The sequence below is a fragment of the Adiantum capillus-veneris genome, chromosome 1 (assembly GCF_014529385.1).
Source record: "Adiantum capillus-veneris isolate H3 chromosome 1, ASM1452938v2, whole genome shotgun sequence".
NCBI lineage: Eukaryota > Viridiplantae > Streptophyta > Polypodiopsida > Polypodiales > Pteridaceae > Adiantum > Adiantum capillus-veneris.
The window spans coordinates 79,028,407-79,099,774 of NC_140931.1; the positions used below are offsets into that span (position 1 = coordinate 79,028,407).

A 71,368-nucleotide genomic window follows, 5' to 3' on the forward strand; every position below is an offset into this window, starting at 1 on the left:
GCCCGTCGTCTTCGTGGAGGCATCTCCGCCGAGGTGGCAAGAGACTTACTCTTTCTCATTCTTTCAGTGGGGGCTCTACTGTTGAAACTTGGGTTCTATGAGATGTGTCATCAAGTAGTAGATTTTTGAGCTCTTAGTACGGATCCTCTTCTTCTTCCCTTATCGAAGAGAGTCCTCTTTTGGAAGTCTCACCAGCAGCTTTCCTAGGTACTCTCTCTTCTTGGTGGGGAGTTTGGAGAATACCATGGGTGCACAATTGTTGTAGTACTTACCTGGAAGGGATGGGTTGCCCAGGGCTTGTTGAAGCCTAGAAACAAGATAGTTTACAAGCATAGGGGCATCATTAGTTGCTCTTTTATGAGCAAAATCAAAGCTATCAACATTCATTTCAATCTCTTTTCCTTTGCCATCCATACTAGCAAATTTAGGTGTAAACTTTTACTTGTATTTTGGCACTTCAAGCCCTAGTTTTTACTCCTCTTTACCTTCAAAGATAAGCACTCAATCGTCTATACCCATGGCTTGAATATTATTAATTGCAAGGAATAGAAGAGAGGGTTCAACAGAGCCAAGATAGCACCGGTTCTTGTCAAGCTTCTAATAGCTCAATAATGGTTAAGCCCTGTAGGACTCCATTATTAAGACCATAGCTCTCAACGGTATCCCTGTTAACTACATAAAGCAGACGTGCTTCAAGGATGAAAAATCCCTATTCTACTTACTCTTTTGCAATTAATAACACCAACCATTTGTAGCAAGCTTGAGGACCTCTCTTCTTGAGCAAGAAAGGAGAAACCAATAGCTCTGATACCAATGTAACATTTAATGCACTAGCTTGTGTGTAGTGGAAATTGATAACATAATGAGCATTATATTATAAGAACAAGTTCCTAATGACCATAGAGAGAGAGCAATCAATTTGAGAAAACAACATATTAATTTACACCTAGCTAATTTGGCATTGACAATACTTGAAAAGAGAGAGAAATAGAACAATTGACAACCGGATTTACTTGGAGCCGGTCCCCCCTCCATAAAGGCTTTGTATTATAGCTTCTCCCATCAAAGGAGACTTTTGTACACTACAATTCTTGTGAATTCCTTGACAAAACTCGTTGGTGCAATGAAGATGGAAGCTTCATGCACCAAATTATGCTTGAAAAACACACCTAGTGCCCCTAGCCCCAGTCCCAAGACTCACACACCTTCAAAAATGGTGAGACCCAGCAGGGAATGAGGATAGATTGAGAGGAAGAAGAGGTATCTTACGAGAAAGAAGTATTCGCCTCACATAATCACTCTAATAGCATAGCTAAGCTTAGCTATTAGCATGGTAGAGGAGATGAGCATGCCATTGAAGCTTGGCTCTTGGTTGGATTTGCATTCCATAGCCAAGAGTTGTTGGTGTAGGCCTCTACTTCTCAATGCTTGGAGAAGGAGATGGAGTTCTTCTTGCACACATGATTTGTGTGTGTGTGTGTGTGTGTGTAGCATTGAGTTAGAGTAAAATGCAGCCTTCTCTCTCATCTTGGTCGACCCTCTTGCTAATTGCTCATGCTTGCATCCTATTGGATCTTGCAAAGCTTAGCCAATGACAATTTAGAAGCATAATTGCTAGCCTTGTAACATGTGTCCCCCTTTCCCCTTTTGTGAGAGCTTTAGGTAATTAAATAATTCAATTAAACTCTCATTGGACCTCTTAGTCTTTTGGCCAATAGGAATCAGGAAAGCCATTGGGCTGTTGAATGCTCATTGGACCCCTTGGTAGACTGTCCAATAGTCTTCTAGGGAGCTTAATTGCTATTGGTTCTTTTATCAAGCATTTTTAAATAGATTAAACTAAATTTACTCTAGCCTAATTCTCATTGGTCCACCTCTATGGCCATCCAATAGGATTTAAGGGGAGATTGGGAGCAAATGGCCTAGGAGCTTGACATGTGTCTAGTATTCCCTTTGTGGTGTATGTGTTTTTCTCTCTCATCCCCTACAAAACTACAATTGTGCACCAAAATATTGATAAGTATAAAGGAACATGTAGGAATGCAAATGAGGAGGAGGCCATCCAGAACATATTTTCACTCTTTCAATAGCAATTGCTGACACTCTATCATGGCATAGAAGTAGTCTGAAGGATTTGATCAGCATGGTTGATGCATGGAATTATCAAACATATTCATTACATTCACAATAGACGAAGTCACCTCCACATTACAACATCTTACGAGCTCACTCATCACATTGCAAAAAAGACACATACTTGAAACAAATAGGAAAAATCTAAATTTACTACACCACGAGTGTCCATGTCTCATTTAAATCTATGTTTTATCATTATATTATCTGTAATGCAATATACATGTCCTTATAATGTCTTTATTCTTCCATGTCCTTTTGTTTACTATTGTGTCATTGACATGCCTTATCATTTAAATCCAAAGCCTCTTGATATTATACTTGAGTTGTTGATCATCCCATAATCAACACTACCAATTACAACACACTAACTACTTCATGTGCTTCAAATAAATTAATTTGCTCTCTTAAACGATTGTTGTAATCTTTTACTTGTACAAGACATCCTCTTTAATTGGTATATCTTTTAAATTGTTTCTATATCATTAGAATGTCTTTCTCTATACTAGACATCCTCTTAAATTTGTATATCTTTTAATCTGTCTCTCCTCAAATCTTCAAATCTCAATTTCTCGTCCATGTTACGCATCGAACCTTGGGTTTAAAAGTTTCAGAGCAGGTCGCCTTTCAGCCTGGCAGAGGTACTTGCGCTGAGCTGCAGTTGTTTAGCAAGCTTGTGGGCAGGGACGAAGAAGCAGTACTCCTTCAAAGCGACCAAAATGCCCACAAAATTCTTTTCCCAACTTAGGTCATCAGACCTCCTCACCACACAGGATTGGGGCTCCGAGAAGCTCAAGAAGCTAGCGGAGCAGCTGCTCTCTTATAGGGCTCCCATCAACTTTCTAGGTTTGGATGATGATGAGGATGACGAGAATGGCGAAGCTCGAGCTGGGGGTGTTTCTTCCAGTTATGGGATTCCTGAGGAAACTGCCAAACTCATTCATCACTTGCCTCCTGATCTTGGAAAGAAGAAGGCTGCTGTCTTGATTTGCCTCTTTCATGATGAAGCTGGTAACCTTCGAGTACTCTTAACCAGAAGAGCAAATTCCCTCTCTTCTCACTCAGGTTTTAACTTCTCATTCTTTTTTTTATCTTTGAGAGAAAGTATGAACAAAAAAAAATGTTGCACCTATACTATTTGTTCATGTATCCTCCTTGTTATCTTTGTTGATTGACTGTAGTTCTTCAATCATTGCTGTACCTCGTTGGTGGATAGTCTATTTGCCTTGTTTCCTAGTTTCATATACTTTAGCCTGTTCTTGTTTTTCCGATCTTTGGTTGGGTGGATGCGAGCGCATCTGCGCCCCATACTTTGGTCATGAAGCAGCGGAGCATGAAATTTTTTCCCATCAATCAACTGAAGGAAAAGTATGAAAAGTTTGAGGTCACTGTGGAAGAAGAGGTAGAGGAAGAAGCAAGTGAAGACTTTCCAATTCACTTGCTTCTTTCCAAGCTCTACCAATTTTCCTTACATGGACAGACATTACGGACTATCCGCAAATCACGCTGACAGATGATGATGTGGCAGACTGTACGACAACACCCGCATAATGCATTGACAGGGTGACGTGGCAGCAGTGCGGATTTCTGCAATTCGCGCTATTTGCTTTTTTGGGGAGTTTTTGGAGCCAGAAGCTTTTGGAACTTTTGCTTTTGAGTTTAACTAATTTTGGGGCTCTGCTTTTGGCATCCCTTGTAAGAATAAAAGAGCCCTAAGGGCCTTACTCTTTAGGGGCATTTGGACGCAGAGTGTGAGAGTGGAGGACCTTGCAGGAGTTGTACTTTGCTCAAAGGTTAATATAAAAGAAATATCGAAAGGGGCGCCAATCTTTGGGGCCAATCCTTCTGGGCACAGAACTACGTCGGGCCGTGTCAACCAAATTGAAGTGTGATTTTAAAGTTGTGAAGTATTTTAAGTGATTCTCTCTCGTGTCGCGACAGAATCTAGACTTGGGGTGTCCAAGTTTGTTACAGTGGTATCAGAGCATCAGGCGTGTGCTTTGCTCATAGCATACAGGTCCTATCAAAGAGCATACAGGGCACTTGGGCACTTTTGAAGAAATTATTATTGAAGAATCTTCGTGTCCCGACCTCGGACTTATTAGCCACTCCCACCCTTCATACATCGCGCATCGGACGCGCTCGCGTCTTCATTGCTCTGTCTTACAGGGCATAAGGTGTAAAGAATCCTGTTAGACTTACACCACCCTGCTGTCACAAACGGGAGCGCATGGCAATATAGAATAGACTCGGATAAATAGAATTTATCACTTAATACTGAAGCCAGAGTATATAGAGAGAAATAGATAAAGGGAGAGAGATAGAGAGAGAGAAGATCGACAAAGTACTGGACCAGAAGATGGGTTGGTCCCTCCCTTAAAGAGAATCCTTTATTAAGGAGAATCTTTTTTACAAGCACAAGAACCAGAGAAAACCCCTCCGTTCTAACTCTCTGACTCGATGGTCGTTCCTTCTCGTAAGGGAAATTCGAGAGACGAGTTCTCAATCCTTTTTCCGTTTGTATTCGGAGTCGAGACTCCGCACACAATTTCCGAATTCCGTTCCCGGAATTCCCAGGCGTAGGCCGAAGTCTTCCCGCTTCTCCTTCGCGATGAAGTACCTGTAAACACACACACAAACACGCGACAACAATTCGTATGGCGAATCCACAAAAGATACCTGTCGCTCTTACGCGAGAAAAGCGACTTCCGTGCTTTGTAGTCTCGCGATCTCTTGCGTCTTCTGGCGGCAGAGTCTTCTCTTGCTGACGCTGGTAACTCCTTCTTTGAGTGAGGGTATGTGGTGCTTTTATAGCTCCCTGTCTGTCACGGGGACGTGGCAATTGTTAACTATGTCATGAGGACGTGGCAAATTGTTGCTAATTGGACTATTTTCTTATTTTTAATGATTAAATCTCTTTTTTAGGATATTTTATTATGTGCACTAAGAACTGTTAAAAAGATTGTAGCTACAGGAACTGCCATCAGGAACGGAGAGCTCTGATGTGTCATTTGACGGGCGACGGTAAACATCGCGAAGGAGTTTCCGTAAGCTCGGTGGAAAGGGCCGGGTTACGAGTGCCCCTGATGCGTCACATGATGGGTGACGGGTGAATCAGTAAGGGGGCATCCCGTAGGCTAAGGAGGAAATCCGAACTGAGTAAGAAAGTACGCGCAAGAACGCAAGCACAAGAATAAAGATGGGTTCAATGACGCTTTTTACGAAAAGCAGGAACGGTCGCGGGAGGGACAGATGTTTTCCCGTGAGGAGTCTGTGTCTGCATTGCATCTGTGTCGTGTCCTGCACCCGTGGACGCCTGGAATGTGTCCGTGTAGCATTGTTTTCACTAACTGAGTGAGTTTTAAAAGGTTTGAACAGGTTCACACTTTATTTTATAAAGTGACCGGTCACTTTTAAGTGACCGGCCCCTTTATTAATAAAATAAAGCAGGCAAGGCTCTTATAGAAAAAGCCAGCGCTAAAACCAACGAAGGGGGGGGCTGAATTGCGATCTCTCTCTCTCCTCTCTCTAGAAAACACGATTTTCTCTCTCCTCTCTCTAGGAGCGCCAAGCTCTGCTTTTGGACCCCTATTCCTGTCGGGTGTCAGACCCTATAAAAGGGTAGCCAGCGTTTCAGTTTGGAAGAGGCGGAAGCAGCAGAAAGTGCAAGCGTTGGGATTCTGGAGCAAAGACTGGCGACGGAAATTGCAAGTGTTCGCGTGACGACTGAGTACGGAGGTCGATTCTCCGAGCAAGGAGCGACAGGTATAAGGTGTTGATACTCATTGAGAATTGTTACTCTGTGTGATTTGTTTTGTAGGAATCTCCCGTCTTACGGGAAGGCCCTTTACGGGCCTAAGTCCCTTACGGGAAGGAACGGCCTTGTGCCCAAGCCCTTTACGGGAAAGCACGACCTTCGGGTCTAAGATTACAGAACGGAGGGGTTTCCTCGGGTTCTCGTGCTTGTATAAGAATTCTCCCTGAATAAAAGAATACTCTTAACGGGGGGGGGGACCAGCCCATCTTCTGGTCCCCAATACTGTGTCGATCTTCTCCCTTCTCTCATGTTTGCAATGTATTATAATTTTCAGATTTTCTAAGTGCTCGTGTACGCTCCCGTTTTGTGACACAAATGCTAACTTTAGTTGTTGGTTTCTTTCCAATGGGTTTTGTTTTATTTTTGAGACCCTCTTCTTGAAGTAGCAAACGTTCGGACATTGTATGGTCAATTTGAACGGTAGTTTCACCCGCAGACGGGAAGTGGTCGGCACTGGAATTCGTATAGTAAGAGGATGTCTAGGCTCATAGCAAGATCATATAGGTTCCCCCGTCGCACTTAGCAAGTTGTAGGATACTAGGGAGTGAACTCAATAAAGGCCTAAAGTCAAGGTGTGACTACCAACAGAAAGTATCTGACAGTTGGGCCACATTGCACTTTTGGATGCGGTCCCAATGAGGATAGATGGTCAGATGACCAGTGGGAGCCCAACGGAATCATTTCCTAAAATTTAGGGAACTGATATTTTGGGCCACGAAATGTGTTCTCGTCATTACTTCCGGTATGACTAGGGGAACACTTTACTACTTTGCCGCGAAGTCAACTGGGCGACCAATCGGGAGATTTTTAAGCGGCGAACCCGAAACGGGAAAATGCTTGTAAATGCGCCAAGTGTCAATTTTTCATGCACTTTCCTCCTACAGAAAAAAGGGCGCTGATTTTTAAGCTGGGAAGAGGCCTCATTTGCTGTCTCTCTCACAGGTTAAGAGCTATGGAGTGCTTCCTTTCCCTCTTATGTACAGTCCGGTGCCAAGAGTGATGCCCTGCACACTACGCACTGCTCTCTCTCTCCCCTATGAGCAGTATGTTATACCCCTCTAGTGGGCTTTTCATTTGACCAATGTGCAGTTATGTGGGTTCATGCGCGATTGCCGAGGCAAGAGCCTCTTGCAGAGGTAATGGATTAGCTAGCGGCTAATCCCCCGCAGGTATAGGTGAATTTGGAGAGGTTTCACATGAGAAATCTCGTTCGATTCAAAGGGCAAGTAGCCCTACAGGTGCGGGAGCTCGAGGTCTTGCTATAGATGCGACCGGCACGCGAAATGGAGCCCAAAACAGGGAATCACAGCCTGCTGTGCATTTTTGCAGGTTTAGGGTTTCGGCCCTAAACGGACCCTAATATACCCAAGAGGTTCGGGGACGCGAGGGGACCGTTGTACAGGTGATCTGGCGCATTTTCGGGCCAGAAAACAAAGAATCAGCGTGCTGCAGATTCTCGCCAGGTTTTGCAAAGTGTCCGTATGCGTCGGGAAAGTCATCTATTGCGTGGGGATATTGACTGTGAAGCGTCCTAGTACAGTTATGTTGCCGAAATCGGGCTAGAACAAGTGTTTCTTAGCCTAGATTGTGCGGGGCAACTCGTTGGAGATCACAGGTTTTATTCCCTCTGTTAAAGAATAAAGAAATACCGAAAGGGGCGCCAATTTTGGGGCCTACAAGTTGTCGGCGTCTGCTCGGAGCATTCTAGCTTCCGAGCTGTGTGTGTGTGATTAAGTGTTAATTCCCGTTACAGGTTATCTTAGCAAAGTACTCTGTGTGTGTCTAAAGTAAAGAATTTCGGGTGAAAGCCAACGCCTCCCGCCCCACGAGCCGGTTTCAAGGTTCCATTGCCGGGACATCAATCACTTTTTCCTTAAAGAGTGAGCTTGGATTGTTTTGGGTAAAGACAGAGTGTAGGAACGCGGGATTACACTATGGCCGACAAAGGGAAGGGAATTATGGACGAGGGTTCCTCTTCAAAGGACAGGCAGGAGATCCCTATGGTTTTTGAGATTGGCAAGAGCTCACGGCCACGTCAGTCTGTACCTCCTGTCAATGTGAATGTCCCTCCAGTAGTACAGGGCTTTATGATTGGGCAACTTGAGGATGATGCGTTCAAGACTCAGTTAGTTGCCGCGGTGAATGTCTTTTCGCAGCTGGTGCAGAATCCAAGGTTTATGGAGTTCTTGCAAGTGTCACCAGTGCAACAGCAAAATAGGCAACCTACGCCGCGTACGAAGCTTGTTGAGGCTCAAGCCCAGGTACTTCATGCGGCTCAGGAGGATAGGGAACACTCGCATGTTGCGGAGTCAGGGGCTCCAAAACAGGTTCCTCCCGTCCTCGAACAGGTGGCTAGAACGCCTATTCCACAGGTTATGCCAGTTCAGCCCGCCACCTTTCAGAGCCAGCATGCTGTCTTGAATGGACAGAGAACTGGATACCAGGCTATGCACCCAGTTTTTCCCCTACCCACGGTACATCCTGGGTATTTCAGGGGTGGATTAGTGTTCCAAAGTATGGCTGGTCATGGGCCTGGAAGTCGGCCGTACATGCCAGGAACAATGTTCGGGGGTATGCAAGGCATCATGCCAAACCCCATGTATGGTAGTATCGGCATGCAGCAAGGTTTGCACTGCAACCAGGGCCAGTTTGGGGTGCCATAGGGTCATTTTGGCATGGCTGGTTTTTCTGGACAGCAGCTAGATATCGCACCTCTGACGCAAAATGTCAATGGCCAAGATGTGCCGATCATGCCTGCTACAGTGCCCATGTTGCAGACCATCCCTTATGACAAGTTGGGGGCACTAGAACAAGGAATTTTCACATTTCGTGGCTCAAATAGTATATTCAAGGAGATTCGCCTGTTGCAGACGTACCTACCGATTCAAGTTGGATTTTAAATGATTCAGTAGGTGTGATTCCTGTTTTAAAGTTTTTGAACTCTTCAAGAAGCCTCAAGGAGAAATCTTCTCCAACTTTTGACTTTACAATGCTATACACGAAGCTAAATTTGGAGGACCTCAAATTTAGAGTCAAGTCTCTTATTTCAAAAGTTTTTGCGTACAAGCTTGAGAAGGATAGGTACAAGGCATTGCTAGTAGAAAAGTCAGCCTTGAACTTTGACTTCTTATGGTTGAAAAATAAGAATGTAAATGTAGACGAAGGAAGAAAGAGATTCACCAGGATTGTAGATGACATTGACATCATATCTTGGTTAGATTTTCTTTTGGACAATTTATATATAACCATCGGCGGCTCTCTTTTCAAGCAAACAATTGGTATCCCTATGGGTACCAATTGTGCTGTTCTTCTTGCTAATTTCTATCTTTTTACTTATGAGTTTGATTTTATGGAGCGTCTTGTCCTTGCTAACACTTGCCCAATATTTTTGCACAAGTTATGCAATGTAAGACGCTTTGTAGATGATCTTTTTGTCCCTGACGTTCCTTCTTTTCAAGATTTTATGTACTTGAATTCGAGTTCTTTAGGCGGAGGAATTTATCCCAAGGAGTTTTGTGAACTTAACTGTACCACAAATAGTGATTGTTGTGCCTTTTTAGACCTTAAGATTTTTCAGACTCCCTTGGGATTAGAAGTAGATATCTATGATAAGCGCCTTGAACCAGAATATGCCAATCTAAAAATCATCCGTATGCCTCACATTTCTTCGAACATTTCTCTTTTAGCTAAGTACAGTGTCATTTGCTCTCAATTATTTAGATTTTCTCGTCTTTGTTTTAATAAATCTACTTTTGTTACTCAATCTTGCCATCTTATTTCTTTACTAGTTGAAAAAGGATACTCATTCAAAAGAATCATGAAAAACGTTCGTTCATTTTTGCATCGTAGTAAGTTTATTTTTAATGTTTCTTCCTTTGGAATGTTCAAGATAATCAGTAGTAAATTCAATAGAAGTGGGGAGCTAAAAAGCCCACTTATTGTTTGACTTAATAACACCTTATGTTGTTGTTTTGATCTTTAGCGCTTCTAGTATTTTTAATATAGCTTGACAAATGCTAGCCTTTATCATGGCTGAGTATGCCCATCACCTCCGGAGGGTGATAGAAACTCAGCTCGTTAGTTTTGTAGAGTACGTTCAAAGCATGAATGACCTCTATATAAACCTGCACCTACTCTTGGGCACTGACGACGTGAGTAGGGATGTCATAGCTGTTGTCCAAGCTATGCATGATAAAGGTGATAATCTTATTCTTCTTGTTTGGACAAGCAGCGAAGTTGAGATCACATATTGTCAAGTTTGGTTCTTTGCTCTTCGTAGGTTTGTAGTAGTATTCATTTTTCGATTTCGTATTTAGCTTACATGAGGACTTAAGAATGTGTTTCGTTATAAGTTGTTGTGTGAAGTTTGATTTCTAGGATTAAGTTTTTAAGATGTCTTATCCTTTTTTTGCTTAAAGTTGAGTACTTGTTCGAAGCCAAATACGTTGCGTCAACTTATTTTACACATGCTTTTTCTAAAAACATTTTTAAGTTAATAATGTTTTGTTTTATCTAGTTCTGTTTCGTAGCAAACAAAGTGATTTAGTTTGTTTGTTTGTTTTTGTTTTTGTTTTTCTTTTCTTGTGTCCCTTGCTTTTATAGTTTTATGAGTGCTTTATTCCCTGTTATAATTCGTGAGTTCAGACTATTCTGAACTTATGAAGGTATATTATCTTCTTATGTGTCAGAAATTGAAGATGAACACATTATTCTTGTCCCAGAAAAGATTCTCAATGTTCGTCAAAAAGAAACTAGACAAAAGATCATAACTGAATTTCTTGTTAAGTGGATGGACTTGGATGAGTCAGATTCTACTTAGCAAACTGATGAAGAAATGCAACAATACCCTCACCTCCTCCAAGAATTCTTCGACAAACAGTAGACTTTCATTTGACACATGGGTTTTATTTTTAGAGGGAGGGAATGTCACGTTTGTGACTTAACTACATTACAATACTTACTCATTGATACAGATACGCGAAGTGCCATGCCAAGGAGGACCCCTGCGCTTGGATGGTCACACCCCTTTGCCCAAGAGACGTGCCTCTTCGCCAAAAGCCACACTCCTTCGACAACTGGTCACACCCCTTCGCTCTACGGGTGCGACTCTTCGCCCAATGGTTGCAGATCTTCGTTGAAAGGATGTGTCTTTACATCTAAAGTCATGTCTCTTCACCATGAGAAGTGTCTTTTCATTTATGTCTCTTCTCCTATATAAGGAGCCCTTGTATCACACTTTCAATCAATCAATCAAACACAGAGTCTTCTAAGTCTTTCTTTGAGTTCAGTTTAGTTTCTTAAGTCTTAATCATGAGTTTAAGTACTTAATAAAGAATTAGTATCTAGAATCCTCAGAGAGTGAGTGAGAGAGAGATGGGACTACTACGTGGCTCGAACAGCAGTAGCTCAGATAGCTTGGATTGGTTAGCAGCTCTCAGACGTACAACATCAGCTCCCGTCGGCTCGCCTGCACCAGCTCGGACAGCAGCTCGTCTGTAGCAGCTAGGACACCAGCTTGGATAGCAACTCTCTCTCTCTCTCTCTCTCTCTCTCTCTCTCTCTCTCTCTCTCTCTCTCTCTCTTTGAGTTCAGCAACGTGGCGTCAACTGGGCGACTACAGCTATGCCGATAGCAGCGCTCTCTCTCTCTCTCTCTCTCCGAGTTCAGCAACGCGGCAACGGCTGCCTCCACTCCCTGCCTTGCGTCGCGACCCATCAGCTCCCTTCGGGCGGCTCGTGCGACCCATCAACTCCCCCCCGACGGCTCCCCCTGAAGCTCCGACAAGCCTGTCGGCTGAGTCTTCCTTTTTGTGCCACGTGGAGCGGCCTGAATTTGGCCCTCCATATATAGTATTATAGATAGACCTATTTTCCCTCTTTTAGCCAAATTTCACTTATTATTTTTAAGTGACTTTTGTTGGGAAACTGGAAGCAAGCATGTATATAAAGAAACCTAGCGCTAGCACTTTCTGGCAGAAGAGGCAGCAGGAACCAAGGTTCAACAGGCACCTTCTCAGCAAGACTTCCCCCACATCAGCAGATCTAGCGTTTTTGCATCTGAAGGCCTAGCGTTTTCATCCATAGCATCAGTTTAGCGTTATGGTTTGCAGAGCAACCTGGTGACAATAGAGTTAGTAGATCTTCTAGCGTTTTTGGAGCAGCACAGTAGCCCTAGCGTTTTGCAGTTCCTCCGCGGAAGATCAATAAAGAGCATCAGCATTTTCAGTTTTCAGCAGTCAAACACCGTTGTAGAACCCCCAAACCTCACAGATCTCACCTTCTCGCAGCAGATCCTCGCCACACAGTCAGATCCAGCGTAGTTTGCAGATTCAGCCCGGAAAATGCAGATTTCAGCATCTGCGTTTTCAGCGCGTCGTCGTCGTATCGTCGCCATCGACATCGTCACCGATGTAGAGTCAGAATTCAACAGATACAATATTTGCAGATTTCAGCCCTTAGCATTTTCAGATTTTTTCAGCCCGTCTCGTTGTCGTCCTCATCGTCGTCGACATCGTCAGCAAGTCCATGGCATTGTAGAGATTTGTGCAATCAATAGTAGACCGCTCTCGCCATAGAGAGTGGGGCCTTCGGAGGAGGGTTTGACAACATTCTGGTGTCGTATTCTTCTCTCTATCTCTCAGTCTCAGCACCTTCATTCACAGTGTTTATCCACTTTGTTTGTGATCACTTGCACTCTCTCACTAAAGGAACAGAAGGCTCTCCCTTCCGTAAGTAAAAAGGAACCTTGAGCACAATTCGGAGCACTCATCCTGAGCAAAGTTCAACATTCACTTCCGTTGCACCTTACAACACACCTCTCTCATTGCACCACTCCTAGGGGGTAAGCTCTGTAGCAGGCTGAAGTGTAGGTCGACCTCCTTGGATCACTATCATCTTGCTGGTGGAAGATAGCTCAAACTGAAGCGCAAGGCCCGTGAGGGTGGATGAGGCAGCAACACCCCAACTGTACTGTCGCGTTGTGGAAAGAGTTGGCATCAACCGAAGGACCCGAAGCCAAACCTGCTGTGCCATGGGACAGTCCCACAGACTGACTCGCCAAAGGATGATCGCAAGCTGCAGAAGGTGCCGAAAGGCCACTATGTACCGATTAGCTCCCACTGCTGTAGCTCTGTGTGCAACTAGCCACTCGAACAAAGTGACTCGCCTCGGGCTGTCTGGAGTCCTACAATTGTCCCCAAAAGTTTGACAAGAACTCAGCTGTGAGACACTCCTCCTGCCAATGAAGTATTGCAGCAGGACAAGCCTCTTTCCGTGCTGCGAGTATGTGATGCCCTAGTCGAACAATGTATTGAAAGAAAGGGATCCCAAGGTGGTTGGTTGAAGAGAAGGGGTCTCTCCAAAACCACTCTCCAAGGTCCCACTGCACTTGTGCCAGAGGGCAACACTCCCAAGCTTAAAGCCTCCAGTGGCCTGTCTCAAGGTCTGCTAGGTCAAGATCTGTGACACAGGTCCTCCCTCAGATGCCCACTACTCATATCCTCTGAAAACAACACTATGCGACCTTTGGAGCCTCTATTGAGAACTGTGTGTAGTCGACCCTCGCCCTGGATCTCGAAGAACATGGGGGGTATGGACTTCGAGCAAGCATGAACTGCAATGAGGAGCCCATCCATCTGGGAGCTGTTGTCTCTAAGGGGGGTGAGCCATTCAGCTGGTAGAGCCTCTGTAATGTCCTGGCACATGCTCTGCATCCCTCTCATACCCTATAGCTGGATGCTCTGTACCTCCTCTGGCAAACGTGAAAACTGAAGCCAATCGCCTAGTGTGCGGGCTGGGCCCTCTGCCATGGGACCCCAAGAAACATGAGGCCTACTACCAACCAAGTGGCCTCTCTGAGTGCTAACCATGGGGTTCCAAACAAGGGGCTGTCTCAAGTGCTCCTGCACGCAAGTGGGCAAGTGCTGCTCTAGGCCACTCCGTAGCTGCTCCCATGATCGAAGCAGGCTCATAGCAAATCGATCCTCCAGTCTCCTGCTCAGACCAACTCTGCGCATCTCTGTAAAGATCCACTTGATGAAAGGGCTCCTGTATGAGGCACTTGAGCTCTAAGCCGCTGAAGCAACAACTCCTTCCAGGGCTCCTCCCTTGGAAGCAGTCCTTTGACAACAAACTTCCCAAGAAGGGCTTTGATCTACTGACCAAAGAAAGTTCCTGATTAGCCTCTCTAACTGGCTTATATAGGAGCTCGAGAAGATCCAGCAAGATGTGATGTACCACATAGGAGCCAACACCACCTGGTTGGCCACTACAACTCTGCCTGCCAAAGAGAGCCGTGCTGAACTCCAATGTAGCAACTTCCTTTGTTAGGTGCAGCGGAATGATTGTTTGTGCTTTGCTCAAGATGAGTGCTCCGAACTGTGCTCAAGGTTCCTTTTAGTTCTTATGGAAGGTAGAGCCTTCCGTTCTTAATGAGAGAGTGCTATGATCACAAACAAAGTGAATAGACACTGTGTGTGCAAGTGAATGAGACTGAGAGATAGAGAGAGAAGAGAGATACGACACCAGAGAAGTTGTAAAACCCTCCTCCGAAGGTCCCACTCTCTTCGGCGAGAGTGGTCTACTTATTGATTGCACAAGGGGTACAATGCGTATGCAATGGACTGATGCAACTTGGGACTATGCCGATGACGACAACAGTGGTGACGACGACGACTTTAGGGCTGAATTCAGTGGTCTTCTATCTGCTGAATTTCGGGGCTGTTTCGGTGGCTGAAAATGACTGTTTTGGCTGTGTTTTCGAGGACTGAAAATGGTGATATCTGCAAGTCTTTATGGCTGAATCTGATGCAAATCATGCATGCTGAAAACGCTGTCCATCTGCTGCCGGAACGGGCTGAAAATAGAAAACGCTGGCTTGTCTGATAGTGTAGTGGAAAAACGTTGGCCTGTTGGTATGCTGGCGATGGTCAAGCTGAAAACGCCAGGGTGTCAGGGGGAGGTGTGGCGATATGCAAAACGTTGGGCTGTAGTGGGGAAGTGGCTCGTGATGTTGAAGACCCAAACTGAAAACACTAGGCTCATGGAGACGAAAACGCTAGGCTTGGGAGGTACTGCGGGTTCTTGCTGAGAAGATGCCCGTTGAGCATGTGCTCCTGCTGCCTCTTCTGCCAGAGTGTGCTAACTTGGGTTTGCTTATATTAACTCAACAAAATTGCCCTACCTACTTTTGTTGGAAAGTCACTTAAAAATAATAAGTGAAAAATACCAAAAATAGGCTAAATGCACTGGAAAATTCCCCTGACTGAATCTGATGGATTCTGAAGGGAATACTGATGATCATGCTGTGTGCAACCAAAGGATATGCATCTATGCTAAGTGATTGGGCATGCACGGTCTACGAATAGACTCACAAAAGTGCCAGATCACTGCTAATCTAGACTGATTGGACTGACTGAACCCTGATCATGCTGTAGCTTGTCCACGGACACATAGGGTTGGATGTGTCACGTGACATCCCCTCCTTTTCAAAGTGAGGTACTGGTACCGAACTGTATGGCGTCGAGGGAGATCGCCAAAAGCATCTGGAATCTTGGAAGGGACTTTTCGCCGGCTCACTCTGATGTGTGGGTCGTGTGGTACTTGAACTTCATAAAGGTCTGCAACGCTTGCTTCTTTGGGCCGCGCCGAAAGCGACACAAAGTCTTCTGTGACTCCTTCGATGCTTCAACTTCGTTGAGAGTCATGCTTCTATCTTCTTCAAGAATCTCCATGGCTGAAAATTCCTGAAATCACTTCCAACATAAAACCATGAACATACTTATTCCATGTAAAGTGAAGGAAAAAAATCTTGTCTTCTCTAAAGACTGTGTATGCAATGTAGATGAACATAGAGACGGAGTGACAATCCGTTCATCAAACACATGCAAACAATGAGATCGAATCTTTTGCTTATGATCTAGAGCAATCAACTGTGGCAATTCACAACGGAAATGCCCATGCTTGGTGCTCACACTTTCATGTGCTCGTTCGGAAACTGTGTCATGCCAAGGAAGAGACATGGAATGTGACTTCCTGACATACATACTTTTCAGCTTTTCATGAAAAATCCGCATACATTCGTGCTCATCCATGAGAGAAACGTGCTCAACATACAATATGTCATGCCTAGGAAAAGGGATCACATAACGATGCCGACTAAAATACAGGAAACAATCACGAATGAAACATTCGAACAATGCGTGCATATCAATCATGCGAACACATAATACTTCCTGTGAGGGTTCTTCGGACCTAGGCTCGAGAGCCAAGATTGATCCTTCGTGATTGATCGAATCTGCAACGAGGTTAGCTTCGCTAGAAAAAGCATCCACTAACACCTCATCCTGGTGAACAATCAGAGCTTCTTCATGCAACTCATCATGCTTGTGAGAAATCACATCTTGATCATGCAAATCATCATGCTTTTCACAATCATGCAAATCTTGTGTGTCATGCTTTGTAGAAAAAGAGATTGAGAGAGTCTCCTTCTCTTGAATCCTTTCAATTTTGTCCTGCATATTAGCAATGAGAGATGGAGAATGAACAATGTCCTCTCCATGAATGACAATAGGAGAATCACTGTCGGCATTGAGAGTAATAGTGTTAGCCGCAAATTTCATGAGAGCGTCATTATCACGAAACCATCGAATGCCCAAAATCATATCACATCCTGAGAGAGAGAAGAAACAACAAATCGTCTAGTGAAGGCAGCTTGTTGAATTCCAAAAAACACATCAAGGCACTTCTCCGTGATGAGAGTGTCCATACCGAGACGAAAGCCAGAGACCTCGATAGGAGATCTCCGACTAACTTCGAGGCGGGCTCTCTCAACAAGAGAGGAACTGATCACATCATGCATACTACCTGAGTCAAACAATATGACAAAACGTTGCCCCGACGTACGACCATAACATTTAATGAGAGAATCATCAATGGGAGGGTCTGGAGAAACGTTGGGCACACTCGTGTTATCATTCATTGCATTGACAAAGGAAGTGGGTTCTGTGGATTCTTTAGATTCATTTGATTCAAGCTTAGGACATGTTCTTTTTATGTGACCCTTAATGTGACAATGAAAACGACCTTCCTTAGAATAAGTGCTTTGCTCTTTCGACGTGATGTATCCTCCTACAATTCCTTGTGCTACCTTTTCATCTGGAGTAAGCTTAGGTTTAGCAATTGTGTTAGCCTTACCCTTAGATTCATTGGAAGAATTCTTTTCTGAGAGACTGTTGGAAGATTGGTTAGAAGAGTTACCATTCTTACCGTTCTTACCGTTCCGAGGGTTCTAAGAAGTCTGCGAGGTACTTGTGGAAGTCTTGTTCTCCTTAGGCTTTTCCTTGTTGTGCTCATCTCCTGTGCGAGAGCAATCGCTACCTCCTTGTTGAGATTGATTGGATCGAGTACCTCGACATCTATCACGTGACACATCCAACCCTATGTGTCCGTGGACAAGCTACAGCACGACAAGGGTTCAGTCAGTCCAGTCAGTCTAGAATTAGAAGTGATCTGGCACTTTTGTGAGTCTATTCGTAGACAGTGCATGCCCAGTCACTTAGCATAGATGCATATCCTCTGGTTGCACACAGCATGATCATCAGCATTTCCATAAGAATCCATTGGAATCAATTAGGGAATTTTCCAGTGCATTTAGCCTATTTTCCCTATTTTTGACATCTTTCACTTATTATTTTTTTTTTTTTCCGAGAAAAAGATCCTTCTATTAGTTACTGAAAACTGCCCATAGGGTTACATCCACCTCTGCAAGAGAGAGCTACAACAAGCATGATGGGGAGACTCTCCCAATGAAAAAACAACATATATACAATGAGGCTAAATCAAGAGATGGGAGGAGGGAAGAGCCACACAGGTGGACAGTAGTGCCATCTGAGCACCCCTTGGACTATGGTGTAGAAAGGCCCAGGGTGCCAGAGTCGAAGGAAAGCCTCGCGGCGCTCTCGCATGCGGTCGGAGCTACCCCGTAGTCCCTCAAGCTGTCCTCTGAGAGTATGGATCAGCTCGAGCCAAAAGTCACGAACAATCTCTGCTGGTGGCACAGGGCGAGCCTCAAAGATGACGAAACAGCGGGCCTGCCAGATGAACCAGAGAGCTAGGCCACTGATGAGCTCCCTACACTCCTCTCTCTCACTGCACCACTCCTGTGGAGTAAGCTCTGTAGCAGGCTGGAGTGTAGGTCGCCCCCCCTGTATCACTATAATCCTGCTGGTGGAAGATAGCTCAAACTGAAGTGCCGGGCCCGTGAGGGTGGACCAAGCCGCTGCCCCCCAAGTGTACTGTCGAGCCGTGGAGAGGGCAGGCATCAGCCGAAGAACTCGTAGCCACACCTGCTGGGCCGAGGGACAATCCCAAAGATAGTGACGCTGACTCTCCACCAACTGGTCACAGGCTGCACATGCGGCCGAGAGACCACTATGCAAAAGCCAGCTCCCTATTGCTGTGGCTCTGTGTGCAACCAGCCACTGGAACAAAGTGACGCGCCTCGGCTGTTTGGAGTCCCACAGCCTTTGCCAAAAGGCTGCCAAGAACTCGACTGTGAGGCCCTCCTCCTGCCAATGACGTGTCACGTGCTGCAGCGGGGCGGGCCTCTCTCTGTGCTGCAAGTATATGACATCCAAGCCGAACAGTGTACTGAAAGAAGGGGACTCCTGGGCGGTCTGCAGAAGAGAAGGGGTCCCTCCATAGCCACTCACTGTACTCGTGCCAGTGGACAACACTCCCAAGTCCATAGCCTCCAGTGTCCAGTTTGAAGAGCTGCTGGGTGGTCTGCACCAGGATCCCACTGTGCTCGTGCCAGTGGACAACACTCCCAAGTCCATAGCCTCCAGTGTCCATTCTGAAGAGCTGTTGGCCCTGGGTCTATGACGCAAGTCCTCCCACAAATGCCCACAACTCGGATCCTCTGGAAACAACACTCTGCTACCTGTGGGGCCTCTACTGCAACTCGCTGTAATCGTCCCCCACCCTGAAGCTCGAAGAACAAGGGTGGGACAATCTCTAAGCAGGCCCTGATTGAAATGAGAACCTCCAGTCGTGTGAAGGCTCCCATCCACCGGGATGCTACTAGCTCAAGAGGCGTGAGCCACTCAGCTGGAACTGACTCTGAGATGTCCTGACACATGCTCTGCACCCCTCTCATGCCCTGTAGCTGGACACCCTGCACCTCCTCTGACAAACCTGTGAACTCAAGCCAGTCACCTAGAGAGCGCGTTGGACCTGCTGCCATGGGACCCCAAGAAACATGAGGCCGACTCCCAACCAAGTGGCCTCTCTGAGTCTAACCATGGGGTTCCAGACGAGGGGCTGCCGTAGGCGCTCCTCCGTGCACGTCGGTTGTCTCTGCTCTAGGCCACGCCGTAAGAGCTCCCAAGATCGAAGCAGACTCACAGCGAATCGGTCCTCCAGTCTCCTGCTCAAACCAACTCGGCGCAACTCTGTAAAGATCCATCTGGTCGAAGGTTGCCAAGGGCCTCCTGACTGAGGGACCCTGGCACGCAGCCTCTGCAGCAAGAACTCCTTCCAGGGCTCCTCGCTTGGAAGAAGTCCTTTGACGACGAACTTCCCAAGAAGGGCTCTGCTCTGCTGTGCTGGATCAATGATCCCGAGCCCTCCCTGAGAACAAGGAAGTGTGATGACCGACCAAGCCACCTTGGCTTGGGCAATCTGAGTGTCACGACCTGACCAAAGGAAGTTCCTGATCAGCCTCTCTACCTGGCTGATACAAGAACTCGAGAAGATCCAGCAAGAAGTGATGTACCACATAGTCGCCAACAACACCTGGTTGGCAACTACTACTCTACCAGCCAGCGAAAGTTGTGCTGAGCTCCAATGTAACAGCTTTCTCCTGATGGACAGGAGAAGAGGAGCAATCTGCTGCTCGGGGGACAAGTCCAAACCGACCTGACAACCCAAGTACCGAACTGCAGTCCCTGGAGGAATCCACCTGAAACCCTCTCCTGGCATCCAATCTGGCACAAGAGCACTGCCAACCGAGAAAGCCGCTGTCTTTCTCCAGTTGATCAGTGCGCCCGATGCACAGCAGAAGGTCTCCAAAGCCTGCTCACATCTGTGTAGATTGGCCTCCTGGCCCTCTAAGTACAAGGCTGAGTCGTCGGCAAACTCAGCGTCCAGAAGCTCATCTCCCCGTATAGGAAGTGCTAAGCCCCTCAGACCAACCTGCTGTGACACCAAAAATCTGCTCATCGCCTCCGCATAGAACAAAAAGAGAAAGGGGGCCAGAGGACAACCGTGTCTGACCGATCGTGTGAGCGTGAAGCGCTCACCTCTACCTCCTGCCAAAAGCACCTGACTGTGAGCCTGTCTGTACAAAGCTGACACCCCTCTGATCCAAGCATCTGAGAAACCCATCCTGCGTAGAGTGCCCTGTAGAAAGCCCCGGTCAACTCTGTCGTATGCCTTCTCAAAATCGAGAAGAAGAATCACAAGGTCCTCCCCACGGAGCCGTGCCAGGGCAAAAGCCTCCCAGAAAGTGAAGATGTTGTCAAGGATACTGCGTTCCTTGACAAAACCTGTATGAGTCCCATGTATAAGGCTCTCCAAAAGTGGCTGAATCCTCAAACTCAGAGCCTTGGCAAGAATTTTGTAGGCTGAGTTGAGGATGGTGATGGGGCGCCACTTCGAATCTCATCCAAGGAGCCACCCTCCTTTGGAATGAGGTAAATTAGGCCCTCACTCATGCTATCCGGCATCACTCCTGTGTGCAGAATGTACTGAAAGGCACTACAAAGATCTGGGCCAAGGAGGTCCCAGTACTCCAAGAAGAAACTGGGAGTCAGCCCATCCTCACCTGGACAGCTACCACAAGGTAGGGCCCTAAGAGCCGTGTGCAGCTCCTCAAGCTGAAGAGGCATCTCTAGCCTCTGGCGCATCTCCTCAGCCACAAGACAAGGCATCTGTGCCCAAACCTGCTCTCTGCATGCATCCTACCGCTCTGACTGGGGCTCAGCCGACAGTAACTCACGGTAGACGTCAGTAGCAATTGCACGCATATCCTCGGGCTCACAAACAACTGACCCATCGGGTCTCCTCAACTGATTGACCTTGGCATGCGAGTGCCGAGGTCCCAGTGTCTCAAAAAAAGCACCTGTCACTCTGTCACCCACCTGAGTCCACTGAGATGCCTGTCGGTGAAAGGAAAACTCATGACGCCTCTCCTCTGTGCAAGCAAGCTCCTGTCGAGCGTGCTGTAACTGCTCCTCCAACCATGGACTGTCTGGATGCTGCTCCTGCATCCTCTGTAGTGAAGCAATGCCTCGTCTGAGACGCTGCTCCTCCTCTCGCTGCAGCCCGTTGAGCCAGAGACTCCCGGAGAAAAAAGTGGCTAAGCTGAGCTAGGCCTAAGGCCACTCTGTCTGCAGGTAGAGCCTGGCTGTCCATGCCCTCTGTCCAAAGAGCCTCTACCCTCTCTCTGAGTGCTGAGTCCAACAAGACCCGCTTTGGGATGCGAAGCATCGTGCTCCCACTCCTCTACCTGTCTGCCACTGTGAGGATCACTGGTGCATGGTCCGAGAAGGATGTCCCTGTCAGGATGCCCACTGATCCCCCCAAGTCACTGAAGTGGTCACTAGTGTAGAAGCGATCTATCCGCGATAGATTCACTCCACCCACTCTGCGGTCTGACCTAGAGAAGGCAAGACTCTCTGGAGGCCTCACAAAGCCAGAGTGCTGCCATGTATCCGAGACGCTCAAAGTCATACACAACCTCTCCCAAGCTGCTAACTCGACTCCATGCACAGTAGCATGGCTGCCTCCAATCCTGTCAGAAGGGTCCTCCAACATGTTGAAGTCCCCCCCTACACACCAATGGTCAGCCTGTGGCAAAGACTCAACAATCTGTGACCAAAACTCTGCACGAGCACTCGCCACATTGGGCGCATAGATGTTCAGGAAGCCCACATGGCCACCCTGAACCTGCATAGTAATCCATTGAGCCCTGCCTGGCACAATAATCCCTCTGTCCACAATGGCCTGCTGCAATGAGTCCGCAATAGTCATACATACCCCACCTTGGATGCCTCTAGGTCCAAAAGCAGCTGACCAAAAGGTATCATATCGTCCACGCAAAATCTGACCACATCGCTGAATGCGGCTCTTAGACAGATGGTGCTCCTGTAGCATAAGGAGATCAATCTCTCCTCCCACAAGGCAACGCTGAAGCTCCTGACGCAATCCGCCCCGCTGTCGCTGAAACTGGGGCCCACCTAGTCCTTGCACGTTCCACGAGACGATCCTCATGGGGAGCGAGAGAGAACAGATGCTGCCGCAGCAGCAAGACGAGCTATCTTCGAGGCTGGCTTGGATTGGGAGTAATCCGCATCCGAGCGTCCTCTAGATAGGCGAGATTGTAGTGAGTGCCTAGTCTAAGCCCAAGCAGAGCGAGCCGTGCGTAAAGCAACCTCCTCTGTCCAGGAGTCCTCATGAATGTATACATAGCAAGGCAAACACTGCGTATCAGCAAAAAAGTATCAGCAAGGCAAACACTGCGTACCAGTGGCCACAACGTCTGCAGTAAATCTGTAACTCCAAGTTCTCCCATGTGGTGAGAGAACTCGAGAACCTGTGTATGCAACCATCCCACCACTGAGTCGAGGGACCACTCTGTCTCGGTCCTACCACAGAGAGGGAAGGAGAAACCAACTGCTGAGTCCAAGGCCTCTGTCCCCCTAGCGGCGAGGAACAAAGCATGGACCCTGAAGCAGGTTGCCTCGTGGTCTGCTGCGGAATCGCCGAGAAAGCGAGTGAACCCGTAGTCAAAGAAATCCCAGCGGCGTCGGAGGTCAATGCTTGTCAAACCACGAGGGATAGCTGCAAGGGAAGATGTCTGAATCTCCAGAGGGGGCCGCAAGAAGGGCTGACCCTCTCTCGCTAGGCGACTCGTGGCAAAGGCGCTGCCAAGAGATCTCCTAGCCGCCGGCGGGGGACCAGTCTCCTGAGTCGACTGTGGAACTGGAGCAGGAGGGGGGGGGAGAAGGAGCTGGAGGGGGCAGGGGGGAGGAAAAGCGGGGAGGGGCGAAAGAGGTAGAGGGGCGAGGTGGGGAGTGGACGGGAGCAGAGGGCGGGGGGGGGGGGGGGGGGGGGGGGGGAGGAGGAGGAGGGGAACTCTGAAGGGGGGGCGGCTGGCGAGGGTGAAGCGGAGGTGGAGGCTGGCGTAGGGGGCTCCTTCTGCTCAAGAGGACCAAAGTGGTTCCCCGTGGGAACCCACTGCTGCTGAGTAGGCACCTGAGGGCCACTCTGAGTGTCAGGCTGTCGCTGTGGCCCCTGGCGTCGACGGCCACGGGCCTGCTGCCACCCCTCCTCCGCTGGAGCCCCAGGCTCGGAGGGTGACTCTGAATCTGTGTGATGTGCCGCTGGCTGTGGTGGCTGCGGCCCAGCCTTGGCAGGCTGGGGCTGAGGTTGAGGTGCAGGTCGTGGCCTCCTCCGTGGACAGACCTTCGCTAGATGGCCCATCTGTCTGCAAATGAAGCACTGGTTCGGAAGACCCGAGTACTCCACACTCTGTCTAAACCAACCCCCACTCACCCGAGGCAGAAGGATGACCTTCGGGAGCGTGTGGGTATCTCTGACCAAAACTCGAACTGAGGGGATGCCAGCCGCCTTGGCAGCTACTGATGCTGCCGTACGAGGTGTCTCTAGGACAGTCCCGATGGCGGAGCCAATCGTGGAGAGAAGTGGTAGGTACTCCCTCCGTAAACCCGGAAAGCAGACTGAGATGGGGATGTCTGCCTCCTCTACTAGCACATCCGAGGTCGGGTCAAATCGCCACTGTCGAAAGTGGGCGCGTGATGCTCGGATGGCCAGTGGACTCATAGCTATGACCTTGGAAGCCATCTCGGAGGTCTTGAACTCGATCTGGTAGTACCCCCGTCCGAGAATCTGGACATCCAAGATCTTGCCCGCCTCTGCGAGAAGGCGGGCCTGGAGAAGGTCACGCAGCTCTCCTCTGCTGGGTCGGGTGCCGAGAATCTTGCAGATGACCGAGGTCGCCTGCAGACGCTCTACCTCTGCGGCCAGGCTCGCTTGCTCTGTCGGTGAAAGAGCAAGTCGAATGGTGGGCTCAGCGGTGTCGGGCGAGAGGGCTTCGGAGGAGTCCCTCTGGGGTGGAGCATGAGCCTTCGTACGTGTCTTCTGCTCTGAAGGAGAAGGACGGACGGGAAGGCTAACACTTGAGAGCTCGGCAAGGAGAAACCAACTGAGAATCCACTGCCAGGCAATTCAAACAAGGCCTTCGGAGGGGGGGGGGGGGGGGGGGGGGGGGGGGGGGGGGGGGGGGGGGGGGGGGGGGTGAGGATAAGGGGTTGGAGTGGCGAGGGCAGCAAGCAGCAAACAAGAGGGGGGCAGCGGGCGGGGCTGCACTTTGGCTGGGTACAAGCTCAGCAGCGCGCGCGGACAGACAGCGCGCAGGCAGGGGGCAGCGCGCAACGGGGGCAGGGCGAGGGCGAAGGCAAAGGGGGGGGGCTATGGCGCGGGGGAGCAAGAGCAGGCGGGGGGGGAGGGGAACGCGCAGGAGCAGCAACGAGCCAACTCAACAACTTCACTTATTATTTTTAAGTGACTTCCCAACAAAAGTAGGTAGGGCAATTTTGCTAAGTTAATATATAAGCAAACCCAAGTTAGCACTTTCTGGAGAAGAGGCAGTAGGAGCTTCCCGCTCAACAGGCACCTTCTCAGCAGGAACCCCCATCAGCACCCCCAGCGTTTGTGTTTCCCTCGTCGCCAACCCCTTCAAGCTAGCGTTTTCTGTAGCCTCATCATTACCTCCACAGCTTGGCGTTTCCAACCATTCCAAGGATCGCCATCAAGTCCCAGCAATCAGCGTTTTCACTAACGCTAGGAGGCAGCCAACGTTTTTGGCATTTTCAGCCCTAGCGACCAACCTCAGGATCAGCGTTTTCTTCAGCAGAGGAACAACGTTTTCAGCCTTTTGGGACAACAGCAAATTCAGCCCTAGTTGGTTGCAGAGGATCCCTAAATTCAGCCCTTGAAAACGCAGCCAAAACAGTCATTTTCAGCCACCCAAAACAGCCCAAAGATTAGCAGAAATTCAGCAGTTAGAAGACCACAGATTTCAGCCCTAAAGTCGTCGTCGTATCACCGTCATCGTCCCATATTGCATCAGTCTATTGCATCGCCATTGTACCACTTTGTGCAATCATAAGTAGACCCCTCTCGCCGACGTGAGTGGGGCCTTCGGAGGAGGGTTTTACAACGTCTCTGGTGTTGTATCTCTCTTCTAAGTTCTCTCTCTATCTCTCAGTCTCATACACTTGCACGCACAGTGTCCATTCACTTTGTTTGTGACCATAGCACTTTCCATTAAGAACGGAAGGCTCTACCTTCCATAAGAACTAAAAGGAACCTTGAGCACAGTTCGGAGCACTCATCTTGAGCAAAGCGCAAACAATCATTCCGCTGCACCTTACAACATCGTACTTGATATACTCGTCCAATCCAAAGAGAAAAGCCTCTTTGCGCTCATCATCCGATTTCCGTAATTGAGTACCTAGCTGCAAAACACGATTAGAAAAAGACATAACCGGCATACCATTTTGCTTAAGAGAGCGCCAATCGTCCTTCAATCGTGCGAGGTACTGAGGTGGCATAAACCGCGCCTTGAGCTTGTCTTGGAAATCAGCCCAATCGAAGGAAAGGGGCGTGAATTCGTCGGCTTCCTCTAGGTGCACGGCTAACTGTGCCTCTTGCCATGCGTGGTACCAATTAATGGCATCACCGGCAAGATACATAGCTACGGTCAAAACTTTGCTATTTCCTGCCTTCTTAGTTGTGGCAAAATAAGCATTAAATTGATGCAACCAAGAATGAATAACCATAGCATCCATCTTACCATCATACTTACTGAAAGTCAACTTCTCTGTGACTGGATGGTTGGAATCCGCGTCGTGGCTTGCACCACTTGATGAACTCCCACGATCCTTGGGTGGTTCGGTCTTCGAGACAAGTACCTGTCGAACCAATTCTTGAGTTCGTAGTTCTCTTTGAGCCTCTCGCTCGATCTCAAAGGCCGCGCTTCGTGCTGCCGCTTCCTCCTTTCTTAGTTCTTTTCTTTCTTTTCGTGCGTCGCGTCCGCGTTCTAAAGCAATGCGATTTTCTTCTTGTTGTGCGGCAAGTCTTGCGTTTCTTTCGTCGTGCTCACGGTCCTTAGTTGGTTGCTCACGGTCCTTAGCTGCTTGTTCTGCGGCAAGTCTTGCAATTCTTTCGTCCCGCTCACGGTCCTTAGCTTCTTGTTGTTCTGCTTTGCTTGCGAATTGTGCCAATGCAACTCGATTCGTTTCTTGTTGTTGTGCCATCATGTCCAACATCGACTTGACCATCCTCTCCATAGGAGTTAGTATAACCCGTGGTGTAGATGGCGAAGGGGGAGGGTTGAAAAAATCCCCCGGTGGGGAAAAATCTTTGCCGCGTCTCTCATGCTCATCACCTGTATGCGAAGAATCCATTCCACTTCGGGTGACGACCACGCACTATGATCTTTGGTTCTTAAGTTCACAAGGAACTTGGGTTCTTGAGGGTCTTGGATTCTTGGGTTCTTGAGGATCTTGAGGTTCTTAAGGTTTTCTTTGGCTTGCAAATCGCGTTGGAGAAGGATCTTCTCTTTACCCTAGTTCCACTCTTTTCCGCGGGCGCACCCCTTGGCGGCCTTGCGCTCACACCAAGGTTGCTTTTTCCCACCTCACGTTGATTGGCCGGCCGCTAAGTGCACGGTCCGCTCTCAATGAGTGAAAAGAGACACAAGGGGAGGTTGGACAAGCCCTTCTTTCTTGGGATTCTTGTCACTCTTCAACAACACACGATTAGGAACGACACGCCCAAGTGAACTTGGGTTCGTGTGACCTCAACAAGCAAAAAAATTCTTGTGGTTCTTGTGGTTCTTTCCTTAAGTGATACAGAACACTGCCAAAGCTCTGATACGAATGTTAGGTATAGCGGAATGATTGTTTGCACTTTGCTCAAGATGAGTACTCCGAACTGTGCTCAAGGTTCCTTTTAGTTCTTATGGAAGGTAGAGCCTTCCGTTCTTAATGAGAGAGTGCTATGATCACAAACAAAGTGAATGGACACTGTGCGTGCAAGTGAATGAGACTGAGAGATAGAGAGAGAAGAGAGGTACGACACCAGAGACGTCGTAAAACCCTCCTCCGAAGGCCCCACTCTTGTCGGCGAGAGTGGTCAACTTATTGATTGCACAAGGGGTACAATGCGTATGCAATGGACTGATGCACCTTGGGACTATGCCGATGACGACGACGGTGGCAGCGATGACGACTTTAGGGCTGAATTCTGTGGTCTTCTATCTGCTGAATTTCGGGGCTGTTTTGGTGGCTGAAAATGACTGTTTTGGCTGCTTTTTCGAGGGCTGAAAATGGTGATATCTGCAAGTCTTTATGGCTGAATCTGATGCAAATCATGCATGCTGAAAACGCTGTCCATCTGCTGTGGGAACGGGCTGAAAATAGAAAACGCTGGCTTGTCTGATAGCGTTAGTGGAAAAACGCTGGCCTGTTGGTATGCTGGCGATGGTCAAGCTGAAAACGCCAGGGTGTCAGGGGGAGGTGTGGCGATATGCAAAACGCTGGGCTGTAGTGGGGAAGTGGCTCGCGATGTTGAAGACCCAAACTGAAAACGCTATGCTCATGGAGAGGAAAACGCCAGGCTTGGGAGGTACTGCGGTTCTTGCTGAGAAGATGCCTGTTGAGCATGTGTTCCTGCTGCCTCTTCTGCCAAAAAGTGCTAACTTGGGTTTGCTTATATATTAACTTAGCAAAATTGCCCTACCTACTTTTGTTGGAAAGTCACTTACAAATAATAAGTGAAAAATACCAAAAATAGGGAAAATAGGCTAAATGCACTCGAAAATTCCCCTGACTGAATCTGATGGATTCTGAAGGGAATACTGATGATCATGCTGTGTGCAACCAGAGGATATGCATCTATGCTAAGTGACTGGGCATGCATGGTCTATGAATAGACTCGCAAAAGTGCCAGATTACTTATAATCTAGACTGATTGGACTGAGTGAACCCTGATCATGCTGTAGCTTGTCCACAGACACATAGGGTTGGATGTGTCACTTGACATCCTTCCAATGGATAGGAGAAGGGAAGTAGTCTGCTGCTCAGGGGACAAGTCCAGGCCAACTTGACAACCCAACTAGCGAACTGCAGTCCCTGGGGAAATCCATCTAAAACCCTCACTTGGTGACCAATCAGGTGTAGGAGCACTGCCAATCCAAAAAGCAACTGTCTTCCTCCAGTTGATCAAGGCGCATGACGTACAACAAAACATCTCAAGAGCCTACTCACAATTGTGCAGATTGGCCTCTTTGCCCTCCAAGTACAAGGCTGAGTCGTCGACAAACTTAGCTTCAAGAAGCTCATCTGCCATAATAGGGAGCTCAAGACCACGAAGGCCAACTGTCTCAAAAGCCTGTCGATGGAAGGCAAACTCATGGGGCCGCTCCTCAATGCTAGTCAACTCCTGCCTAGCCTACTACATCTGCTGCTCCAATCATGGAGTGTTTGGATGCTGCTCTTGCATCCTCTGTAAGGAAGCAATGCCCCGTCGAAGACGCTTCTCCTCCTCCCTGGCTGCAGCCAAGCGAGTTGCAGACTCTTGAAGGAAGAAGCGATTAAGCTCCCAGAGGCCACTCTATCAGCAGGGGTGTCGTGTGTGTATAGACTCTGTCCAAAGTGCCTCCACTCACACTCTAAGCTCTGGATCGAGCAAGATCCTCTCGGCGATGCGTAGCATCACATCCCCCCTCCTTTGCCTATCTGTCATTGTGAGAATCATTGGCGCATGGTCAGAAAAAGTAGTCCCTGCCAGGATGCAAACAGACCCGCCCCTGTGAGAAATGTTGTCACTGGCGTAGAAGTGATCTATCTGAGATAGATTCAGTCCTCCTACCCTGCGGTCAGAGCGAGAAAAAGAAAGGTTGTCTAGGGGTCTCACAAAACCTGAGTGCTGCCAAACATCAAAAACCCCCATAGTCATGCATAGCCGCTCCCAACCTGCCAACTTAGCCCCGTGCACTGTAGCATGGCCACCTGCAATCCTGTCAGAGGGGTCCAGCGTGCAGCCCGTAGGGCTACATCCTCTGTCCAAGAATCCTCATATACAAATACATAGCAAGGGAGGCTCTGAGTGTCAGCAAACAAATGCACCACAAGTGCCTGATGTCACGATTGTTACTTGTTATTACATTATACACTCGTCTTGATTCATCACAGATTCAGATGCGAAGTGTGACTAATCCAAGGACCCCTGTTCTCAAATGGTCACAACCCTTCGCTCTAAAGTCATGCCTCTTTACCAATAGCCACACTCTTTCGACGACTAGTCATGCCCCTTCAACCAATGGTTGCAGCTCTTCATCGAATGGATGTGTCTATTTGCCTAAAGGATGTGTCTCTTCATGATGGGTCACACCTATTCACATGTTTCTCTTCGGTTTCTATATAAGAGGCCTCTTGTAACAGTTTCAGAACTCATTCATCAATCAAACACAGAGTCTTCTAAGTCTTATCTCCGGGTCAAGTTTAAGTTTCTTAATTCTTAATCATGAATTTAAGTACTTAATTAAGGATTAGTAGCTAGAATCCTTACAGTGGTATCAAAGCAATTTTTTTTCTCGGGACCTGAAGGTTGTGAGCCTCTCACCCTCGCCGCTACCCTCTCCCCCCTCTCCCAGCATTGTGTGGAAGCATAAGAAAGATGGAATGCAATTTTTCTCCCGACAGTATGAGGTAACATTGGTATTTGTTTATCACCTATACTAACTATATTGTACCAAACACCTTTTCGCCCCTTTGTGCACGCACCCTTTCATGCAAAAGGGCATTGACCCTGCAAGCGGTCACTTCATCTCCCTTGGATCTCACCCTTTCGCATACGGGTGTCTCTTCGCGGATGTAGCTCTCCCTGTGTTGGTGGTTGAATTCTCTTTGCTAGCTGCTGCACATCAAAAGGGCATCTCTTTGCGAAAGGGCACCAGAGAAGGCACCCCTCCACTCAGGTGGCACCCTTCCCCCCAAGGGTCGCACATCGGGTGTGCCCCTTTCTGGCACCCTTCCCCACACACCCCGTGGCACTGCAATTTCCACACCCACTGGTTGCCGAACTTACTTGCACTGAACCTCTTTGCGTTGGCTGCTGCAAAAACATTACGCTGTCTGTTTTGACGTTTCAACCCAGCAGTGTTAATTTATTAAAACATTAAAAAAATAAAACATCCCAAAGTTTGTATGCTTAAGTGGACGTCTAAAGTTGGTTGGCCCACCCCAAATTTACCCACTGTGTGAGCAGCTTAAATAAAACATCCCAAAGTTTGTATGCTTAAGTGGACGTCTAAAGTTGGTTGGCCCTCCCCAAATTTACCCACTGTGTGGGCAGCTTAATTCAGCCAGCGATGGGCCACGAGCCAGCCAGCGTGTCGCTTCGTGTACGGAAACCAGCCAAGCGATTAGAATTGCCCACGGCAGCCAGCAAGCAATCAATTTTTGCCCGACTTTTTTTTAGTGCTGATGTGGCTACAACACTGCCAGCGATGGGAATTTCTCAACAACAGGAGCGCCACGCCATAGGAACACAGCCCCTTCTCACCATCACTGCCTCCCGGTGCTCCTCTTCGTGCTCACAGCTGCATGGATGCTGACGCCGACGAGTTCCGCGTGCTAGTGCAATACCTAAGCTACATTGACGTACTTTCTTGGAAACCAGCCCGCACTTTGTTCTTCAGGTGCCTCTACCGGAACTAGAACCAGAGCCTCTCCCGGAACCGGAACCTCTCCCGCATTGGCACCTGCAACAGAGAGCCCTCTTTCCGAATCGGTTCCACAACACCCATTACCCGCTCCAGAGGCCAACCCCATACTGTAGGAATACAGGTTGTATGTGACACATCGTCACGCCACAGTTCCAATTATTCCCTCAAAGCAGTCATCATGACTGAATCACAAGATGGCAACGACGCTATTCCACTCGAGGAACTGATAGCTGTTGTCAAAAAGGAGATGGCAGCAATTTCGACAAGTCTCGCATCAATTCACATTCGCTTGGAGCAGATGTAGACGCAAACCTCTTCCCAAAGTCATTCTACTGCTTCTCGGACTACACATGCTGCTTCTCTGCCATCTTCTTTCGACGCTTCAGTGGTTGACCAAGAAGAACCACTCAAACAAAAGCCTACGCATCCCAAACTTTCTCACCCAAAGCATGGTTTCTCGGAGACAACTAGACACAAAGTACCTTCGTACGAGCAACAAAAGTCTCAGCATGAATATTCTTGGAAAGGCTACAGTTCTAAGCAACCGACTTCTTATCAGAATCATCAGCAAAAAAAAGCAGCAACATGAAGCTTCCAAAGGATCATCAGCAATATCAAGATGGGCTTACTTAGTGGCACATATATCCAACCATAGTCCAGTACTCGGTCGTGAATGTCGCGACACTGGACAAGTTTCTCCTCGCGTGCCCTACATTTAAGTCTTTCTTGTCTGATGGTGGTAAAATTGAAGATTTATTGATCCTTTACCCGTGCAAGAGGATCCTTCAGAGGTCTAAGAGGCAACAACTCCTTCAATCTCTTACTTCTCAATTGGAAGCCTTATTACCTGTTGAAATAGCTGAAGATTCAGAAGGTTTTGGTTCTTATGTGACAACCGATAAGCACATGACCCCTTCTTTGGCCGTGATCCAGGCAGAAAAATTCGCCTATTCAATGCCCTTGCAGAATAAAGTCTGTCTCTAAACAGATACCAAATGCAGTGGTCAATGATAATCCTTCAAACTTGAAGATTCCAGTCCTTACCTTAAGCGGTGCAAAGAATAAAACGAATACAGACTCTTGCAGCACGACTTTCGTCGTTGCAATTGAATCTTTGGACACAACTTGTTCCACAGATAACCCTTATAGATGGATATACCTCCAAACACTACTTTGTCTCAGTTTACGACATTCCTTCAGGAGGATTTTACTGTTCCAGACAAACCAATGGAATACCTTACAGATTTCCAACAAATGGTTATCACTCAATAGTAAACTAAAGTCAGTTTACCAATAGTTTCACTTGAAGCAGATAAACATTCAATCTTTTCTTGGAAAAAGCTCAAAGTTATAATTGACTTTGACAAAAACACTAATCAAGTTGCAGATGTGATACATATACTTTTGACAAAGATGCAGATATGATCAGTTTTCAGTTTGGCAAAATAGTTATGGTCAATAACAGTGTCATGACGTGTGTTATGTCCCGCTCACAGGAGAGGGGATCTAGCCCAGATGCCGTCGGGATGGGCGTCCAGTGTCCGGGCGGACGTAGTGTGAACCCGGCCAATGTGGCCGGCCATTATTATAAAAGGGGGCGCCTTGGGACTTGTGCCCGCTTGTGGCTAACACACGAAAGGAGGCTGCCCGCTTGTGCAATCCACGCGAGAGGCCACGCTGGCTCTCTCTCTCTCCTTGCGCAAACTGTCACTCTCTCTCTCCTGCAATGTTCCTTGCAAACTGAAGGAAACAAACATAGAGGTATCTCTCTCTCTCTCTCTCCCTCTCTCTCTCCATGCGTCGCACAGAGAGAAGAATCCACAGAGAGATGTAAAAATATATCATATGCTGAATTTTAATCGAAAACAGTAAATTAATGATAAAATACATTAGTTTCGATAAAAATCCTTTGATTATCAGCACTCCCACCCATTGAATTGCTGAGTTTCATAAAAAATCAGCAATCGAACTTCATTGTTTACCTGCAAACATGCTTTCGAGAAGAAAAGTAGGTAATTTCAGCAATTTAACCACTAATAATTATGCAAAATTGAGGTTTTCCGACCCGAACCGTTCCGTAGGTGTGCACACGGTCCTTCGTGCAGCCAAGCCGGCTCTGATACCATGAAACAAACGCGGAGATAGGATCTCCCGGCTACACAGACCGCCTATAGATACGCGTCGGACGAACCACCCGACCATAGCCACCATCCGGCAGCTCCCCCGTGCTGGGGCCAGCGTCCGAGGACGTAGGCGTGCACATGCTTTGGTCAAGCGATATTTCTATTGGCCAAGAATGCGCTCTTACACAGAGAGCTATGTGAAGAGATGCGCTCAGTGTCAGGTCAATAAGGCAGAGCGCCTTAGGAAAGCTGGCATGTTACATCCATTGGAATCCCAAATGCCAAGTGGCAGAGTATTTCCATGGACTTCATCGTTGGTTTGCCAAATACTAGTCGGGGCAATGACGCTATTTGGGTTGTGGTCGATAGACTCACAAAAATGGCGAAGTTTATACCAACGAAGTCGACAGTAAAAAGACATGAGTTGGCGGTTTTATTTGTCGATCAGCTTTATAAGCTGTATGGTCTCCCAGAAGATATCGTCAGTGATCGCGATACTAAGTTCACTGGCCGATTTTGGCGAGATGTGTTTGCTCATCATCAGACGAAGTTGAGTATGTCGTCTTCTGACCATCCTGAGTCCGACGGACAAACTGAGAGGATGAATCAGACGTTAGAGGACATGTTGAGAGCCTATGTCTCTCATAGGCAATCTGACTGGGAAAGGTATCTTCCACAGTTAGAGTTTGCCTATAATAGTAGCAAGCACTCTGCTACTGGATTTAGCCCATTCATGCTGATGTATGGATTTGAGCCTAAATCCCCAATTGCTATTGGCTTATAGAAAGTCAAGGAACGCCAAGCTCGTGATTTCCTGTATGACATGCAGGAAATGCTCGAATTGGCTAAGGATAGTATAAGAACGGCTCGTGATCGAGTTACTACTTATGCTAATCAAAAGAGATCTCCAAGGACTCTAGATGTGGGACAATGGGTCTATATGAAGATACCCAAGGATTCCAAGACTATGCGAACAGGAAAGCATTATAAGCTTTCAGCTCGATATTGTGGTCCGTTCTTGATCACAAAGAATGTTGGCCAAGTTGCCTACAAGCTGGCTCTTCCTTCGGATGTTAGTGTACATCCAGTGTTTCATGTCAGCCGCCTTAAAGAGAAATTGGGCGAAGCCGAGGTTGTGGTGCCTATCGAGGAAAATGTATGGCAAGATATGCAAACTGAGTATATTCCTCGAGAACCAGAAGCAGTTTTAGATCATCGTACCCGTCATTCGCTCCAAAAGGCTTATGACGAGTACTTAATTAAATGGAAGGGTCAATCTGAAAGGTTTGCTACTTGGGAACCTGTTAGAGCTTTGAAGGCTTAGTATCGCCACTTCATTGATGAGGACATCAATGGTTCTTAAGGGGGCAAGTATGTTATGTCCCGCTCACAGGAGAGGGGATCTAGCCCAGATGCCGTCGGGATGGGCTTCCAGTGTCCGGGCGGACGTAGTGTGAACCCGGCGAGTGTGGCCGGCCATTATTATAAAAGGGAGGCCAAGGCCTCATTTGCAGTTATCGACCCCACTAGCAGAGTGCCAGTGGTTAGCCCGCGAGGCTAGGAGTGCGCGAGGTCACCTCGAGGAGGTGAGGCCAGGTGGTATGGGACGCTCGGTCTTACAGGTGCACGCCTACATCCTCGGATGCTGGCCCCAGCACGGGGGAGCTGCCGGATGGTGGCTATGGTCGGGTGGTTCGTCCGACGCGTATCTGTAGGCGGTTTGTGTAGCCGTGAGATCCTATCTCCGTGTTCGTTTCAACGTAGGACTTAACAGAAAGAGCTTTGGATGCAAAAGCACTACAACAATACATTTCCTTCTCCTAGAGTTTCTACTACCCTGGGCTTTTTTTTAAATGGGAGAGAATGTCATGATTGTGACTTGTTATTACATTATACAGTCTTCTTGATTCATTACAGATTCAATGCGAAATGTGACTAACTCAGGAGGACCTTTTTTCTCGAATGGTCACAACCCTTCGCTCTAAAGTCATGCCTCTTCACCAACAACCACACTCTTTCGACGACTAGTCATGCCCCTTCAACCAATGGCTGCGGCTCTTTATCGAATGGATGTGTCTATTCGCCTAAAGGCATGTCTATTTGCCTAAAGGATATGTCTCTTCATGATGGGTCACACCTATTCACATGTGTCTCTTCAGTTTCTATATAAGAGACCTCTTGTAATAGTTTCAAAACTCATTCATCAATCAAACACAGAGTCTTCTAAGTCTTATCTTCGAGTCAAGTTTTAGTTTCTTAAGTCTTAATCATGAATTTAAGTACTTAATTAAGGATTAGTAACTAGAATCCTTACACTTGCAACCTGCTACATCCGGCGGCATCTCACTGAACTTGGCTAAAGGCCAAAGTGTCTGTAGATTGTACCATATCTGTCACCCTAGGTCCCCTGTGTGGTGTGAGAACTCAGTGGCTTGGACTTGGAGCCAATCAAGAACTGTGTGCAGGGTCCACTCTGTAGGATTCCTACCGCACAACGGAAAGGAGAAACCTACCTCTGTATCCAGAGCCTCAGTGCCTCAAGCTGCTAGAAAGAGGATGTGGACTTGAAAGCAAGCCTCCTCCAAGCCGGGAGAAGAATCACCTAGGAAGCGTGTGAAGCTATAATCGAAGAAGTCCCATCGTCTGCGAATGTTAAAGCTGGTCAAACCTCGAGGGACTGTTGCAAAAGGAGAGGTTTGAACCAGAAGTGGCGGCCTTTGATGTGGCCGTCCCTCTCGAGCCATGCGGCTTGTAGAGAAAGCACTACAAAGAGATCGCTTCGTTGCAGATGTGTCTAGTCCTTTGCGTCTGAGGAGGAGTGTGGGATGGGTCGGGAGATGAGGCTGAGAGCCCCACGGAGGAAAGAGGAGCGGTAGGTGGGGTGAAGGTGGAGGATGGGGAGACGGGGGAGGCAAAACGGAGGTGTTTGAGGGTGGAGGAGGGGGAAGCGGCAGAGCTGAGATGGAGGGAGTTGAGGCTGAGGGCCCCACCAGGGAAAGAAGAGGAGCGGGAGGTGGGGTGAAGGCGGAGGAGGGGGAGACGAGGGAGGCGGAACGGAGGTGTTCGAGGGTGGAGGAGGTGGCAGCGGCGGAGCTAAGGTGGTGGGAGCCTCCTTAGGGGGTCTTGCTCCTGTCGGAATCCAATGCTGCTGAGGTGCGGGAGGTCCACCACCAAGGGGAGCAGTGTAACGAGCCCCTCCCTGTCGGCGACGGCCAGGCACCTGCTGCCAACTGTCAAGTGTCTAATTGTTGGCCTCTGTCAAGGTACTAGCTTGTGTGTCCTGGGTATCTGTCTGTCGGGCATGTTCAGCCTTGGGAGGCTGCTCATGCGTTGTGGATCGAGATCTCCTGCGAGGACAGGCCTTTGCTAAGTAGCCCATCTGTCTGCAAATGAAGCACTGATTCAGGAGACCCGAATACTCCACACTTTGTCCGATCCAACCCCCGCTCACACGAGGCAACAATATCACCTTCGGGAGGGAGTGTGTCTCGAACAAGAACCCGCACAGTTGATAAACCTGTGGCCTTGGCCACAACTGAAGGTATAGTGCGCGGTGACTCCAAAACTGTCTCGAACATGGAACCAAGAAGAGGGAGGTACTCTCTCCTCAGGCCTGGGAAGCAGATCGAGATAGGCAAGTTGGCCTCCTCCTGGAGCACATGTGTAGTAGGGTCGAAACCATGATGCCATCCTTTGAAGTAAGTTCGAGCTTGTCGGATATCGAGCGGGCTCATCGATATCACTTTGGCCGTCATGTGGCCGTCATCTGTTCGAACTCTATTTGATAATACCTTCTTCCGAGGATCTCGACATCGGTGAGTCACCCGGAGCTTGGCTTGGATGGTAGTGCAGTTGCTTTGCTACACTCTTGATCATTTGGATTGCTACCTTCGGAGTTGCTTACACTCACCCTTGGTAACCTTATAGCTAACTTATCCCTCGACCTGGGCAATAGGCCACTCCGAGCTCATTCACATTGAGAGCCACACCAGTCGCGGTTTGGTGGCGTTGTTGGTGCAGATTTTGTTTTGGTTGACATTGGAGGATTGGAGGTAGGAGATATGGGCAAGACGGCGCAAACAAATTGGTCTAGCCTCACAGCGCAGACTTCTCAGTCTGGCTTCCCTTCTTTATACAGGATGATCACGGTGCAGACAGCTTGGTCTGATCACACCTCTTCTCAGAGGCCGTTCACTGCGCAGACTATTGAGTCTGGCTTTCCCCTCATCTTAGATTACCCTACCTACTGACAGGACACCATCCAGTGGTGGTCCGTGCGGTCTCTCGGTGACTGTTGCAACTTACGGTAGCTTCTACAGTGCAGTCTAGCTTTCCTTGATTACGAGGACATTTACGGCGCAGATTGCTACATCTGGCGTGCTTGGAGTTTTACACAACTTAGCCACCTGGCCACCCTGGGTTGCAAGTTCATGCATTGACAGGCTTCCTGTCATTCTCATGATGGTTCCTAGGCTTCTCCATTTTCTCCAGACTGTTTGACTACAAACACCACAGATCCTATTGGGCAGGACACTTGCACAGGTCTATTGATACTTCTTTTACGACAAGGAGATGTTTTCACACGCAGTTGGGGACCTTCACGCAGTATCTTCACCACCCTGTATCGGCGGAGTACAACAGTTTGCTACACTGCTCGTGACGACACTTTACCATGGAGATCTCTCAGAGGTTGGGACACCCCAGACTGCTGCTACGCTCACGGAGTTCGTCGGAGTATTGTCCTTCGGTGGACATCACAGTAGACATCATCATTTGCCTCACATCCTCGGCTTCATGCGGTTTGTTCAACATCCGGTGTTGAGAGGGGTGTTAGGTTTACATCACTCTGCTGCTTCACACACAGGTCTAGGACATACATGTACGGCGAGTGTGTCTCCGGGCTGGCCACTCATGCTTGTATATGCTGTTCGGCCACCCATCTTTGTCCGGCCGCCCACGTACATTTATGTTTCTCTTGCTGGGTCGTGGGGTTTTTTACCTCCCCCTTAGACACCTATATAGGGAGCCGAGGGGTGTATCCACTTACGCAGTCTGACACATTGTATTTGTCACAAATTGCTGACGTATCCAATCATTGAAGAACAGAGCCAACTTTTAGATCACGGTCGAGGGGCTCAAACCCTAAGAAGAGCAAGCAATAGTAGCAGAAGAAAAAGAAGAAGTCCTACCAACTTATGGGACCTCGTCCGATGGGGCCCAAGTGACATAAAGGCATATAACTAAAGCAGGACCCACCCACATACAACCCGAATTTTTTGTTGACTGTTGACTTGGCAAAATTGTACGGATTTCCGCGTTTCACACTGGCTGTGCTGACGCGGCAGCCTGGATGCATTTCCGCATTTTGCGTTGATTGTTGACGTGGCAGTTGTACGGATTTCTTTAATTTACGCTGGCAACTCTTGGGCATTGTTTTTGAACCAGATGCTTTTGAGTTTGAAGGCTTTTCATGTAAACTGCTTTTGGGCCTAGGGCCTTTAAATATGAGGCCATGGGCTCATTCTTTGGCATGCTTCCTGGAGAAGGTGCAGAGTCTGGAGTATCAGCTTCTACTGTGTTGATGCAATATAAAGAAATACCGAAAGTGGCGCCAAGGTTTGGGGCCAATACTCTCTAGGTGGAATTCCACCACTCCTTGTCGCGTGTCGTCTCTCTCTCTCTCTCTCAGTTCAGTTGTTATTGAAGTGCTAAAAGTCTGTTTAGTCTGTTCTTTTCTATTGGCACGTGGTGCCCCGTCTTGTGACAGTGGTATTAGAGCATCAGGCGTGTGCTTGTCTGAAAGCATACCGGTCTAGACAGAGCAAGATTGCACTTCCAAAGTTCATTGGAAATTTTAGCTTCGTGCTCCTACCTTGGACTTATTAGCCACTCCCACCCTTACTTCATCGCGCATCGGGCGCGCTCCTGTCTTCACTGCTCATGTCTTACAAGGCAGAAGCCAAAAAGATCACTTGCCAGAGAAGGATCCAAGATTTGTTTCGAGTCACTGTTTTTCTCAAAAGCTGTGCCATGCGAATGTTGATGTCTATAGCTACCAAGCCGCACACTCCAAGGACTTAGCAAGCTTTCAAGAAAATTTTGCCCTAAGTTATATGGTTTCTGACATCTTCCTTCAGAGTGCAACTTTTAGTAGAGTGGGGTATTATGAAATGCTTGCCATGGAAACCCTTGCAAATTAAATCTTGAAATTTCTCGACATCTCTTAGTAGATGTCTCTTCTCGAGCTCATAACCTTGGAGGTCCGGTGTAATTGCTATGTCTTGGGACTACCATCACCGCCAGAGGAACATTGTCTGTCCAAGAGTTGATGGACCATGCTGTGGTTGGCTACGACCTTATGGAAGGAACCTAACTCTAATTTTTGGTGCATGTTTCAGGATGGAAAGTCAGTCGACTTTTCGAGCTTGATTGATGTCGAGATTGCTTTTTAAATTTGAAATCTGTTTGAGAACTTGTTAGGCGATCCTGTTTGAAATTTGTTTTAAATGGATGGTATCTGTCTTGAACTTGTCTTGGCGCCGATTTGAATTGTTTGACTTTGGTTTTAATATTGGTTTCAATGATTGGTGATTTTACTCTCGGGTTGAGTACCGAGAAATGATATTTGAGAATGCTTGTTCATACTCATGGCTCGGACCCTTGTGGTTATTTGCGGGGAGAGTATTGAAATGTTTGAAAAGTGTTGTTTTTACTCATGGCCCGGACCCGTGTGGTTATTTACGGGGGGAGTATTGTTGTTGTTACTCATGGCCCGGACCTTTGTGGTTATTTACGGGGGGAGTATTGTTGTTGTTACTCATGGCGTGTACCCTTGTGGTTATTTGCGTGGGGCGTATTAAGAAGTCTGAGCAGTGGTTACTCTCAGCACCTCCAAACGACGCAGGCTGCGGTTTGGGGGGCGTTTGGTTGTAAAAGGCCTCTATATCTCATGGCCTGGACCTTTTTAGGTTATTTGCGGGAGGACGACGCAGGCTGCGGTTTGGGGGGCGTTTGGTTGTAAAAGGCCTCTATATCTCATGGCCCTGACCTTTTTAGGTTATTTGCGGGAGGAGTGACGAGGGAGTCGTTGAACAACTCATGGCCCAGACCTCGATGGTTATTTGCGAGGGAGTGTTCATCGGCGACTTTATGTTTATATGTTTTGTAACATGCATATGTGAGCATTTGTGTTGCATTGTGATGTGCCAACCACTGAATATTCCTAATTGGATGAGATTGCCTGCGTATGTAATTTTAGTGCATCAAGACACCCGCGGAAGATCAATGCGGTCTGGGTGTGATGGCTAATTTTACTACGCCGGAATATCAAGAGTTCCGATTCGGACGAAAGGAGAAGCCAACTCCTTAACAAAAAAAGAGCAAATTGATTGTTCCTCGGAATGTCCCTTTGAATGGTCCTCGGAAATTTTTGAGCTAATTTGAGTTGTTTTGCAGATATGTTGTAATCGTGGACGATTACTTTCTTTCAAGAAGGGGGGATGTCACAAACTGCTGACGTATCCAGTCACTGAAGAACATAGCCAACCTTCAGATCACGGCCAAGGGACCTAAACCCTAAGAAGAGCAAGCAACAGCAAAAGAAGAAGAAGAAGTCCATAAAGGCATATAAATAAAGCAAGACCCATCCACACACAGCCCAGATTTTCCGCTGACTGTTGACGTGACAGAACTGTATGGATTTCTACGTTTCACGCTGACTATGCTGATGTGGCAGCCTGTACGCATTTTCGCGTTTTGCGTTGACTATTGATGTGGCAGTTGTACGGATTTTCGTGATTTCCGCTAGCAGCTTTTGGGCATTGCTTTTGGGCCAGATGCTTTTGAGTTTGAAGGCTTTTCATGTAAACTGCTTTTGGGCCTAAGACCTTTAGACATGAGGCTATGGGCTCATTCTTTGGCGTGCTTCCTGGAGAAGGTGCAGAGTCTGGAGTACTGGCTTGTACTTTGTTGATGCAATATAAAGAAATACTGAAAGGGGCACCAAGGTTTGCTCTCTGGGGTGGAATTCCGCCACTCCGTGTCGCGTGTCGTCTCTCTCTCTCTCTCTCTCTCTCTCTCTCTCTCTCTCTCTCTCTCTCTCTCTCTCTCTCTCAGTTGAGTTGTTATTGAAGTGCTAAAAGTCTGTTCAGTCTGTTCTTTTCTATTGGCACGTTGTGCCCCATCTTGTGTCAGTGTTGGGTCTCTTACTCTGGTAGTCAATGGGGGGATTGATCGCCCCTTTTTGCCATCTCCAGCGTTTTGGTGTTGTGCCCTCTCTCTCTCTCTCTCTCTCTCTCTCTCTCTCTCTCTCTCTCTCTCTCTCTCTCTCTCTCTCTCTCTCTCTCTCTCTCTCTCTCTCTCTCTCTCTCTTTCGCACACGTGCACTCTCACACGGGCATGGAGCTGGCAAGTGTTGGGCAGGTGATCAGTGTGCATGTATTGGGCCGGGGGCAACACACTGAGGACTGGCGGGGAATTACGTGCAAGGCACAACATGCTGTGGCGGGCAGGATAGCAGCGCGTAGGAGGTGGGGGTGGAAGAGGCTACATGAGGGCGGGAAAATTCAACGATGGCGAGGGGGAATGCGGGCAACAGCAGCGAGTACTAGTTTAAGTTCCATTGCATAGATTTAATGTGTGTACTGCCCAAACCTTGGCGCCCCTTTCGGTATTTCTTTATATTACTTGAACTCGGTACAATGCCAGTACTCATGCTCTGCACCTTCACCGAGAAAAGTGCCAGAGAATGGGCCCTCTGCATATATTTAAAGGCCCTGCATCGTTCCGAGGTTCAGACAATACAAAAACAATATTTCTCACTACTCCACCCGGGAATTAAATCACCTATCATTGAAAGTAGTATTAAAACCAGAGTCAAACAATTCAAATCGGCGCCAAGACGGGTTTAAAACAGATACCATCCATTTCAAACAAATTTAAAACAAGATCACCAAACAAGTTCTTAAACAAGTTCTCATACAAAATTCAAACTTAGAAAAGCATTCTCGACATTAGTCGAGCTCAAAAAGACGACTGGCTTTCCATCCTAAAACGTGCACCAAAATTAGGGTTAGAATTCTAACATAAGGATGTAGCCGATTGCACCATGGTTTATAAGCGCTCGGATAGACAGTGTTCCTGTAGCGGTGATGGTAGTCTCAAGACATACCAATCGCACTGGACCTCCAAGGTTATCAACTCGAGAAGAGATACCTGTTGAAAGATGTCTAAAGGCTGCAAGTTGTAATCTGCTAGGGTTCTCGTGGCAAGCATTTCAGGATCCCCCACTCTGTCAGAAGCTACACTTCAAAGAAAGATTTCACAAAGCATGTAACTTTAGGCAAAAATTTTCTTGAAAGCTTGCCAAGTCCTTGGAGTGTGCGGCTTGGTAGCTATAGACTTCCACCACTGCATGGCACTGCCTCTGAGAAAAAGAGCAACTTGAAAAATCCTTGATCCGTCTCTTGGAAGTGATCTTTATGGCTTATGCCTTGTAAGACAGAGCGATGAAGACGGGAGCGCGCCCGATGCGCGATGAAGTAAGGGTGGGAGTGGTAGTAAATCCAAGTCTGAGGCTGGGGCACGAAGATTCTTTGATAAATTTCTATGTGAAACTTGGAAGCGCCATCTTACTCTGTCTCCTCTTTGGTAGGACTGGTATACTTTCAGAAAAACACACGCATGAAGCTTTGATACCACTATCATGAGACAGTGGTATCTGGCACCACGTGCCAACGGCAAAGAACATACTGAACAACTTTAAGCACTTCAAATAACAACTGAACAGAAAGAGAGGCACAACACGAGACGGGGAGTGGCGGAGTTCCACCCTGAGAGAGCACTGGCCCAAAAGTTGGCGCCCCTTTCGATATTTCTTTATATTACTTAAACTCGGTACAATGCCAGTACTCACGTTCTGCACCTTCACCCGTAAGAGTGTCAGAGAATGGGCCCTGTGCACATATTTAAAGGCCCTTGGCCTTGAAAAGCAGTTACATGAAAAGCTTCAAACTCAAAAGCATCTAGTCCCAAAAAGCATCTTGCCCAAAAGTTGCCAGTGCAAATTGTGAAAATCCGTACAGGTCTGCCACATCAGCATGTCATCGCAAAATCCGAAAATCCGTACAGGTTTGTCACGTCATCAGCTGGCTATGCATTTTTCTAAGCGTGTGTCCTGCTTGGTTTTAATGTCTTTAGTAACTTTGGGCCCCATGGAACGGGGTCCCATAAGTTGACGGGAACTCCTCTTTAGTAATAGGCTACTTGGCAAGACTTTGCAAGTTGGTAAAACTTCTTCTGTTGCTTCTTCTAGGGTTAAGGCCCCTCAACCGGGATCTGCAGGTTGGCTCCAATCTTCAGTGGCTTGACTTATCAGCAGTTTGTGACAGAAAACGTGCAATTACAGCCCTTGACAAGTTAGGACAGCTTGGTGAGAGTCAGGTGAAAGTGTTCGGGTCGTTTATTTGCAATAAGAATAAAGAAATATCGAAAAGGGCGCCAGTCTTTGGGGCCTACAGGGTGTCGTTGTCTACTTGGGAACGCTCTAGCTACCAAGTTGTGAATTGTTTTGAAGTGGTGAATTTCAGTCATAGGTGTATTCATGAAGTTACTTTGTGTCATGAAGTACAAGTAACGCTAAACAACATATAGATCGGGTGAAAGCCAAAGTTTTACCGCCCTTTAGTAAGGCTATAGGCCGGTTTCATGGTTACGTCGCTGGGACAACATCACTTTTACCTCAAGAAGTAAGCCTTGGTCTGTTTTGGGCGAAGACACAAAGCACAGGAACTTGGAATTCCACCATGGCATGACGAATGACACTAGAGAAGAGGGTTCCTCTTCACATGAAAGACGGACTATTCCTACAGTGAGGTTGGCGAAAGTTGAGGCCACCAGTACCTTTTTTTGATGTGAATGTGGCACAAGCTCAAGGAATAATGATTGGGCAACTAGATGAGGATGCATTTAGGACACAGTTGGTTGCTGCTGTGAATGTGTTTACTCGATTGATGCAGAATCCCAGGTTTATGGATGTCACATGCACATGGTTCTATGTGCCATGTGGACACACTTCATCGATTTCCAGATCCAATTTTCCACTTTTGGAACCCTTTTGCATAAATGCTTTGTATATGCATTTTGAGAGATGCTGCTACACTACGATGGGCATTTGGCATGACATGCATGTAGTTTTAGGCTAGAGGAATCCAATGAGCCCTACGTCAATCGGATTCCCGGGTGGGTAGACGTGCGACCGTTTCACCCAAAAATTTACCTCGGTCAAACTTATTAATAAATCATTTGTATGATTTATCTTAATGAATTTGACAGAGGTTTTACGCTACCTAGCCCTTCAGAGATTTTAAGCCCCAAACCTCATCTGTAAAGGGAATCAGAGGCCTAGCGTTTTGGCATCAGAGTAGTGAGCACCCAAATCAGCCTCGTCGTTTTTGCAACTTGCGGACCAGCTTGGCATCTTTGCTCCAGATCAGCCTAGCGCTTTCCGATCAGCTTGGAACAGATCAGCCCTAGCGTTTTCAGATTTCAGCCCTTTCCGTCACCATAAAAGGGCTCGCATCTTTGCTCCAGATCAGCCTAGCGCTTTCTGATCAGCTTGCAGCGGATCAGCCCTAGCGTTTTCAGATTTCAGCCCTTTCCGTCCCCATAAAAAGGCTGGGATTTGCACTCACTAGCATTCTTGTTGCAGTTCGGTATTTCAACAGCCCATCGAGCCTCTCCTTGGCCATTCGTCACCGGCATCGAGTGCTCCCATTGCTGTCCATCATCGGCATCATCAAGATTTGTGCTTTATGCAATAGATTTGTTGCATTTTGCGTGCTGGATCTGTGTTTTTGCAGCCAGTTTTGAGCCCTTCATTCCTCTCACATTGGGAGCGCAATTCAGCCCCAGATCTACCCCTTGGTGGCCATCAACAACCCTTCATTGAGAAGGATCCAAAGGTGCATCAAATCAGCCCCGAAGGTGTCTCGTCTTGAGGCGTTACCGCAGCTAAAATTCGAGTCCGTGGAGTCTGCACTTGCATTTACACAATCTAAAGCAAATACCACATCGGTAGCGGTGTGGGGGGCCCTTGCGTAAAAAGGAAAAAAAGCAAAATTTTCTAAAATTGAACCACGGGTTTCCCTCAGCCGCTGCTAGAATAAGAATGCGGATTCATTTTTCACTAAAAAGCACTAAAAGTCATGAAAAGCTAAAATTAGCGTGAAAAGCGCTCGACAAGAAGTTTTTTACAAAATCAAACCATAGCTTCCTCGGAACTCGTAGATTAAAGATCCGGCCTTGTTTTTTGCAGAAAAAAGCACCTAAAAGCATAAAAAGCTTTAAAAAATAGATTTTTTCAAAACTGAACCAAACGTCCGTCTGATCTATTGGAACATGGAAACGACCTTGCTTTTCACTTTAGAGCCTTACAACACTATCAAACAAGCATTTTAAACCAAAATCTGGCAAACAGATATTGAAATTTATTTTTCTTATTTTTAAATTAGACCCAAAATTTAGGAATCTTACACAACTCATGCTAAATTAGACTGGTCAACAGAAATCATCAACCTATTTTATTTTTTTTTGGCCCAAGCAAGCAATGTAATTCATATATCAGACATTCTCTCTCTACACATCTCTATTGCTCTCTCTCATTTTCTCTCTTTAGGGAAAGTAAAAGGAACCATCATTTAAGCTAAAAGCAATTACTAAGCCAAGGAAAAGAAGTAAAAGATTTGTGGAAGTGTAAAACCTAGATCTTTACCATTTCAATTTTGCTACATTTGACAATGGATTTTCTGCAAGCTCCACCAGTGTCATAGCGGGCCACGCAACCTTCTCATCCAATAGAGCTCGTTGAGTCTCAAGGGCAGGTCCCAAATGCGACCTAGTAGGACAAGGAGCATATGCATGTTGCAGAGCCATCTGAGGCTCCAAGGCAAACTTTTTTAGTCCATGAACAGGACGCTAGGATGCCAATTTCTGAGGCTATTCGAGTTGAGCCAGCCACTTTGAGCGTCCAAGTGTTGGTCTACATGGACAAGGAACTACTTGCTACGCTATGTATCAGGTATTTCCACTACCCATGGTACATCCTAGGTATTTTGGAGGTGCATCTATGTTTCAAAGCATGGTTGGTCATGTGCCTAGAAATAAGCAGCAAATGCCAAAAACAGTGTTTGGGTGTATGCAGGACATGATGCCAAACCCCTTGAATGGTAATATCGGCTTACAATCAGGGTTTCAGTGTACGTAGGGTCAGTTTGGGATGCCACATGGCAATTTTGTTATGGTTGATTTTTCCAATCATCAATTAAATATGACATCAGGAAGCCAAAATGCTAATGGCCAAGGAGCATAGATGATCCCCAACATTGTACCCATGTTGTAGACACTTCCCTATGACAATTTGACAGTGCTTGACAAGCCAAAACCATACAAAGAAGGTGGTGCAGTTGTGAAGCTTGATACTTTCAGTGGTTTCTACGACAAGATAAGGCTCTTACCTTCCTTCAACAGTTTGATAATGTTTATACAGGGGGGAATTTTACAGAGGCTTCGAAGGTCCGGAAAGCTGCCGCTTCTTAAAAGGAAATGAACGTTCATGGTGGACGACTTTATTGATGCAAGGATAGGCACCTGCCACATGATTTTACTTCAAACAGATGTTTGCATCTGCATGGATGTCAAATGAGGTTGAACTTGATGTCATGACAGATTGGCACCAACTCAATGTAGCTACCTGCAAAAATTTAGTTTTACAATCGGAAGTTTTGTAAAGCGCTGCTTTCAGTAACTTTCTACAGATTTGTGCCGTTGACATAATAGATAGAGAAGTATTGTTGTGGGCTGCCTAAAGAGCTCAGAAACTATTGTACAAAGAATAGGGTGGCCACCCTTACTCGGCTAATGGAGGTTGCCAACATTGGTCATGCCTTGTTGAAAGGGAAGACAATGGATTCCAAGGCAACGTGAAAGAGGGTGAGTCAAAGAAAAATTTAGCAAAGAAACCCTTTGCAAAAGCTACTCCTGAAGCTTCCCAAGAAAAGGAGAGAAAGCTAAGGACTCAGCCGAGACGCGTGGAGGACAGGCCAAGAAATAGAAGAAGCCTTTTATGCACAAGTCTTTCGAGGAAAAGAAGGCTTTAATGGCTAAGGGTAAATGCTTTATTTGCGAGCAACGTGGTCACTTTGCTGCGGATTGTCCAAACAAGAATCGGTGAGCTGACTCAGATGACAAAGAGGACAAGAAAGGAAAGAAGCCCAAACCCACAATTGGTTTAGTGCCAGATATGGTGGAGGATAGACCAAACTCGTAGAGCATGGGTAAAGTCAAGGATCAAAGAGCGCTTATTTTCTTTGATCCAGGTGCAAAGGCAAACTTTATCTCATCAGAGTTGGCTATCAAGTTGGGCATCAAAGCTGAAGAGATGGGGCACACAGTTGAGGTAGGTTTGGCACCCTTCATTGGAATGTTGCATCTGCATATTCAGTCTTCTGTGGACACAGAAGAGTTTTATATCATGCCTTTGGAAGGGTGCGATGCTTTGTTGGGAATCCCGTAGATGTTCTGTGTACATGGAATGTTGGACAAAAAGGTCACCGTGCAGCATAGGCGCAAAACTCACATCTTGGATGTAAAGCTAAAAGGAGAGTCTGTCTTCATTGTATCAGCTCTAGCTATCACTTCTGTAATTAAAAATCATCTTCTTGTGTACTTGATTTTTGCACGTGACGTTTCAGATAATTGTCAATCAAATTTACCTGTGTTAGATAAAGAAAGATAGCATTTTTGCGAGAGTTTAGTGACTGTTTCTCTATTAAATTACTGTCTCAGTTGTCGCCGGAGAGGGTTGAGGATCATGCGATAGATTTGGTGCTAGGTTGTACCCCACCAAATAGACCTCCATACAGGGTTATTGTGGCCCAATAGAAAGAGATTATGAGCCAAGAAGAGGAGCTGTTAGAAAAATTGTTGATTCAACCTACTTCTTCACCTTTTGCTCCCCAATGCTTCTAGTGTAGAAGAAGGATGGCTCTTGGCACATGTGTATTGATTACTTGTAGATTCTCCTTTGTGTATCTGTAATTGACATGTCCGAGTGGTATCTGGCTTAATATGAGATTCTTTATCTCCTAATGCTAATTCTTCTTGCCTAATTCTGTATCTCTTGTCTTCGTTGGATCTTATGGTCTCAAATGGTGGGTTCTTACAGCTAAAGAAAATTTTACGTTGTTTTGGGGTCAATTTTAAATTCTTACTCTTCATTTCTCGGGTTTCTACAGGTGAAGTAGCTCTACCTGGTGGAAAGAGAGATGAGGAGGATGCCAACAATGCAGAAACTGCCCTGAGAGAAGCTCAAGAGGAAATTGGTTTGGACTCATCAGTAGTTAGAGTAGTGACATACCTTGAACCCTTTTTATCAAAGGTCAAATGATTTTTGATAATTATGACACTAGCTTTACACTGTTCATATAGTTAGTAATTTTTCCTGTGTTTCTATATAACAGCATCTCTTAAGAGTGACACCTGTGGTTGCTGTGCTGCTCGATCGAAGTAAACTCTCTCTCACTCCAAACTCAGGGGAAGTTGATGCTATTTTTGATGCACCACTTGAGATGTTTCTTAAGGTAAAAGATCTCTCTCTCTCTCTCTCTCTCTCTCTCTCTCTCTCTCTCTCTCTCTCTCTCTCTCTCTGTGCCTCTGCACACTATGCTCACTGCAAGTTCGAGAATCTGAGCACCACGCACTACTAGAGTGCTCAGCTTTTGCTCACATCTGAACTTGCTTCCCTCACATTTTCAGCGATGACCTAGACCTGCATCCTTTCCTCTCCCAGCCAGCAATGTTCATCACCACGATCCTTGAGCATAGACCACCCACCCACCCCCCCCAAAACCCCCGGGCCCACGCGGGCTCTTTTTCTTTCTCTGGTAGAGCTACTGCAATGCAATTGCTACATTCTTTATAGTTAAATTAAGATGCTATATGTGAATGATTCAGGTCCTGTGCAGTTCTCCCCAGCTTATGCCTTCATGATGTAGGTGTCATTGTTTTTTCCATGGCCATTTTCAACCTTCTTTCCTATCTCTAGACCCAAAATGTCGGGATTGGTTTTCCTGATCAGCTTTCTGGCTTTTTTGATTCAGAAATTGTTGGCATAATCTGCAACAATATATCAGATTCAGAGAAGATGGTATCTGTCGCAATTTTTAGTCATAAGCTTGTTCCTTGTTTTACAGACCACAACTACGTGTGGAATTTCTGGCTTTGCAATGACACCACGGCCATTTTCATAAAGTGCCTAGCCACCATAAGCTCATGTTTCTTTTTCATTTTTTTTCTGTGCCCATGTCCCCATTTGTGAAACGATTCATGGGTGTTGGGGAGTGAGATGCATTCTTCAGATTGGTGAAAGACCGGAGTTTGGCTTAGCGAGCCAGTGTTAAAATATGGGACTTCCATAACAAGGAGATATCTCTATTGTATGAAGTAGATATAGATGCGAGCATGGGCCCTACGCCATTCTCTTTTACAAATTCCATTCTTGGAGACAGCATTTAGTAGCATCAAAATGGGTGCACATCAAAAAATTTAAATATGATAAGAAATGTTTTCTGGAAATGATAATTTTAGGTTGTGCTCTGAAAGAGCTATTCATTGCTATATAATATGATAAGAAATGAATATACCCTCATGTAGGAGATGTAGTACCAAGGTGTACATGCAAACCAGCTATTTAGATACTGTTACAAGCTTTTACACGTTTATGTAGTGCATAAATACTTTGTGTGCTCTGTAGCCTTTTCCACATTCTCGACTCTTGTGTCCTCTGAATCTGAAGGAACATCGACCAATCGCTCTATAAAGTGTTTTCCCCCTTGCTGTGCTGTTAAACAAGTTGTTGGCAAACTTGGTATGGGAATTTTATGTAATCCTTTTTTGTCGTACTTGACAGGAACAAAATTATCGATGCGAGGAGAGGGAATGGATGGGCCTTGCTTATCGTGTCCACTATTTCGACTACAACGCTAACAGTCAAAAATACCTCATTTGGGGGTTGACGGCATCTATCTTAATTCGCTGTGCAACAATCATCTATATGCGTTCTCCAGAGTTTGGACTGTCCCCTGAATTCGTGCCCATTACTAACCATATTCCAGCTTGACACACACCAATTTTATATCCAGAAAACAAAGTTGTTTCCAATTCTTGGTCACAATTCATCAGTCGATCTTTTGTTCATAAGCTATTTAGTTCATCTTGTGTAGTTGCATGGCTTTGTGCAATTGCTACTCAACTTACATTGTATGCCATATCAAGGCGATTGATCCTAGATTGGGGCTTTCACCTTAGCCAATGAAGAGCTCATGGTGTCTTTTATGTGTGCTCTCTCTCTCTCTCTCTCTCTCTCTCTCTCTCTCTCTCTCTCTCGTGTGTGTGTGTGGTGAATAAGACGTTAAAACTCTCTTCTTCTTCTTCTTCTGTCTCTCTCAGAATATCCTTTCTATCACCAAAGTGTGGTAGATTCGCTATCCCAATTCCCTCTAAAGTGTCATTTCTCGAGCTCCAAGTGCATCTTTGAGGTCTCTTGGGATTGCTTCTACGACACTATAACCTCTCTCTGCTTCTCATGTTCATGGAAAAGTTGTTTGTGGTCTAACTTAACTGTGTAAGGAAGGGAATGATGCTTTCGAATGTCCTTTGCTTATTACACAAGGATCCCTTGGCATTGTTGCCTATGACCTTAGAAGTTATCTTCTTCTTCTGTCTCTTTCTCTCTCTCACACACACACACATGCGGGCACGACAAACATTGCAGATATTGGTAAAATAGGTTTGGTGACTTCTAGCTATAACTAATGTGACCTAACATTTAAAGATTGCCCATATTATTCTTGGTTTTGGATGGATTGCTATAGTTTTCACGGGTGATTCTCTCTCTGCTGATAAAGATAAATTCTTGAACTACCTTTTGAGAAATTGCAAAGCATAGTGTGTTACGAGATGTTAGTGCTAGGTGTAAAACACGAAGATATTTTGGAAATTTTTAGTTAAAAGTCGACACAATATGACAAAATTTGAAGGACATGCTGATAATTTTCTAGTCTTCTGATCATTAACTAGTGTATCTTGCTACCATGTTCAATTGTTAGATAAGAGTGCTTTCAGTGTAGCAGTTTCCTTTCTTTCTCCCAAATAGAGCTGTCAAGATAATAGCTTGTGTCTGCTCAAATTCTAGCAAATTTAAACAATTGCAGATGAGACTATCTAGTCGACATTTAAACTCGAATTGGATGTTGCCTTCCTCAATGCCCGCCCAATATCAAAGTTTAAAACAGTATTTCAATGTTTCCTTCTTTCTTCAGATAGCAAAATAGGCCGACGCCTACTTATCAATGTGAATGATGTTTGCAATTACAAGCTCTTTAATATTCATCAAAAGGCAGACTCAAACAAATAACGATCAAGCTGTCTTCCTTCAAAAAAATTCGACTCAGAACGAGTGCTTCCTCAATATACTTGAACCTAAAACTGGAAAAACTCTGAAGGAGACAAAAATATTGGTATCGGTCCTCTCCGGTAATGGTTGATTTCAAAACTTCGATTTTCAAGCTAGTAAAATACAGAGAGCTTGAAAGGGGAAAGGGGGCAGGTCCTGACATTAAGCAGTTTCCAAAGAAGCAAGAATCTTGTCATCCAGCTCAAACTTAATGTCTTTCTTGTCCCTCCCAATGGCAGTATATTCTTCAAAGCGCTCCTTGAGATCTTCAGGTAGGTTGGTGCAGCTCTTCCATCCCAGCTTCTCCTTTGCTGCTCTTGGCTCTGCATAGAAATGCTGCTCTCCACCACAGCAAGCATACAATGTGAGATTGCATGTCGTAAACTAGTAAACCTGCTTTTCTATTTCACCAGATTTTACCTACTATGTCATACAATCATTCACAACTCACATGCTGCAGGCTCATTAACAAAGTAAACACTACGCATCCTTCAAACTTGTTGTGGAGCCTTTATGTGAAAAAACCCAGGGAATATTTTCCCCTTTGCACAACGGTATGAAGGCCAGCACCCCGACCAAACTTGTTGTCTAGCCTGTATGTGAAAAAACCCAGGTTTTTTTTTGTCTTCACAATGTCAGGTTTTAACGTGAAGGCTACTGGCCTGATCAAATTACCAAAGAAACATGCACTGATGATTGCAAAGCCCGGAAGCTAATGTGTCTAGGTAGGGGATTGGTGCTAATCAGCCCTTCGAGCGGATTAACACCCAAGCACCATGGTCCCTGAATAGAAATCCCGACAGCCCATCGTCAAACCGTTGGTTCGGCTGGCTCCCCCCCAGAGTTGAAGGTTCGATGGTTGAGATATGGTACATTAGATTGCCATCTTGACACAATCCTGGTGCAAGCTAGCAGCTCTGTGATGAAGTAAATAGCCTGTACTTCATAGACTCATAACCCAACAATGCCATTATTACTGAGAGAACCAGGGCCAGAAAGCTGCTCTATTATGTCAATAAAATGTGCACTTAACGGTGCACAATACGTGCCCTCTTAGGTTCCACTTATCTTGATCATATATTATATACAGGTATACATACACCAACAGTTCAATGTAAGAGCAACCTCGGTCGCTAGTATGGAGATTTTTACCACCAATGCGTGCGCTTGAAAGAGCAGCACGGAGAAGGAAAATCAATATAGCAGTAAAGGAGCAATGTAATGGAAGGGAACCATGTAAAATACGACTTTTCGGAACAGGATCGATGATAATGGATGAAAGAGAAGAGAACAAGTATAGTACCATGTTTCGGAACGGAAAGGCTTTTTTGGCATCCACCCCAGCAGCTTTTGGGTCATAGTACACGATCTTCGGTTCTTTCCCAGCAGCTGCTGCACAAAACTTCACAAGCCCATTAAAAGTGACTCCTCTGTCGCTCACTGCATTGAAGGTGGTCCCATTTGCAGCAGCAGGGTTCTCTATGGCGAGGGTTATCATGCTCGAGAGGTCCTTGACATGGGATATATTCGTCACCTGCACTCCTGGATATGGTATCGGAACAGGTCTGTCGCGAACAATGCCTGTAAATGGACCATTTATTAAAACACTCTCTCTCTCTCTCTCTCTCTCTCTCTCTCTCTCTCTCTCTCTCTCTCTACACAACACAGCTTCTATCTAATGATGTGCAAGCACCAGTTATAACTGTATGCATTAAAATGCACATATATGTGCAAAGAATAAAGGAGATCCATGCAACCAGGCGTTTCCCTCATTGATCATGAGGGGCATTATGTGCCCCCACGTCATGGATGCAACCCCTCCCTGGTGCAAGATGCAGCTTGTAAACATTGTACATACAATGTGACCTGTCCACTCCCTTGTAGAGTATATAAATCTGCATACAGATTCATGTGCACATTGCCAGGAAGGACTTACGATCGAAGAACCATTCCTCGCAATCTTTGTTGTTTCCAGAACCAACCATATATTGAGGACGAAAAGAAGCCCAGCTAGAGAACGAAAGACTGGCTATGTATTGTTCAACGCCCACATGTCCAGCATCAGCCTTCACAGCATCCTGTATATTAAGAATAAAGTGTAATCCCAAGGGTCAGGATCATAAGTATAGACACTCACAAATTAGCACTGCATCTTATACGAGGGCCCGGGCCTAATTACTGAGATTGTTTTATTTACAGCGGGATGATAAGATACTGACCCCTTCGACATGCGGTGGCTCATCGGATGTTTTGTAAATTCCGGCGCTGCTCGCAAAGAGGAACTGTTGGGCACCATTTCCCTTTGCCCAATCAATAACTGGCCTGACAAAGTTGAAGTCATAGGTACTTTAATATAAATGGCAGTGGCAATTGTCAGGGTGGCGAGGAAAAAAAGCATACTTGACAGCATCCAGATCCTTGCCATTGTTGTCAAGAACTACATCAAACGAGGCGGATCCAACAGCTGCACCTACATTGGACGGGTCTCCCCAAACAGTCTTTGCTCCGGCCTCTCTAAGCTCCTGTACAAGCAGATCACCATGACAACAGGCTATTTCTCTTCTAACTGTTCAGATAGGGTACATGCATGTAATAAAGGTCTCAATTTTATGACTAGAGAACACCAGCCACGAAGATGCATACAAAGGGGCACTCACAGAGAAGCGGGAGAAAGGAGTTTTCTTCATCTTGTCTGACGACTCATCACCGACCGTCAAAATGGTGACCTCATGACCACGGGATTGAAGCTCTTTAACGAGCCAGAAGCCAATGACTGCGTGTCCACCGCTGTTAGTGTTGATGATGAGCACCTTCTTAGGGGTTGAAGCGGAGCTGGAAGCCCTTACAGAGGGGAAGAAGGCAGCTGGGCGGTATGCACCTAGTTGAGTGCGCCTTTTTGAGCCACTGATGAGGAGGAGGGCGCCGCCTCTAGATGAGCTGTATAGAGCATCTCCTTGAAAGAGAGATGAAGAAGAGGCTATGCAGCTTGAGCTAGCTGAAGAGAGTCGCAGCTGTGATGCGCTGCCAAAGCTTGAAGAGGAGAGGCCTGCGTATGTGGGTGAAGCGTGATGGTCTGCTATGGCTACGGTTGCCTGCATTGCCATCTTTGCTCCCCCCTTCTCGCTGAAGAGCTCGATGACTAGAGGCGAGTGTGAGGGGAGGCAGTTGCTTTTCATCCACATTTTTTTCAGCGGATATGGTCGTTGGCACTAATAAACAAATAGAGAAAATTACCAAAATACCCCTCTAATTTGTGGAAATTCCCAAAATACCCCTCAAATTTCAAAAATTCCCAAAATACCCTTTGTATCTGTTTTGGTTGGATTGTTCAAGATTGTCTAATCTTTACTCCTTTTGGACAATTGAGAGCCGTTTTTGAGTGCTTGGCATTTAATTTGTCACAAATTACCTTGAAACAAGGTAATTATGTCTAAAAATAATAAAGCTCCCCTAGAAGTTAGCATCTTGTCTTGATAGACAATCAGTCTTCTTATGGAAATCTACAAACATTTTAATTTTTGGAGGCATTTCATCTCACAACCAGGGGTATTTAGAGAATTTTGAAAAATTTGAAGGGCATTTTGGGAATTTATGACAAAAACTGGGGGTAATTTGGGAATTTTTGAAATTTGAGGTGTGTTTTGGGAATTTCCACAAATTAGAGGGGTATTTTGGTAATTTTTCCAAACAAATAAAAGTGCTTGTACACAAGCCATTTTGTGACACAAATCGTACATGAGAGAGAGAGAGAGAGAGAGAGAGAGAGAGAGAGAGAGAGAGTGCCTCTGCTTTTGTGCCTAGAGTTATCCTCCTTGGATCCCGTGATGGGGTCTTCATTCAAGACCCTGTGTTGTTTAGTCCTGAGGATCCTATCCCTTCTCTTCCGCTTTATGAATGAGGCGATATTCAACTCAACAGGAAACATATTTGCCTTCATTAGAAAAGGCTACATGGAACTTCAAGTTTCATTCCGACAAGCTTAGACCACATTCCACTAGCAGTCTTCAAAGTTAGTGTGGCTAGAGAGATTTCCTTTGTGAGTGACTCTGCAATGGCAAACATTGCCTTCCCATTTTTCGCATCCCAATCAATGCATGACATGAGATACTCCTCATTGTAAAGTCGGGTATAACTATTGTTGTTGTCCCTCATGGGACATGCCTCGAGGCGTCAATGATATTTCAAGAAAACCAGAGTCACATGATCAAGTTCTAATGAGCATACTTGTTCATTGGTGCTCGAGCATGGGGGTGCCATCTTGCAGGTTCAAGCCTTGGCAAGCCACTATCCTTGCACTCCAAAGAAACTTCAGAAGTGTCCATGCTTTCAATGCCCCAAGCCGCACCAACTTCCCAAGGAAAGAAAAGGTTCAAGTGCCCAAGGCCACCCTCGATGCCCCTTTCAAGCTGCTTTCTACCTCACTAGCAAATCCATAGCAACATTTCAAAACAGTGCTAGTGAAAGCAAGGGAAGAGGTAGTTTGATAGGGGGCGTATCAAGAGGCATCTCAACACGCTATCCAAATAGATGTCTACTTGGCACTGTGTCTCAAAATACAAAGTACCAGGGGAAATCAATGTGCGGTAATGGGGGACCTTGTGCATTTTAAAAACACGAGTAGCCTCCACAATGAGTAGGCCGTCTCAATATGCCGTGAGAACACAATCGATTGCCACAATGAGCAGTGGAGCCTCCACAATGAGCGGGCTGTCTCAATATGCCGTGAGAACACGATCAATTGCCACCATTAGAAATTGCACCAAGGCTGCCGCCTTATGACTGTTTCAAATCGCCCAAAAAAGAGTGTTCTTTGCCGCCAATGAGATCCTTGAAAAATGCTAGCATTCTAAAATGTTATTCATTGGGCATTTCTACTCCGCAAGCACAAAGCTTCTCCGCTCAATGTGTGCGGCTTCTCCAAGGATCAAAGATCCATCTGATCTAATACCATGTCAAAGTTGACGATGCGGAAGTGTAGAGTTAAGAGAGAATGCGAGAGAGAGAGAGAGAGAGAGAGAGAGAGAGAGAGAGAGAGAGAGAGAGAGAGAGTTGAAGCAACCATTTGGCAATGAATTGATGTGTGTTTACAATGGGGGCTCAAGGTGCACTTCTACATTAGAGTGGGCCTTAAATAACCCCCTCAACAAATTGCCCTACCCAAAATCACGTCAAATAAGTAAAACAAATACCTAAAGACAATTAATTAACTAGGAATGTATTGGGCTATTCACTTGAGATTGACTTTAAAGAAAGTTATGAATGGGAGATAATTGCTCGAGTTTAGTGGAAATCATACCTAGGAAAGTTTGTGGCATGTAATGCACATACGGATCCAAGTGTGGTCACCTACTACTAAGTCATAAATGTTTGTGTTTTATCTGTTATACATTAATTTGCAGAGTGAAAAAGAATGTGATTAGTTATCCTAGTTATTTGAACGCAAAGTGTCAATGTTAAATTAATGGTGGACATTGAAAATTTTGGTTCGCCTCAGTCACTTGGGTAAGGTGGACTGGTCTTGAGCTTTAACCCGCTTCATCTTTATTTTTTGCTCCTCCCATTGTTTATCCCACATCTCTATTTTTGCCATATCGCAAGTGGGAGGGAGATCTTCTTTCAAGTCTCTGCAACACACTTTCATATTGCCAAGCATCGTCCTGATCTTGGGGGGGGGGGAGGTTTCAGTTCTCTTATCCCTGTAGGCATCAACAACTCGTACTGGCCTTTGGCACACAATATGCACTCTTTCTCTCAAACAATGCTAGTGAGATCTTTAATGAATATGTCACTTTGATTTATTGTTACCATATACGTGTGGTACTGATGTGTGTGTACACACTAGGACCGCCGGGGCGTTTTTTCCCTCTTTAGGAGGTTTTTTTCCCCGTGCATTGTATATACACCCATCACTCTAGGGCTATCTATCTTTCCATAGCACACTAAGTAATATACTCTCTGGTGTGTGCCTTGAGCTTCCTTCGTCTTCTCCAAGATGTGTGTGTTTTCATGCAACCCTAATTCCAACAATTGGTGCTCCAGCACATGCCTGCTCACTTTCTCCTATTTCAATGAGCTTTGGCGAGTGTTTGCAGATTCGGGCTCATTTCGGCCTCCGTTTCCACTACAGGCAGTACTGCACAAGCTATTTTGTCATTTTGTGCATAATTTTTGTTAGTGTCGTTTTCTGCATAACAGGTCCCTTACAGTATTCTATGGCTTGTCCTATATATCACATGTTGTTCCCGCTTCGTTGCTCCTTTTTTCGGCCAGTTTTCACATCAAGTGCAGCATTTACCATGGCTGACAACAACACATATGTGTTCAAGATGTTTGCTGCTAAGGACAAATTTGATGGGGACAATTATCCTATGTGGGATTATATGATGCAACATGTGTCAAAGGGCGTATGGAATATTGTGCACGGCATTGATGTACGTCTTGGTTCTGAGGATGTAGGGGATGTTGCAAGTCTTGTTGCAAAGATTGTTGTTGTTAGAGTTGTTTTGCCTACACCTGAGCAAGCTCGTTGGGATGTAAAAGATGTGATGGCTCATGCATTGATTACGTTGTCTGTGAAGCGCACTATTACTCCGCACATTTGTTCAGCGAAACCTGCCAAGCAGGCTTGGGATATTATGGCTGGTCTTTATGCAAGTCGCAATCTCGTCGCAATGAGGCTAAAATTGCATTGCTTTGTAAAGAGCTGGAATCGAAGATTATGCATGAGGAAGATGATATGGACACTTTCCTTGCTGGTATCAATGAGCAGGTGAAGTCATTTCAGACAATTCCCTTGTGCAGATTGTTCTTGATGCCTTGTCAGATTCTTACCATATTTTTGCTAGTACTTGGAGACTTATGACCCAAGGAAATCCTGAAGTTGTCAAGTTTGATGCATTATGCACATTGCTATTGCAAGAGTCACTTTCTAGAAAAAACAGGACTAGACAGCGTGCAATTGAAAGATGCTTTTATTGCTGCTCAAAGAAAGGGTGGTAACAGCAATGCATCCACTTCTTATGGTTCTTCTACGAGTGGAAAATCACACGTTCCTAATGCTTCTACTGGCAGCAATGCGTATGGAAATTCTGGTGATAAGGGCAAGAAGAAAATGCGTTGCCATTATTGTAAAGCTAATGATCACTTGATCAAGCAGTGTCCTAAGTTGAAGGCCAAAGAGGCTAAGAAGAAAGAGGGTGGTTCCACTACAAATGTTAAATCCACTACAAATGAAGCTGTTATTGAGTCTTCTGTGAAAGGAGACTATGATGCTGATGTTGATGCAGAATGGGCTTTTAGTGAAGAATGTACCTATAATCCTGATGTCCATGATGCATGCATATAAGTTGCAGTGCAGATTCACATGTGTGGTATTTTGACAGTGGTGCTACAAAGCACATTACCTTACATCGTGATTTGTTCACCTCTCTCGAGTCTATCTCTTATGGGAATTTAGTCACTTGTGCCAACAATGCCTCTTATCCGGTTCAGGGATTTGGAAAGATTGTGCTTACACTGCAAATGGCAATTCTTTCACACTTGTTGTTGCGCTTTATGTACCTAGGATCAAGAAGAATCTTTTGTCTATATCAACCCTTGCTAGACTTGGACTTGTAGTCAAGTTTGTGGATGACAAATGTACAGTACATGATCTCAATTTTGGTGATGAAATTGTTGCATCTGGCATATTATGTCGTGGGCTATATAAGCTCACTATGTATGACAAGTGTGGACAAAATCTTGCAAATGCAATGGTGGAGTCTATTTCAGATGCAAAACTTTGGCATGCAGGTTTTGGGCATATGAATTTTGCAGTTGCTGCATTTGCAGATATCTGATATGGTTGCTTCTTTGCCGCCTCTTGAAGCACCTGTCAAACATGTTTGTGAAGGCTGTATTTTGGGTAAGATGCAGCATTCTAAGTTTCCAAAAGATGGTTCAATTAGGGCCACATGCAGGTTGCACCTTGTGCATAGTGATGTTTGTGGGCTCATGCAAACTCCGTGCTTGGGAAGTTACCTTTACTTGGTGACTTTCATTGATGATTACTCTAGGCATGCATGGGTATTTTCGCTTAAAGTCAAGTCCGAAGTTTTTATGTGCTTCAAACAATTTTTGGCTATGGTTGAAAACGTCTCGAAATGTATTATGGACACCCTCTGTTCCGATCGAGGGGGAGAGTGTATGTCTCATGAATTTAATGCATTTCGGCTAGTCATGGGATAAAATACCAATGTACAGTGCCTTATACGCCTCAGCAAAATGGTGTTGCTGAGAGGAAAAACAGGTCACTTACAGAAATGGCATGATGTATGGTCAAAAGTCAAGCTTTGCCGCATTCTTTTTGGCTTGAGGCCATCATGTGTGCCACTTATGTACTAAACAAGTGTCCTACAAAAGCCTTGTATTATATTACTCCATATGAAGCATGGCATGATAGAAAGCCTTCTATTGAGCACATGCGTGTTTTTGGTTGTCTGGCATATGCTTTGGTGCCACAAACACAACGCAAAAAATTGGATGATAAGGCTCTCAAATGTATTTTTGTTGGTTATAGTGTTGAAATCAAAGTTTATAGGTTGTATCATCCGCAAACAAAGCGTATCTTGGTCTCACAGGATGTTGTGTTTGTGGAAGACTCTGTTCAGCCCTTGTTGTCATGCACTAGAGACAATAATGTCAGCTCGCAGGACACTTATGACACCTTTTTGCCTCTTTTTAGTGGTGGAAGTTCAAATGTAAATTCCAATGAGGCAAATGTACAGCCTATGGGGGTCTCTGAAAAATGTTACAGATCAGCCTATTACTGATGCAGATATACATGATGTACTTGATAAGGAAAGGGATGAAAATGAGCACGCTAGAGGTATGCCAAAATGGATGGTGCACACTTTGCGTGACAGTAAATTGGATGCACCTTTGTCTAGTCATACTTGTTCAGGTTCTCTCCATGCCTCTTATGCATCAGATTGTTATGCTTTGGCTGTGTCTAGCTTATGTGATATAGAGGAACCTCTATCTTTTGATGAAGCACAGAATTCAAAAAATTGGATGGCTACCATGCAATCAGAATATGATGCACTTATAGAATATGACACATAGACTTTATGTGATTTGCCTCATGGAAAAAAGGCCATTGGTACAAAGTGATTTTACAAGTTGAAACGCAAGCCGGATGGTGAGGTTGATCGCCATAAGGCTCGACTTGTTGCAAAAGGTTATGTGCAACAAAAAGGCGTAGATTATGAAGAAACTTTTGCTCCCACTTGTTGTATGACTATTGTTCGTTTTCTATGTACATTGGCGGCTCATTTTGGTTGGGATGTACATCAATCCGATATTGTTACTGCTTTCTTGAATGGTAACATTTTTTAGGAATTCTATGTAGTGTAGCCTCGCGGTTTTGTCAAGAAAGGACAAGTGGACAAAGTATGCAGATGTAAGAAGGCTTTATATGAGTTGAAGCAGTCTCCTCGTTCTTGGTATGAGAAAGCTGACACTCATTTGGTCAAACAAGGCTTTTGTAACAGTCCAACAAAAAGCACATTGTATGTCAAGCGTGAGGGAGATGTACTTCTCATTGTTGTTCTTTACGTGGATGATTTGTTGATGGTCCTAATGAGGCACATATTGCTGAATTTAAGGTTGATTTGAATGCTACTTTCAACATGAAATATTTGGGACTGTTGCATCATTACTTGGTCATACAAGTTTAAGCAGTGTGATGGTGGTATTGCCTTGTGTCAGAAAAGTTACATAGAGACATTGCTATGTAAGTTTGGACTTGAGAATTGCAAACCTATTACCACTCCCATGGAAATAGGTTTGAAGTTGAGTCTACATGATGCTGGTGATCCTACTGATGTCACTCTTTACCAAATTGATGTTGGCTGCCTAATCTATGAATGCAACACGAGGCCAAATATTTAGTTTGCAGTCTCACAGGTCAACAGATTCATGCATAGCCTAGGGTCTAAGCATTGGCAGGCAGTCAAGAGGATTTTTTGCTACTTGAGTGGCACTTTACATCTTGGCTTGTTTTATCCCAAGGGGGGATCATTGCAGCCAGATTTACATGCTTTTTTGAACTCGTATTAGGCTGGTTGTTATGATACGTGAGTGTCCACAAGTGGTCTTTGTTTCATGCTTGGCAGTTCATGTATTTCGTGGTTGAGTGAGAAGCAACCCACTATGGACACTTCCAAGTGTGAGGCTGAGTACAGGGCACTCTTCACAGCTACGATTGAGTATGTATGGCTGAAATGCCTTATGGTTGATTTGGGTGTTGGGCAAGACATTGCCAACATCATCTACACTGACAGTCAAAGCGCATAGGCAGTTGCGAGGAACCCAAATTTTCATGCTCACACAAAGCACATTGAGGTGCATTACCACTATGTCAGGGAGAGGCTCTCAGCAGGAGAGATCATCTTGACTTATGTGCCAACACAAGACAACCTTGCAGATTTTTTCACAAAGGCATTGTCTCATGAGAAGTTTGAAGCTTTCCACAAAGTTTTGGGCTTGCTCCCCTTTGTGGATTGATCCTGTCTTGAGAGCATGGCATGTCCCTTTACTCTTCGTGCCAACCCTCATCGAAAATGCAGCGATATTGGTATCCTTATGGTGATTCAACTTCCCTTCCCCTTGCCAAAAGAACATATGGACATCGGTCGGTAACGCAACCATATAATGCTCGTATGCAAACTTATTATTACTCTTTAGATTTAAGTGGCACTAGATCAATAACACGGCTATAGGGTGTTGTTTGTTAGAAGCATTTGTTTTTGCATAAATGTGGAGTTCAGGTCGTTAACCCGGCCTTATGAACACCATATAATTTGTATGTGCATATGCATATGATGTTTTTAAAGTATTAAGTATATGAAATACTTGGTCAGTGTAATGGAAATGGCCTATGAACTTTGAGAGTAGCGGAATTAGGAAATTAGATAAAGCACTTTTATGAGATTACTTTGTGAGCATAGCGGGTGAACTTAATTGACGGTAGCAACATAAACATGGTACTTAGTTAATTTGGCATGAACAATACTTTTTACAAGAGAGAGAGTTTAGACAACATGATAACAGTTGAGGACCAGATTTATGTGGGGCCAGTCCTCCCTCCAATAGGCATTTGTATTATAGTTTCTCCCATCAAGAGAGACTTGGTATAATACAATCTTTGTGTTCCTTGTGACCTAGGTGATGCAATGAAGATGGAAAGCTTTATGCATCACGAGCAAAGCATAAACTTTGAATAAAGCATTAACTATCCCAAGCCTCAGTCCTAAGGCCTCAAACACCTTCGAAGGTGGAGAGAGCTAGCAGGGAATGAGGGTAGGGAGGAGGAAGCAGAAACATTCCATAGGACAAAGAAATAGTTCTTCACTTATCATCACTCTTCTTGCTAGCATACATAATAGCATAGTAATGAAGATGGAGAAGATGGCAAGCTTAAGGATTGAAGCATGGCTCTTGGTTGGATTTGCATTCCATAGCCAAGGGTGTTGGTGAAGGCTATCACTTCTCAACAAGCTTGGAGAAGGAGATGGACTTCATCTACTTTCACCAAATGAGATAGAGATAGCATCCTTAATCTTTTGAAAAGATTCTTGTGGGTCGCGGCTATACTCATATGCAGCGAAGATCTTCCCGTGTACCTTAAGTAGCAGGGGACTTTTTGATCTTCCCTCAATTACCTCGAAAGGTGCTTCTCCCGTGGAAGCCCGCGTGGAAGTGTGTACAGTGTTATTGTAGGCATACTCCACTAAGGGTAAGTACTTCTCCCATTGGGATCTTTGATCTACTTTCGTTACATAGGCTTTTAGTAGATCAAGGATTGTTAGGTTAGCTATTTCACTTTGGCCATCCGTTTGCGCGTGATAGGCCAAAGAGAAGTTTAGCCTTGTTCCTAAATTCTCAAAGAGACCCTTTTAGAAATTACTGATCATTCTAGGATCTCTATCCGACACTAGGGACATTGGAAAGACATGGTACTTGAAGATTTGTGATATGAAGAGGGTTGCCATTTGATGGGTTTTGATAGTCTTTTTGACAGGTATAAAATGAGCTTGTTTACTGAACCTGTCTACTATCATCCATATTCCCGTATTCCCATGGATAGATTTAGGTAATCCAAAGATAAAATCCATGGATATGCTCTCCCATGGTGAATTAGGGATTGGCAAAGTTTGAATCAATCCAGGTTGCTTTCCTCTATCAAATTTCCTCTTTTGGCATCCCACACATTTAGAAACATACTCTTGTATGTTTGCTTTCATGGTAGGCAAATAGAAATACGTTTCGATCCCCTTTAGGGTAGACTGAATCCCTCTATGCCCCGCATAATGAGGAGCATGAGATTCATACATTCCTTTCTCAAGGAGTGAGTTAATAACGCATAGTCTATTGCCATAGAGAAGATAACCATCTTGTAAAGTAAATGGTTCCTCTTTCTTCCCTAGTGCAAGTGCTGAAATCACATCTCTAAAATCGGGATCAATAACATACTCATCTATCATAGAAGATAGATCATTGTGAGTTGCTATGGAAACCGCATTCACTCTCCGCCGTCTTGAGAGTGCATCGTCTACTTGATTATGCTTGCCAGCAATGTGAGCAATATGAAAATGAAATTGCGAAAGGAAATTTTCCCACCTCTTTTGTTTGTCGGAGAGCTTGGTCTGCGTCATGAAGTACTTAATACTTTGGTGATCCGTTCACAGAATGAAAGGAGTCCCCAATAAATAGTGCTTCCATGAGTCTAAGGCACGTAGAACTGTGAGGAGTTCCTTTTCATACATGCCTAGAGCTTGCTCAACAGGGTCGAGCCTTCGACTTTCATAGCCTATGGCGTGCCCTTCTTGGAGCAAAACAGCTCCAAGGCAATCACCACAAGCATCACATTGGACCTCAAATGGCTTTGAGAGATGCGGTAGTGTAAGCGTTGAGAGATAAGCTTTTCTTTAAGCTTTTTGAAAGCATTGTTCTCCTTGGTAGACCATGTGTACCTAACATTTTTCTTTGTTAGGTCATGTAATGGTTCTGCTATAAGTGAGAACTTTTTTATGAAGCATCTATAGAATGGACACATACCTATAAAGCTTCTTAGTTCATTAAGACTCCTTGGTTTAGGCCATCCTTTTATTGCCTCTAACTATGATGGATCCATTTGGATGCCATCTTGAGAGATAATGTGACGTAAATACTAAATCTCTTGTAAGAAAAATTCACTTTTTTTTTATTAATATAAAGTTTATTCTCTCTTAAAACTTGAAATATTACGTGGAGGTGTTGCTTGTGTTCATCTAATGAATTAGAGTAGATGATGATATCATCAAAGAACACTCCAGTAAAGGTTCAGTGAGGCCTGAATAGCTTCTCCGTCAAGCAGTTGAATGTGGCTGGTGCATTGGTCAAGCCAAAAGGCATGACAATGTATTTGTAAAGACCAAACGTAGTGCGAAACGCAGTCTTTACAATGTCTTGATCAACTATCCTTATTTGATGATAGCCACTTTTTAGGTCAATCCTACTGAAGTAGGTGGACCCTTGTAGCTTATCAAATAGGTCTTCTACCTGTGGAACGGGAAACTTATTTTTGATAGTGATCCTATTTAGTGCTCTATAGTCGACACACATACGATATGTGCCGTCTTTCTTTTGCATAATAGCACAAGAGAACAAAATGGAGATGAGCTAGGCCTAACCATGCCCTTCTCAACTAACTCATGCACTTGCCACATAATCTCCTCTTGTTGAGCTTCATACTCTCTATTAGGAGGTTTGTTAGGCGGTGAACTTCCTGGAAGAAGTTCAATTGCATGGTCATCATTGCCTTGTTTAAGAGGTAGCTCACAAGGGATGTCGTCAATAAAGACATCTTGAAACCCCTTGAGATAATTGGATAACTCTAATTCCTTTTGATTGTGTATATTTTCTTTTGCTAAAACATTAGGTTAATTTTGAAAGTCTTTAAAAAAATTCATTTGCATGGAAATAGAGCTCTTTATTGACTTATTGAAAGCTTGCGTATGTACAATGGGTATGGTGTTACCCATTTCCTTAGCATCTATGTACATATGTTTTTCCCTGAACCTAAAGGAGATTCTCCTTTCACGGAATTTAACATTGGCAGCCATGCGATCAAACCATGGTGCCCCTAGGATTGCATCCCCATGCTTGAGAGGAGAGAGAAAGAAGTCCTCTTTGTCCACATAGCTTTGGACATGGAGCCTCAATTTCCTGATTAAGGGAGTGACTGAAGCTTCTTGACCCTTGAAAGCACCGTCTGTGGGTAGGACATCTCCCATCTCATAAGCTTGTATGCCTAGCTTGGTGGCCAACTCTGTGGATATGAAATTGTGAGTAGAACCAGGGTCAAAGAGAATAAATGCATCATGTTCTCTTACCTTTCCCCAAGCATGGCATAGAGGAGATTCTTTGTGGTGAGTTTCCTCCTCTTGAATTTCGACCAAGATAACTCTAGGAGGCTCGGTCTTCTTTTGGAGACAAGCGCGGTACGCATGCCCTTGCTCGCCACACTTGAAACAGCGGTTATCCTTGCGATAACGCTCAAGCTCTTCAGGAGAGAGTTTGTTTTTACCTTTGTAAACTCCCTTCTCCTTAGCTTTGTTGGAGTTGCCCTTAGGAGACTTTTGGGCATTGTCCTTCCCCTTAGGCTCGTTCGAACCCTTGTTTTCTGTGGGCTTAAAATTTCTTTTAGCCCCCGTTTGGAAATTGAGTCGAGAAGCCACCATAGTATGGTGTATAATCGCCGATATGGTGCGTGGCCTTTGGAAGTTGACATACTCCGCCATTTCTTCAGTTAAGCCCGCACAAAATTGTTGCTTTTGCTCTCCAAAATCCAACTTCTTAAAGACAATGGCTTTGAGTTGTAAGTCCCAAAACTTGTCTACATATTTGTGAATGGATTCGTAGGGAGAGAGCTTCAAGCTTCGCCATTCGGTGAGTACTTTGTCTTTGGCATCGATGTCCAAAAACTGCTTCTCTTAAAGCTTTCCATGTTCTGGAGCTTCATCGTTGGCCCGTAGGCTAGACCACCATCGCCTGGCGGACTTTTGAAAGTGCATAGCTAGATGGTGTAGCTTAGAGGACTCCGTGAAGCCCTCATCTCCAAACGCCCCATCAAACTATTGGATAAAGGCCAAGACTTTGTCCGTAGCACCAAAGGTGCCATCGTAGGTAAGGAAAGAGATGCTCTTCCCTCCCTCTTTGAACTTCTTGAGATATGACAACCTCTTCCACACGGCATAGGATTTCCTATGGCCTCTTCTTTTTGATGGTTCAAAGGTTGCACCATCACTTTCTTCAGAAGGTGAATAATTTGAGGAAGATGGAGAAGAGGGTGACCTCTTTCTCGCCTTTTTCTTGCCTTGATCTTCTTTGTCTTCACCATCACTTTCATAAGAGGAAGAGGATGAAGAAGATGGAGAAGAGAGTGTCCTCTTTCTCACCTTTTTCTTCTCTTGCTTTTTGTCATCCCTCTTTGAATTATGGTGTGGAGAAGCATACGATGGTCTTCTCCGTTTTGGAGGTGATGGAGAACGTTTAGGCCGCCGTCTTCGTGGTGCCATCTCCGTCGAGGTCGCAGGAGACTCACTTCTTTCTCGTTCCTTCACTGTGGGCTCTTGAATTCTCCTTTGAGAAGGAGACGAGTCATCAAGGAGCAAATTTTTGAGCCCTTCATATGGATCTTCTTCTTCTTCCCGAATCGGAGAGAGACCTCTTTTGGAAGGCTCGCAAGGAGGCTTCCTAGGTGCTCTCTCGTCATGGTGGGGAGCTTGGAGAATCCCATAAGCACGAAGCTACCGTTGCACTTCACTTTGGAGGGAAATAATTAACATGAACATAGTGAGCATTTCATTAGAATAGATTCCTAATGAGAATAACAAGAGTACTTGGGTGGAGAGAGCAACAAAAAGTATAACACCTAGTTAGATAGCATGAACAATACTTCAAAAGAGAGAGAAATTAAGCAATTGACAACAGTTGAGGACCGGATTTGCATGGAGCCGGTTCCCCCTCCAAAAGGATTTGTATTATGGCTACTCCCATCAAGAGACATTTTACAATACAATTCTTTGTGTTCCTTCAATACTAGCTAGTGCAATGAAGATGGAAACTTTAAGCAAAAAGCAAAACACTTATCAAACACAACATCAATTCCCTCACGGTCTCAGACCCAAGACCTCACACACCTTCGAAGATGGTGAGAGCTAGCGGGGTATGTGAGTAGATTGAGAGGAAGAAGGAGTAGTCTTACAAGAAAGATGTACATCTCCTCACATAATCACTCATATTAGCATACCTTAGCTTAGTAATTAGCATGGTAGAGGAGATGAGCATGCATTGAATCTTGGATCTTGGTTGGATTTGCATCACAAAGCCAAGAGTTATTGGTGTAGGCCTCCCTTCTCACAAGCTTGGAGTAGGTGATAAGCTTTCCATTAAAGCTTGAGAAGAAAGAGAGAGTCTTCTTACTCTACACATGAGCTTGTGTGAGTGTGTGTGTGGATAATTGCCTTTGAAAAATCAGCCCCCTATCTCTTGGTCGACCCCTCTTGCTATTTGCTCTTGCTAGCACCTCATTGGACCTCTCCCAGCTTAGCCAATGAAAGTTAAGTAGCATAAGTGACAGTCTTCTGACATGTGTCCCCCTTTTCCCCTTTGTGAGAGCTTTAGGTAATTAATTAATTCAACTAAACTCTCATTGGACCCCTTTGCCTCCTGGCCAATAGGAATCAAGCAAGCCATTGGGCTATTGAATGCTCATTGGACCCCTTGGGAGACTATCCAATAGTCTTCTAGAGAGCTTAATTCCTATTGTTTCTTTTATTGACTGTTTTAAAATTAATAAACTAGATTTAATCTAGCCTAATTCTCATTGGTCCACCTCCATGGCCATCCAATAGGATTTGAGTACACCTTGTGGGCATCTCGCCTAGGGAGCTGACATGTGTCTGTCATTCCCTTTGTGTAAAGGGAGCGTGTGTGTGTGTGAGAGAGAGAGTTTCTCTCTCATCCCCTACTTCTTGGGCTCGCCCCCCCTTTGTAGGACTTTGGGAAGACTTTTTGGGACACACACAAAGCATCAAATTTCCTAAGCTTTTGACCATTGGACACAACCTTTGAATTTGGAACCTTAGCATTTTGGAAGTCTTAATGGGTTGAACCCTAAGGTCTTTGGAGCCCATTGTTGCACATAGCTCTTTTGCAGATGGCCCCTCTTTGGGATCCCTATTTTCCCTCCTTTACATCCCTACTCTGCCAACTTAACCAATATTCTAGCTTTTCTCTCCCCTGGCACTTCCCCATATTAAATGATCAGTTTAACATGAGAAAATCATTTAGGAGAATTAGATATTAGTTATTATGACATATCATCCTCAATCTAGAGGGTCTAGACGCCTTCCAATAGGTACGTGGGTTCATCCATGGGTTAACTCCTGAGGTTAAAAAGCATGTTAAAACCTAGGACCCCAAAATGCTTGAGGAAGATGTAGTGCAGGCTCATATCCATGATGATCCAGATGAAAAAGCATTGCATATCACACACACGCATGACACTTCAAATGCACGTGTGTTTGATAGTCATAATAAGAGGATATTTGTGGTAACCTTGTTGGACGGGAGAGACTCACACACCCATGAAGTGCATGCAAACACTACCTAGATCAACATAATATCAATCGAGGACACAGATGACACGATAAGCACACAGAGGAAATATCTTTAGCTTGTGAGGCTGAGACCATCCTACACATACAACACTCAGGAAGGCCAACTAAACCACAATCAAGAACCTCACTACCCTCAACTACACCACCTAGCCACATACACACATACGGAAGGTAACTCACCTAATCATGCCAGATTCCTACGAAACTTAAGGAACACCATCCCCTCACTAGGATACACCTGTCCCTAAGCTTCTACACTCAAAATCCTCACTCTAAACCCATCTGCGGAAAACGCGTAGGATGACAAAGCTGAAATTTGAAAGTGCCCAAAACTGAAATTTATGAGTACCTATGCGTAGCTTACGTCGCCACGATTCTATAGACTACTAGCACGCAGAAAACAGACATCGTTTGATACACTTACGGCCACAAATAGCTCGTAGATGCATCGACGTGTGCTCTTCGTCTCGCGGGGAATGCTTGGCGTTGTCGCGTAGCTCTCCTCGAGCCTACCGCAATGGTGCAGTCGGATCTCCAATGTGTTGAGCGAGCCGGGCGTAGCGAGAGGATGAAGCTCACGCTCACTCTCTTTCTCTCTCACACACAGTAGACGGCAGCGCTAAAGTTTGATTATGATTAAAGTCTTTTTACAAAATGACCTTGGTACCTTATATACTAAGGCTACCTTAGGTTTAACCAAAAATGGGGTTGAAAGGGTCAAATGGCTTTGTATTTACAATCTGGAAGTGCCATTGCAGCCCGGCTTCTGAAACTAGAATAACTACTCATTACAAATGACGTTTATAGCCATAATCCGCAGCATTTCATAACTCGCAAAAGATAAGACTTTGGTACGAAACTTGAGTTATGTTCTGTTGTTGACCCAGCGGTCAACATTCCCCCCTTCCGCGTTTATGTTGTCCCCGACATGACCTGATTGTCGATGGCGATGTGGTCTTTGCTGTCGTTTTGTTGTTGGAAAGAAAGTATAGACTAAAGCCTTTGCAGTAGCTTGTCTTGTTCGTCCAATCCGATGTACATAGTCTTCACATGATTCAGGAAAATCATAATTGATGACAAACTTTATGTCTTGCATATCCACGCTCCGAGCTGCAGCATCTGTTTCTGTCATTATAGGTCTATTGCCAGATCTAAATTCAAAAAGAACCCAATGTCGTTAAACTTGACTCTTATCATCATGGATAGAGAAAGCTCCATCCATCACTTGCTCCAGCAAATCTGTGAATTCAGAGTATTTGTGATTCTCAGAAACAACTTCTACAATCTGTAGAATTGAGTGATTGGCTTTCTGTTCTTGTGAGCCAATGACAACTTTGTAAGGATTTTGTAGAAATTGTATGGCTAAACCCATACAAAGATCCTCTGATTACTCTTATGTCTACTCTTTGTCATTGAGGACTTCTTTGTTCTTGTGCAATCATGTTGTTAGTGTTGTCTGCAGCGTTGTCATTGTAGGCCATTCTTCGACTCGCCATTGAGGAGAAGTATGCTATGATCTGAAATTGGTGCTCCAATTCATTTGTCAATTTATTTGAGTAGCATTTCCTTATTGTTGATGTAGAAGGAATATGAACAACAGGATGGTGATAGGTGTCTTCAGATTAGGGTATAAAACCTGGATGACCAAAGGAAAAAAAACCCAGTGGAAAAAAAATGCCTTTGGTATACGCTCTTATTGTAGTTGAGCAGTTGAATTTGAAGTACATGTTCATGAAAGGTGAGTGCTTAGGTGAAACACGAAAAGAGTACCTGATGCAAGTGCCAATTATGGGCCACTCTATATGCATATGAGAAATTTGTCAACAAAAGCATGCAATGTGAAAGAAGGAGATGATGGGTGTTTCGAGGAATAAATGTAGCACATGTGACATCAAAAGATGTCTCAATAGCTTCCACCTTTCCAAGAAGGGTTTTCGATGTAGAAGTTTCTCCACTCGTATCTCACTGTGCTCAGTACGTGAGTGTCTTTTGGACCTTCTCCTTCACTTCACCAGACTTAAGTACTTAGACTTCGACTCTTTTGCTCACCTATACCAGCATGAGCGACACAACGTAAATATGCTCAACTCTTCCAGCTTGAGCAGTACCTAGAATAGCTAAGACGCTTAGACCACAAAGAATATTACTTGAAGCTTTGGGACTAACACCTCACTCATTTTGTGGCTTAGCTACTCGACTCTGACTTGTATGACTTGTCGATTGCATGTTGACACTGCTTTGTGACAAGTTCTTCGGCTGTTGTAGT

The 71,368-nt window shown here is 45.5% G+C and overlaps 2 protein-coding genes across 3 annotated transcripts; one reads left to right on the forward strand and one right to left on the reverse strand.

The window, feature by feature from the left end:
- The first annotated feature begins 2,683 nt into the window (after window positions 1-2,683).
- LOC147465028 (nudix hydrolase 15, mitochondrial-like) lies at window positions 2,684-50,277 on the forward strand. 2 transcript variants are annotated; one of them, XM_086517499.1, is made up of 4 exons: window positions 2,684-3,144; window positions 48,180-48,322; window positions 48,405-48,524; window positions 49,853-50,277. In XM_086517499.1, exons 1-4 carry the CDS (start codon window positions 2,853-2,855, stop codon window positions 50,060-50,062), a joined length of 765 nt encoding a protein of 254 aa, XP_086373625.1. In that variant the 5' UTR covers window positions 2,684-2,852; the 3' UTR covers window positions 50,063-50,277. The 2 variants fall into 2 exon arrangements, with proteins under 2 accessions (XP_086373625.1, XP_086373616.1); XM_086517490.1 differs by having other exon boundaries at window positions 2,689-3,198.
- A 1,078-nt stretch (window positions 50,278-51,355) lies between these two features.
- On the reverse strand, window positions 51,356-54,553 carry CSP41A (chloroplast stem-loop binding protein of 41 kDa). Its single transcript, XM_086517511.1, has 6 exons — window positions 54,055-54,553; window positions 53,798-53,919; window positions 53,617-53,719; window positions 53,334-53,475; window positions 52,701-52,978; window positions 51,356-51,733 (listed from the first exon to the last, which is right to left on the reverse strand). Exons 1-6 carry the CDS (start codon window positions 54,499-54,501, stop codon window positions 51,560-51,562), a joined length of 1,266 nt encoding a protein of 421 aa, XP_086373637.1. The 5' UTR covers window positions 54,502-54,553; the 3' UTR covers window positions 51,356-51,559.
- Window positions 54,554-71,368: the final 16,815 nt, after the last annotated feature.

What these genes read in the sequence shown, in the direction of transcription:
- LOC147465028 (XM_086517490.1), top strand. Translation starts at nt 2,853, where the DNA reads ATGCCCACAAAATTCTTTTCCCAACTTAGGTCATCAGACCTCCTCACC. An exon ending in TTCCCTCTCTTCTCACTCAG is followed by an intron (nt 3,199 to 48,179) that starts GTTTTAACTTCT and finishes GGGTTTCTACAG; the next exon opens with GTGAAGTAGCTCTACCTGGT. An exon ending in TTGAACCCTTTTTATCAAAG is followed by an intron (nt 48,323 to 48,404) that starts GTCAAATGATTT and finishes TCTATATAACAG; the next exon opens with CATCTCTTAAGAGTGACACC.
- CSP41A (XM_086517511.1), bottom strand. Translation starts at nt 54,501, where the DNA reads ATGGCAATGCAGGCAACCGTAGCCATAGCAGACCATCACGCTTCACCC. An exon ending in CTCCTTTCTCCCGCTTCTCT is followed by an intron (nt 53,920 to 54,054) that starts GTGAGTGCCCCT and finishes CTGCTTGTACAG; the next exon opens with GAGCTTAGAGAGGCCGGAGC. An exon ending in CGAGGAATGGTTCTTCGATC is followed by an intron (nt 52,979 to 53,333) that starts GTAAGTCCTTCC and finishes GTCCATTTACAG; the next exon opens with GCATTGTTCGCGACAGACCT.